At 33.2% G+C, this 72,089-nt stretch overlaps 2 protein-coding genes and 1 long non-coding RNA gene across 4 annotated transcripts; 2 read left to right on the plus strand and 1 right to left on the minus strand.

Moving 5' to 3' along the window:
* The first annotated feature begins 4,455 nt into the window (after positions 1-4,455).
* On the plus strand, positions 4,456-5,302 carry LOC105767657 (VQ motif-containing protein 8, chloroplastic). The gene has a single exon (XM_012587227.2). It carries the CDS (start codon positions 4,587-4,589, stop codon positions 5,148-5,150), a length of 564 nt encoding a protein of 187 aa, XP_012442681.1. The 5' UTR covers positions 4,456-4,586; the 3' UTR covers positions 5,151-5,302.
* A 28,047-nt stretch (positions 5,303-33,349) lies between these two features.
* Positions 33,350-34,239, plus strand: LOC105766148 (uncharacterized). Its single transcript, XR_001125044.2, has 2 exons — positions 33,350-33,602; positions 33,895-34,239. It is a non-coding gene; the product is annotated as an uncharacterized LOC105766148 (long non-coding RNA).
* Positions 34,240-41,658: 7,419 nt separating this feature from the next.
* On the minus strand, positions 41,659-48,282 carry LOC105766149 (glutamine--tRNA ligase, cytoplasmic). 2 transcript variants are annotated; one of them, XM_012585496.2, is made up of 23 exons: positions 47,918-48,282; positions 47,782-47,832; positions 47,609-47,680; positions 47,431-47,530; positions 47,166-47,261; positions 46,659-46,720; positions 46,468-46,575; positions 46,288-46,377; positions 45,470-45,622; positions 45,325-45,380; positions 45,059-45,149; positions 44,891-44,977; positions 44,559-44,756; positions 44,373-44,471; positions 43,800-43,931; positions 43,566-43,702; positions 43,334-43,433; positions 43,161-43,256; positions 42,866-42,966; positions 42,650-42,755; positions 42,411-42,500; positions 42,189-42,318; positions 41,659-42,025 (listed from the first exon to the last, which is right to left on the minus strand). In XM_012585496.2, exons 1-23 carry the CDS (start codon positions 48,047-48,049, stop codon positions 41,931-41,933), a joined length of 2,382 nt encoding a protein of 793 aa, XP_012440950.1. In that variant the 5' UTR covers positions 48,050-48,282; the 3' UTR covers positions 41,659-41,930. The 2 variants fall into 2 exon arrangements, with proteins under 2 accessions (XP_012440950.1, XP_052487760.1); XM_052631800.1 differs by lacking the exons at positions 44,891-44,977; positions 45,059-45,149; positions 45,325-45,380; ... (7 more) ...; positions 47,782-47,832; positions 47,918-48,282 and having other exon boundaries at positions 44,555-44,724.
* Positions 48,283-72,089: the final 23,807 nt, after the last annotated feature.

Here is a 72,089-nt window from a genome sequence, read left to right on the forward strand (position 1 = left end):
TGAGAGCGTAGATGATATTTTTGCTTCGATTGTCTGATAGAGGTTCGGTGGAGTTTTGAGTGTGAGGCAGTTGGATGTGGTTAGAGTGTCGAATTTGGTGAGATAAGGTTGTTAGTGGTTAGTGGTTAGTGGGGGAGTGGGGATTATGTGTAATTTTAATTTTATTTTATTTTATTTTCCCTTGTCAAAAAATTTATGACGTTAGTTCTTCTCTCCCTTTTCTTTTCCTCTTTGTTTCTTCTTCTAGTCTTTTCTCTTTACTCCGTTTGACAATCGACTGTGCCAATAATTTCATTGTGATTTTTCGATGGTTTCTCTTTTATTTGGGTAAGTTTTGAAGATTTATTTTGGGTCGCTTTCCTTTTCTTTTGGATTCACGTAGTGATGTAGTTAAGGAAGTTATTTTTTCTTTCTACAAATCTGTGTCGTAGATGAAGGCAGTGAAATAACGAACTTTGCTCTAACGGCTTGATTCAAGGTTTTGGTCGTTTTTGTTAGCGGTAAGTCAGTTTATGAGTTTTTGGTTAAATCGTGTTAGATTTCTACATTGATTGCTTAATCGGTGTTTGGGGTACTGTTTTTAGGTTTTGGAGGTCTCGAGATTGCTTTCGCGTAAAAAATGAATCAGGTGTGTAACGAAAACACGAGAAAATGAGGTTCGACGAAAGCCAAAAAAAGTGGCTTGTCGACGCCACACCGGCGTGTGCCCGACCGTATGGCCGGTCGTATGTGACACATAACCGTGTGGGTCGTACGGGCAAGGGTAATTTTGGCGTGTGGGCCCAAAAGTTTAAAATTTTCCCTAAGGTCCCATAAGTTGTTTCGATCGACTGTAAGGCCTTCCGTAGGGTTGGTAAGGGCAAACAAACCCTAATGCATGATAACTCTCTAATCAGATAAACTAATTTATGATTAAGAAATTAATATGTATGATTTGTCTGTTTTGTAAAAGCATGTATGATTTATGTATGCGAGACATGTTAATTCTGAATATCTGCATCTGTTTATCTGTAATTGTCATCTGTATCTGTATATGGGGTGCGATTTGTATATGTGGAGGAAGTGTTCTGTGAGGTGACATATCGATGATATACTGACAGCTTGTCTGCATACTATTCTGATAAGTGTCATACAGACACTATATGGTGTGTAGGGATGGGTGGGTGTTTTATACCCCACATGGTGTGTTGAGATGGACGGAGATGGTGTGTAGAGGATAAGGGTAGGAATCTGTATATCTGTATGTTCTGAAAATTTGATTCTGATATGATCTGACTCTGCTAGGGACTTATGTCCGGTTCTGTTCTGAAATATTGGATTCTAAATTTTATGCATGTATATTTCCATGAGTTAGACACTGAGTTTATAAAACTCACATCTGTTTGTCTGTTTTGTCCAGGTAATCCTCAGACATAGACGGGTCGGTGCGACAGAGGCTCAGCGGTGACCACCAGTATATAAACTATCTTTTAATTATCAGTTATATATTTTTAATTCTGGTTTTTCTTAAGAGTTTTGTAAATTTTGGACTCTCCGGACTTTTGGACTATTTGTTTTTAACTTTTTGATTTGGATGCGTTTATGATTTCTAAATTGCGATGATTGACAAAACTCGATTTTACACAAACAAATATTTTCTAAAAACACGAACTAGTTTTTCGAGATATAACGATTTTTAAGACTTCCGCTGCAAATTATGTTTTGGTGAAGGAACAAAATAACGACGGTTTTAGTAATGAATATGGAAATAAATAAATTTTGCAGAACTTGGACTCTTCTTAACAAGTAACTATACAAGGTTTTCATCGAAGTGACATTAGTTTCAAAACTCTTCTTCGTAACACTCCCTGATTCGGCCATAACGTCTAGGTCGGGTTTAGGGTGTTACAAATATAGACATCACATATATAATAAAATTAATTACATATTATTATTTACTATCATAATATGTTAGCCCAAATTAAAAGTGATCTAATGTGGTTAAGATTTATTGGGATTTAATTATTAAATAAAGTATGGGTCAAATATGTATAGATACTCTAGTGATTAATTTCTAATTGATGTTGGGCTGATTAGAAATTAGGTCTAATGTGCCAAAGTTATTAGAGTTATGATCCCCAAATTACATACAATCTAACTTTCTAATATCCCATCTTTAGAAAAGAGAGAAACACCTTCTCTATATTATTTGTGTGCTAATTTGGAAGATTAAAACCCCAAGATCCGAAAAATTTCAAAGATTCCATGGACTTAGGTACGCTTCCACATCTAGTTATGTTATTGATTTATTCTTGATGATTTAACATGATAGATCTTGGTTTATTAAGTTTTATTTCAGATTTATTTTACAATTCTAACATATTTAATTTATAAAATAATATTAAAATAAAATTTATGTTAGAAAAATGAGCATTCATTTATTTATACTTTTGTAAGTAATTTTATAAAATCTTACGTATTTTTATTGAAAAATGAACTTTTATTTTTAATTTTAGGAATCAAGATTAAATTGATGTAATATGTAAAGTTGGTGTTTAAATTTATTGAATTTTCTAGAATTAGGACCAAAATAATAGACCTATAAACTTAGGAGGTCTAAATTTATTATACTGCAAATAAAAGGTTTTCGTTAGTTATTTAATACATGAGTGACCAAAATTTAATTTTGATAACGTTAGTGATTAAAATAGAAAATTTTAAATCTAAATGACCAAAATGGGAAAACACTAATAATTGAGCAAATTATTTTATAGTTACCCAAAAATCTAAACCGTGATACTTGAAAAATTGTTTTGGGGAAGGAGAATAAAAAAGTATATTTTTTAATAAAATGCGAAAAACTAAAAGAAAAAACTTAGTAAAGAATAAATTAATCACTATCAAAATAAATGTATATGAAATTGAAGAAATAAAGACAATTAAAGTGTGTATATATAAATGTAACTATGAAAAACATGGCGTGTTAATGTACAACTGCATGAATTTATTTTGATAGGGACTAAAAAGCTGCTAACCTGATAATACAAGGACCTTTTGTGCATTTATTCTATTTAAAACGCAAGCAGCAAATAGTAGACAAAATCACTTTTTCCACTATGAATGACTTTGCTGCCTACCTCAATTTCTTCCTAATTTTATCCTTTTTATCAATTAGTGTTCCGTTCAAATAAACCAGAAAATTAGAATAATTGATGGTCAGTTGACAATTATGCATGGTCTTTAATTTAACACAAGAAATTAAATTATTTAAAGAAAAATATTATGACTGACTTTTTGTCTTATCAATTAATCGATTTTGACTAGCTTAGGTCCCTCTACTTTTTAAATTTCAAACTTCAAGTTCAATTGTTAGCGCTGTTATTTTTTCTTTGTTAAATTTATTGGTTTGACATTTTAAAATATAAAAAGTACTCACCTAGTAGCAATGCAATTAAAAAAATGATGATGTAATGAGCTTAAATTTAACAAAATAGCCTTAACAGTGTTAACAGTTAGACCTGAATTTTGAAATTCCTAAAAATAGAAATATAAGGATTAAATTCCAAAACTGAGAAGAGTATAAGGACCTATGCCATATTTTAACCATCTCATCAAATATATACTATTAAAAAACCTTGAATCAAATATTAGCATAACAAATTTTCAAGATTTCTTTTATTTGACTTCCACTGTTTCTTGAATTAACGCCGGAAGTCAAAGAATCCCCAAATCCTATAACAAGTCTGTACCTCTCTCTGGTAATGGCCCGTCACAAGAAAAACAAAAGAAGGTCAATATTTTATGGAAGAGAAGGCTAAGAAAGAATAATGTTAACCATGAAAAATAATTAAAATACATGACAAACAAGTAATATGAATGTATTAAATATAAAATAATTTAAAATTATTGTTTTGGCCCTTTAAAAATATTAAAATTTTAAATTAATTAAAGTAAAATTGTATTTTAACCCCTAAAATTATGAAATTTTAATTAAAATTAAAATTTAATTTCAACTCCCTAAAAGAATTTCTGGCTTCGCGATGAAATATATAAATGTGATACCCTTATTGTTATAAAGTAATAAAATCAAAAAATGCTGATTGGAGGAATTAATTGTTAATTTTATCATTTTATTATTTAATTATGGTTGAATTGATAGTTTAAGAGATAAAATAAAAGATAAATAATCTCATCGATTGGATTTGTAACCCCATTTGGGAAATACTTTATATTATATGAAGTCAAAAGACTCGTACTAAGTACCGGTAGCTACGCCGTCGTTGGCCGCCAACAAACATGCCCTCTAACCAAAACCAAAATTTCAAACAGGCAATAAAAAATCAAATACTAGCTTTTTGGGAATTATTTTAAGTTGTTTGTCCACTCGAAACCACACATGTTGTTCCTTTAGTTTATTAAGGAGTACTATTCTATACGTTAAGATATAGTTTTCTTCCTTTATTTTCGTCAACGGTCAGAATCGCTGGCTTCACCTCCAATTCATCTCTTATACATCTATGTCTATATATATGTGTTTCTCTCCATTTATATCTCTACCTTAGTAAGTTATAAACATCTTCTTCAGTTTAATTTCACAGGTTTCGAGTATGAGTTCTTTAAATTCCCATGAACGTGCTCCCAGGAAAGAACTGATGATGAACGGTATTCGTCCATCTCCATTGAAGATCAACAAAGGCTCTCATGTCATTCAAAAGCCATCTTCTTCATCAGCTCTTCATCACCCAAAGCAACAACAACAACAGCGACAGGGTCCGCTCATCATTTACACCCATTCCCCCAAGATTATCCACACGCAGGCTCGGGATTTCATGGCCTTGGTTCAAAAGCTTACAGGGCTTTCCAGATCCGATGGTGAAGTTGTTAAGCAAACTGCAGCTCCCCCACCATCGCGACCGCCACACAAGAACAAGATTATTACCAGACAGGAAGATAACGAAACCTCCTCTGCAATTACAAATGATGTCTGCTCGTCTTACGTTGCTACGACTGTGAGTCCTATGAGTCAGTTTCTGGCTGATATGCCTCTCTTTACACCGAGTTCCACAGATTTCTTTTGCTCACCGAGGCCGCCTGCTCAAAAGTTTGCTGATATGGGAACTTTGAACTCACCATCTTTGCTTGAATTCATGAAAGGGCTCCCAGATTACTGAACAAAGGAAGGGTTCTTTTTTATTTTTTATTTTATTTCTTTATCAAATGATGATAAATTGTTTCATGTTCATAGTTGTTGGTTAATTCTCTGTTAATTTGTGATTAAACATCACCTGGATTTAATTCATTCATTTAAACGTCCGAAGCTCAACTGTCCTGATTTCCTTTCAGATCCATTAATTCTTGGTCAATGTTCAAAAGGAAAAAAGTAAACCCTAAATCAGCTCATGCTTCATGCTTATGAGAGACAACTTTAAAACAATTTATGATACGGAACGAAAATTCATTGATTAAATTTTTAAGAAGTGATATTTAATAAATCTATATTTCTAAAAATAAAAAACCTCAATAGTCAACGCTGCAGAATGATATCAAATCTGGTGTTCTACAATAATTCATCAATTCTTGAATGTTTATTTAATAATCCTATAGGATGCTAAAATCTACATGACTCTGTTTCTTACTTTGTTTATATTTGATTTTTCTTTCAAACAAACTCAGTAATTTATCATATTTTGAAAATATTATATTAAATTAAAATTTTAAGAAAGTATTTGAATATTTTGAAATTCCAACTTTTACACATTTCAATTTTTTGGTATGATCAAATATCATTCATATCTATTTTACCGTCCATGAAAATTAATCATTTCGATGTTCATGGCTGCCTCTCTTCTATCAAAGATTCAAACCTAAACTCACATCCTATGAATGAAATATACGTCATCACTGCATCCAATATGTAACATCCCCACTTAAAAAAGAAGAGAAGAATATTTATGGTAGAAGTCTTTGAATAAGTGATTTATAAATAAATAGTAGTATAAGAAATTGTGATCGTTTTTAGAGAAAACCGTCAGACATGAAAATACATAGGATTATTAATAGGAGTACGTGGTTAAGTTAAAATTCAAGATCGAGTTTAGGGATTAAATTAATAAGTTAGAAAAGTATAGAGACTAAAGTGCGTTATCCTATTTTATCTTGATGGAAAGAACTTAATGACAATTTTACCATTACTTAAAAAATCAAAAGTTTCAGTAATGGCTTTAAATATATTTTCATTAAATTATTATTTAAAATTTTATTTAAAATAACAGTAATTTATTAAATATTATAATATATATATATATATATATATATATATATAAAGAGAGAAAGATAGTTTTTCTCATCTTTCTCCCAAAAGTTTGGGAAAAAGAAAAAGAAAACCTCTTTCATCATTTTCCTTCAATTTGAAGTTTAAGGTATGATTTTTTTTCAATTTTTTATAGATTTTGAATCTTTGAAGCTTGTTTTGCATATATATACCAATACTGTTTTTTTTATCAAGTATTTTAGAAGTTGTCATTAAAGGACATTGATGAAAGCTTAGAAAACTTAAGTCAAATAGATATATCTTTGGATAGGAAATTATTATAAGATGAGTTCTAACTTGTTAGAAGTGTGAAAAAAAAAATGAATGAAAAGTTTATTTGGTATATTTGGCCATGTTAAAGGGGAAGAGGAGAACATTGGTCACTTTGTGTAATATTGGTGCTAAATGATAGCTTGTGAAGCAGTGAGTACTTTAGTGAAGAAGGAATTGAAAATGGATAATTGAGTCGAAAGATATGCAAATTTCAGACTAGAAAACTTAAGTTGTCAATATGAATAATCATGCATATTTAAGTTTGTTTTTATTAGTTTTAGTTTTAGAATGGATAAATGATGTTGTTTCGTATTGAATTGCTCTTATTGTAGCTAAAAACGAAGCGAATATCTTGAAGGAGAAAGGCGAAGAAAAGGAGTAAAACGATTAAAACTTCGATTTGTGCTAATATCTTATTTTCATTACATAAAACTTTAGAATATTTAATTTAATATGACTAGTTATATTTATTTTATTTTATTTTTATGAGTTTTGGATGAGCTTGAATAATTTAGTTAATATTTATAAAATTATGCTTCGAGATGAATACTATGTTTTTCATAAGACTAAATTAGCGAATTCATAGTTATGATTTGGATTTGAGTATTATGATTTTAGATGATTGAGCAAGAAATATTTAGTATGCTTCAAATTGGAAGCTTATTTTACATTAGGCGATATGTGATTTGAATATGAAACAAAATTGAAATGAGAATTATATGAAAATAGAATTGAAATGGATCATGAAATTTGGTTTTTACCCCATTTCACTAAGTTAGACTAAATCAGATATAGTTGGCATGCCATAGAGTCTTTATGTCAGAGAATTTAGATCTCCCCAATTCCAAGAGGGTCGAGGGAGAAAAGGCCAAGTCGATCAATTGTTATTATTGTTAGCCCCAATTCCTAGAGGGTCATGGGCAGTCTCAATTCCTAGAGGGTTATGGACTACTCTAATAGCCATCGTTGCTGAACAACTCGGGGTGGGGGATTCGTGTATCTGGTTATGAGTCTAAACTTTAGTACGAGATCTAAATTGAAAGAAAAGCAAAAACAAAATTTGAATTTCCATATTGTCCAAATTAAATAAATTACGCGATTTTGAATTTAATTAAAAAGCATATTTTCTTTATTTGATTTGCCAATATCAAAATATTAAAGTTTATTAATATTAGAATTTTCTTTTATTGTGATGTTATTAATGATATTTTTAATCATGTTTTAGTTTATTTCTATTAATTAATTTGTGCCTAATACTTATGTAATGATTTATATGATATTAGCACCACTAGGCATAAAAATTGCTCAGCGTACGACTTGTCTATTTTTCCGTGCACAAGTAATTAGATTCGTTAGATCGTTCCAGTATCATCCGAAGAACCGAAGTTCAGCTCAAACAATGCTGGGGAAGAGTTTACTTTATAGTTGATGTAAATGGCATGTATCTAGGCTTATATATATAATATTATGTCGTAAATTGAATTTAAATATTTTCATTATGTTTTCTTAGATAGTATTTTATAACTAATGTTTTGATAGAATAGTAAAGCATAGAAATCTAGTTTATTAATAGGTTTTGAGAAATCGTAGTGCTGGGAATTGATTTGGGAGATAATTTGAATGTGGATATTTTGTGAAAATCTAAATTATTTTACAGGGGGTTTTATATAAAATAGGCAGAAATGCTGCGGAAATTTTTATAAAATAATTTTACTAGTATGTTTCCTTTTCAAAATAAAAATGATTTATATTCGGATCCAACAACTGAGTCGGGTATAAGGTGTCACACAATACTTACTAACATTTTATATTTTTAAATGTAAGCTAGATTCGAGACTAGATAACTATAGGAGAGATTAAATTTTATTATTAGCAGAAACTGTTAGAGTATGCCCAAAGATCAATCATGAGATGGTTGTAATAACATACTTGATTTATCATGTTTATTAATATAAGGCGTTACCATTATTATTTCAGTTTGTTTTCTATGTGTATAAATAAACTATTTTATAATAATGTCCTGAGAATAATATGATTATTCTTAAAAGATCCTTAGTCAAGTATTATCGTTGGATAGGACAACGATAACGCATTAAGACTAACATGTAGTTGATTGATGATAAAGAGTTGTCATTGATATGGAGTATCAGAATCGATGCATGAATATGTGTGTTAGAGAACAACATATTGGAATGACCCGTTATGATTATGTTTCTTGGATTATTATGTAATTGTCACGACATTACTCATAGTGATTAATATGTATATGATCCTCAGACTTGAGATCATCATAATCCCAACATCGTGAGTTGTATATTTTGATACAGTCAAACATACACCGTAACTGGTTGTTCTATAAAGGCTAATGTTAGATATACCACAATCTATGTAGAGGGATATGATTGATTGATATAGTATAAGTCCCTCCTACATAATGGGAGTAATATATTAGGCCACTTGATTGAGTGAGACTAGAAATGCATGGCCATGCTCAAATAAGTTGATATGAGATGTCATACTTATTTATATATCATAGTCTACTTAAGATATCAAGGAACATGGAATGGACTATACAAGTGTGACTATTCCATGACTTGTGTTCAGTCCAGAGATAAAGGACTTAAGGATTAGTGCATGAAAAGATTAATCATAAAAAGGTTATGTCGAATCATGATTTCTTGTGACTTAGGTAGCAATGATGCATTACTAGGTGCCACTCATTGTTTGTAACATTACTGCTAACGTTACAAGAACCTACAGGGTCACACCCTATAGTTGAAATGAACGGAATAAAACATAATTGGTATTGTGTTTGGTTATCGCATGAATTAAATTAATTATAGAATTAATTTAATTGGGTAATCAAATATCGAACACATTATATGTACAAGGTTGTTGTACACATAATGAGAATATGATTTTGGTTCGTATATAAATAAATATAGTTTACCGAAATCTTTATTATAATTAATGTAATTATAATTTTTGGGTTTTTAAACATTATTATATTTATTTAATTTTGAGAAACCCTAAAAAAATAAGATATAAAATCTCGTTTTTCTTTACTTTGTGAGTCTAGCAGCCGTTAAAGCAAAGTCTTTTCCAAAACTGTTTGGGGATTCCTTCCGTTCATAGTCAACTGGGTGGATTACGTAGAGGTCGGAGTCATCAAAGATTGCGGCTTGGTTCGATAGTAGATCGGATAACTCATTGCCGAGGCGTCGCTGTCTACTCAAAATCACCATTCGGTAATTTCAGAACCCTTGTTCACCCCGATTCGTTCCTCACACATGGATCCATGGTTAGGATCACCAGATGTTTTATTTTTTTGCTGCGCCGTAGGGGTGCCGGTGTTCCAATAGTGGTATCAGAGCCACTTGTGTGATACGGACTCGGGTTTAAATACTTGGGTGATGCAATTGTATGAGATGCATGCTTTAATTTTATTAAGTTTTCGACTGTTTAAATTGTTTAAGAGTAACCTGATAACCGTTCCTTTTGACAATGGATTAAATGTTAAACCTGGTGTTATGGCCTATTCGGTTTTATGTTATTACTGTTAAGTGTTAATAGATCTATAACGGTGCGACGGTGGTGTTGACAGTTTCCAGTAAGAGTTAACTTGTTAGTGGAACAAGGGTTGTTCCGGCATGAAACCTCAAGGATTAAAATCCTGAAAACACAATTCTATTGATAAAAGTTATAAAACCGTGAGGTTTCATTTGAATGGGGTATGAAGTTCGTACCGCAGGCCATAAAACTTGGTGGGCCATAAAAGTTGAAAGGATATGTTATAATTCACCTTAACAAAGTGTTTAATTATGTATGCTATTTTTGACATGCACGGTGTTTGAAATGCATAGTTATAGCCCGACGGCCCATTTGATAAAAGGTTGTAATTTTATAAATGCGGCTTGCGTATCGTGCCTTACTACTATTCTCTTGTATTTCTCTTCTCATCTTACTCCCTCGTATGTAAAACGAGTTTCTGCATATTGTAATTTGCAAGAGTTGCTGTGGGCTAGTCGAGAAAGAAGATGGGCCAACCAATGTGGACCGATAGCTTGAGAAACGGCTTACACCTTTAGGTTTTCTTTTGGTTCTCCCATTGGCTTAGGTTGCACCACCTTAGTTTATGGGCTATAACTATTGCATTTATTTATATCTTTATTCATGTATAAGATGTTATGGATGTCTAAAGCATGCCAAATTTTAAATATGTTAAAATTTGATAACAATAAACCACATTAATTGATGAGATCAATTAAATGGCTAAATAGACTAAAATAAACCATAATTGGTGAGATGAAACGATCTTAATAAAATCCCTCTATTAAAATATTAAGTCAACATAGCCTTCCAATTTTGCCCTCGTTAAGGCCTTAATCAATACTGTGTAGGTTCTGCTAAAGCGAAGTACTAGTATTTATCTTGGTTAAACGCGAAGAATAAACAAGTGATATTCGCTGGTTAAAATTGGTTAATGACTTAACTAGGTTATTCTAATAGGATTAGAAACCTAGAGGCAAGTAATTTGGATAAATCATAAGATGATTAGAACAAGAGTTGTTCACCAAACTTTAGGAGTTACAAATGATGTAATTAGCAAGTGTTGCTTACCTAGATAAACATAATCTTGAGAGTAAAGCCAAAGCTGACTTAAGAGGAGGTGAAATATGGATCCTTAACTCACTTGAAATACTTTTCGAGAAAGTCTTTCCGAAACTAATATATGAGGGTATTAATTTTGTAATAAAATAGTGAGAACATCATTTAATAAAGTCCTTTTAATGATTGATATAAATTTGATAAATTTTCACACGCATATTTTATTGTTGTAGATATATTATGGCTACAAACACTAATACACTCTCATTGAGATCGGTCCTTGAGAAGGACAAATTGAATGGTTTAAATTTTCTTGACTGGTTCCGTAACTTGAGAATTATCCTCAAACAAGAACGAAAATTATATGTCATTGAACAATCGGTTCCTAACGAACCACCTGCTAATGCCTCGAGGGCTGATTGAGATGCTTACAAGAAGCATCTCGATGACATGGTAGACGTTGGATGTCTTATGCTTGCCACTATGAATCCTAAGCTTCAGAAGTAACATGAGGACATGGTTGCTTATGAAATGATTGAGCACTTGAAAGAATTTTATCAGGGGCAAGCACGGTAAGAGAGATTCGATATCTCTAAGGCCCTATTCCAATGTAAGCTGGCTAAAAGAAGCCCAGTAGGACCTCATGTCCTTAAGATGATTGGCTATATTGAAAGCCTGTCTAAGCTTGGGTTTCCATTGAGTTAAGAGTTGGCCACTGATGTTATTCTGCAATCGTTGCCGGATAGCTACAGCTAGTTTGTCCTCAATTTCAATATGAATGAAATTGATAAGACTCTACCATAGTTGCTCAGTATGTTACGAACTGCTGAAGGCAACATGAAAAAGGTTGGACCCAAGCCTATACTGATGGTCCGTAATAACAAGGGCAAAGGAAAGGCCAAAGTTTAGACAAAGCCCAAGGGCAAAGGTAGGCCCAAGCCTGGGAAAGTAAAGGCTGCATTGAAACCTAAAGGTGGGGTGGCTAAGGAAGGAAATTGTTTTCATTGTGGTGTGACTGGACATTGGAAGCGGAACTGCCCTATCTACATTGAGGAAGTCAAGAAGGCCAAAATAAGCGGAACGTCTACTTCAGGTATTTATGTTATTCATATTAATTTATCAACTACTACTCCATGGGTATTAAATACTGGTTGTGGTTCTCACATTTGTACTTCTGTATAGGGACTACAAAGGAGTAGGACTTTGGCTAAAGGAGATGTGGACCTACGAGTTGGAAATGGAGCAAAAGTTGCTGCATTAGCTGTGGGAACATATAATTTATCTTTGCCTAGTGGACTTGGTTTATGTTTAGAGGATTGTTATTATGTGCCCAGTTTGACTAAAAACATTATTTCAATTTCTTGTTTAGAAAAAATTGGTTTTGAGATAATTATTAAGAGTAATTATTGTTCCTTTTATCTTAATAATGTTTTATATGGTTCGGCACAATTAATTAATGGCCTCTATATTTTAGATCAAATTAATCCTATTTACAACATAAATACTAAAAGATCAAAAATAAATGACTCAAATCAAACTTATCTATGGCATTGTCGTTTGGGCCACATAAGTGAGGAACGCATATCCAAGCTCCATAAAGATGGTCTCTTGGATTCATTTGTTTTTGAACAATTTGAAGTATGTGAATCTTGCTTATTGGGAAAAATGACTAAATCTCCTTTTACTGGTAAAAGTGAATGAGCTATTGATTTATTGGGCCTAATACATTCTGATGTATGTGGGCCAAAAAATACAAAGGCTAGAGGAGGATTTCACTACTTTATTACTTTCACTGATGATTTCAGTAGATATGGGTATGTCTATCTCATGCGCCATAAGTCTGAATCCTTTGAAAAATTTAAGGAATTCAAAAATGAAGTACAAAATCATCTAGGAAAAACTATCAAGACACTTCGATCTGATCGAGGTGGGAAGTATTTAAGCTTAGAGTTTGATGATCTTTTGAAGCAATGTGGGATTGTCTCACAATTTACTCCTCTTGGTACTCCTCAATGGAATAGAGTTTCTGAGAGAAGAAATCAAACTTTGTTAGACATGGTTCTATCCATGATGAGTCATGCTATATGCCGACTTCCTTTTGGGGACATGTACTTGAGACAGTTGTTTTCACACTAAATCGTGTTCCATCTAAATCGGTTCAAAAGACGCCATATGAGATGTGGACTGGGAAACGTCCCAGTATGTCTTTTATGAAAATTTAGGGTTACAAAGCTTATGTTAAACGTTAGACATCTACTAAGCTTGAACCCAAATCTGAAAAGTGTGTTTTTGTGTGGTATCCAAAAGAAACCAAAGGATATTATTTCTTTAATCCACTGAGAACAAAATACTTGTTGCTCGGACTGGTGTCTTCCTAGAGAGATAATTTGTTTCTAGAAAAGGAAGTGGGAAAAAGATTGAACTTCAAGAACTTCAAGAATCACAAAATACCACTGAACCAGAGATAGAACAACAGCAAGTTCCATAAGGAATTGAGGAACAAGTAACTGTTGTAGAAACACAACTATTGCGTAGATCTTTAAGAGAACGCCAAGCACTTGAGAGATATGGATTTCTCATTACAACGCATGGTGACATTCTACTTATAGATCAAGATGAGCCTAGGACTTATCAAGAAGCAGTGACGAGCCCAGACTCTGAGAAATGGATTGAGGCCATGAGATCTGAGATGGATTCCATGTATGAAAACCAAGTATGGACTTTGGTTGACCCACCCGAAGGGGTTAAACCCATAGGGTGCAAGTAGGTTTTCAAAAAGAAAACCGACATGGATGGTAATGTACAAACATACAATGGGCGATTAGTCGCTAAAGGTTTTTGCCAAGTTCATGGAGTTGACTATGATGAGACCTTTTCTCCTGTAGCTATGTTTAAATCCATCAGGATCTTACTCGCTATAGCTGCATTTCATGACTATGAAATCTGGCAGATAGACGTCAAAACAACTTTCCTTAACGGGAAACTTGAAGAGGATGTGTACATGACACAACCTGAAGGTTTTGTCAATCCAAAGGATGCTAGAAAGGTATGTAAGCTACAAAGATTCATTTATGGATTAAAGCAAGCTTCTCGAAGTTGGAATATTCGTTTTAAAGATGCAATCAAAGAGTTTGGTTTTATCAAAAATGAAGATGAGCCATGTGTTTACAAGAAAGTTAGTGGGAGCACTATAACATTCTTGGTACTGTATGTGGATGGCATACTTATCATAGGAAATGACATACCTACCTTGCAGTCTATTAAGACTTGATTAGGAAGTTGTTTTTCTATGAAGGACTTGGGCGAAGCCACTTACATCTTAGGAGTAAAGATCTATAGAGATAGATCAAGACGTCTACTATGTCTAAGCCAAAGTACATACATAGATAAAGTACTGAAAAGGTTTAGTATGGAAGAAACTAAGAGAGGATTCCTACCTATGAGACATGGTATTTCACTCTCGAAAGAAATGTGTCCTTCAACTCCACAAGAGAGAGAACGCATGAGTAAAATTTTATATGCTTCCGCTATTGGATCTATCATGTATGCCATGTTATGTACCCGTCCAGATGTCTCGTATGCCTTAAGTATGACGAGCAGATACCAAGTAGATCCCGGTGAAGGTCATTGGACCATAGACAAGATTATCCTTAAGTACTTAAGAAGAACTAAGGATACATTCCTAATATATGGAGGTGAGGGAGAGTTAAGTGTAAAAGGTTACACTGATGCCAACTTCCAAACCGATAAGGACGATTCTCGATCACAATCAGGTTTTGTGTTTTGCCTTAATGGCGGTGCTGTGAGCTAGAAGAGTTCAAAGCAAAGTACAGTAACCGATTCTGCAATAGAGGCTGAGTATATTGCAGCCAGTGAGGCAGCAAAAGAAGCAGTTTGGATCAAGAAGTTTATTATTGAACTAGGGGTTGCGCCTAGAATATCAGATGCTATAGAACTCCGATGTGATAACAATGGAGCCATTGCACAAGCTAAAGAACCTAGATCTCACTAGCGATCCAAACATATACTTAGGAGATACCATCTTATTCGAGAGGTTATCGATCGAGAGGATGTAGAGATATGCAGAGTACCTACAGATGATAACATTCCTGATCCCCTGACCAAGCCTCTGACACAGCAGAAGCATGATCACCACACTAAGTCGCTTGGTATTAGATATATAAGTGATTGGTCTTAGTGCTAGTAGGAGATTGTTAGAGTATGCCCAAAGATCAATCATGAGATGATTGTAATAACATACTTGATTTATCATGTTTATTAATATAAGGCGTTACCATTATTATTTCAGTTTCTTTTCTATGTGTATAAATAAATTGTTTTATAATAATGTCCTGAGAATAATATGATTATTCTTAAAAGGTCCTTAGTCAAGTATTATTGTTGGATAGGATAAAGATAATGCATTAAGACTAACATGTGGTTGATTGATGATAAAGAGTTGTCATTGATATGGAGTGTTAGAATCGATGCATGAATATGTGTGTTAGAGAACAACATATTGGACTGACCCGTTATGAGTATGTTTCTTGAATTATTATGTAATTTTCACGACATTATTCATAGTGATTAATATGTATATGATCCTCAGACTTGAGATCATCATAATCCCAACATCGTGAGTTGTATATTTTGATACAGTCAAATGTACACCGTAACTGGTTGTTCTATAAAGGCTGATGTTGGATATACCACAATCTATGTAGAGGGATATGGTTGATCGATATACGATAAGTCCCTCCTACATAATGGGAGTAATATCTTAGGCCACTTGATTGAGTGAGACTAGAAATGCATGGCCATGCTCAAATAAGCTGATAGGAGATGTCATACTTATTTGTATATCATAGTCTACTTAAGATATCAAGGAACGTGGAATGGACTATACAAGTGTGACTATTCCATGACTTGTGTTCAGTCCAGAGATAAAGGACTTCAGGATTAGTGCATGAAAAGATTAATCATAAAAAGGTTATGTCGAATCATGATTTCTTGTGACTTAGGTAGCAATGATGCATTGCTAGGTGCCACTCATTGTTTGTAACATTGGAATTGTTCTAACATAACTGCTAACGTTACAAGAACCTACAGGGTCACACCCTATAGTTGAAATGAACGGAATAAAACATAATTGGTATTGTGTTTGGTTGTCGCAAGAATTAAATTAATTATAGAATTAATTTAATTGGGTAATCAAATATCGAACACATTATATGTACAAGGTTGTTGTACACATAATGAGAATATGATTTTGGTTCGTATATAAATAAATATAGTTTACCGAAATCTTTATTATAATTAATGTAATTATAATTTTTGGGTTTTTAAACATTATTATATTTATTTAATTTTGAGAAACCCTAAAAAAATAATAAGATAAAAAATCTTGTTTTTCTTTGCTTGGTGAGTCTAGCAGCCGTCAAAGTAAAGTTTTCTCCAAAACTGTTTGGGGATTCCTTCCGTTCATAGTCAACTGGGTGGATTATGTAGAGGTCGGAGTCATCAAAGATTGCGGCTTGAGTCGATAGTAGATCAGATTAGTCATTGCCGAGGCGTCGCTGTCTACTCAAAATCACCATTCGGTGATTTCGAAACCCTTTTTCACCCCGATTCGTTCCTCACACATGGATCCATGATTAGGATCGCCGAGTGTTTTATTTTTCCGTTGCGCCGTAGGGGTGCCGGCGTTCCAACAGAAGCAACATAACCTAGCGTTGGCTTACATTGCTCCAACTCTTCAATTTGTTCAAATATTTCTGTCCGACCTGTGTCGGATATGACACTTAAAAATCTTTTAAACATAAAACTCAATTAAAGTGATTTAGGTGTGAGCTCATTGAGTTTGACTTCAACTCACACTTATCATTCATAAATAAGAAAATATTTGATAGATTATAAGAAGGGTTGATAAATCTTCTATAAAAATATTAAAAAATATATACTAAATAGTAACCCCTTATAAATTGCCTGCAAAATACTTAAATGTATGGAGCAACATAAAGGCGAGGGATAGTGATTAGACTATAAAGTGTTGCAATTTCTTTTTAACGCCTGTGGGGGTACCTTTCCATATGAGTTTATAAGTGACATGGAATCCTCCCTTTGTTGAATTTCCCAATTGAAAAGTCTTTTACCAAGTGGCAGACGCCATGCCTAAATGCAACCATTCCAGGGACCAATTTCAATAATTTAGCCGCTTTTGTTCTTAGAGAGATCATAAATTCTAGAGAAGGCTTACTGGTGTTTATAGCTCAGGTTTCTATTGAAAATTGAAGATTATTTGTATTTGCTCAACTTCATTTTAACAATTTTTTTAAAAAGAAAAATTATAATTTGGTGAATGAATTAAAATAAATTCTGTAGATGTAAAAAATTTTCAAACTTGTAATGCGAGTTGCAATTGAATGTGCAACTGGAAGGTAAAATTAATAAATGCTCAATTTTTAAATATATATTTTATTTAATATTTATTAATTTGATACTTGTTTTTTATAAAATTGTCAAACTTAAACAATTTAATTATTTTTAAATATTTACATTATAGTATTATATATTTAATTTTATATAATTAATATGTATAATATGTAAAAGTTAAAAGAAAAATAACAGATTATTAAATTTTTAAAAAGAGTTGAGTCAAGCTCGAGCCTTTAACTGTAAAACTCAAACTTAATCTATATCTTAAACAGACTTAATTTTTTATTCAAATTCACTTTTCAATTCTAATATTTTTATCAAAAATTCTCCTAAATACCAAACCGTCAATAACTCTTAATGTATCAGTCGAGCCATAATTAGATTTTGTAACCACAACCAGGACATATGCCAAACCCATTTCTGACCATGCAGTGATATTCATTAGAAAGCAACAACAACTTTAAATATACTAAATTATATCACACTTACAATATGGGCGAAACAAAACATTTTATATAAAAAAAATTCTTTTAAAAATTATTCAACAATGATAATAAATAGAGTGGTAAATAACTTATATATTAATTTTATTAAATACATATTATATCATTATATATATGTGGCTTTTAGCTGTTTTATATAAAAATTTGTTATACCCCTATCCACGTCAAGACACGTGGCAAGTTAAAAAGGCACCCAAACAGTAAGCTTGCCACTAGCAAATCAAGAGGTCACCTACGAGTTTTCCTTTCCGAGACTACCATGCGGACAAGTGTATATCATTCGTTGTCTGGGTCTCATGGTCTTCATTGAGAACGTGAAGTAGTTGATCACTAAACACTATGTGGGCTCAACTGCCCTATTCCATCAAGTATCTATCCTGTCACAGATATACTTGTCCCATCAAAGACATCTACCCCCCATACTTTCCACAATGATGGCTTAATGGTAAGTTCAACATGTTAACACCACCTTACACGGAACCCTTGCCAATAAATACCTCCAGGAACAAGGAAGAAAGGGTCGACTCTCCAAGAATACCAAGCTTAAATTCCGTCAACCTATCTTCTACTCTTAACCAAGATACTTTCTTAACCTCCGACTCTCTACCCCGATTGGGTGAATCGTCCTCCATAACAAATACCAACCTCTCCTCTCTACCACCTCACTGTTGTCTTATTGGATCAACAATTGATGTGGTGAGCGTGGGCAACATGTAACACTCTTAACCCGTAACCGTCGCCGGAATAGGGTTACGAGGTGTTAATGAACCAAATTCAAATTCAAATAATCCTAGATGTACACATGTTCAACCAACTAAACCAACCAAGTCTTAAATAAAAAAAGGTAATATCAACTTATTACGAGTCATTTCATATCATGTATCGAACATATTCATAAACACATAACTTATAATTAAAAATTATGCAGAATATTTCAAACACCATTTTTGGTCATACCTCATTTTGCCTACTCAACTAACAAACCAATTATAAACAACAACGACAAAATTTTGTATATAAAACTCACATTTAAAATTTACTTATTTTAACATATGTACCTATACCAAACCTTATAAATACAAGCATTTATAAACATTGGGTCTAATATACCATGAGCATTTATATAATTTCATAGTATATTCACATATTATTATTCAAATACACAAAACTGTTGATCAAATTGCATAAAAATATTTGTTCATCAAATAAATAAAGTTACTATTCATATGGTAAACTTTTCAAGCTTTAGCCAAATATAATTGTATTTTAACCAATGTCAAATTCAACAATATCTAATCTTTTCATGCCAAACATACCAACACCTATCCTATATATATATATATATATTAGTAATAATTATTCTCCCAATGAATCAAAGGTCATTTATAAGACCAATTTCATAAACAATGTTCATTATGCAAATAACCAATTTCAATTACCTTATAATCACAAGAAATCAATGTACAACTTTCACATAGTAAAAGATAATCCAAATTCAATTTCAATTACCGAATATAAAGATATTAAATTAGCATCTCATTCTCATATATATAATAAATCAAGTCAAAGCCTTTCATATTAATTTCAACCATTTACGAAACATAGCCAAATCATCAACCATAATATTTAATCAAAACATGAAACCATTCGTAACAAAATAAACAAGCCATTTTCGCATGGCTTATTATATATATACACTTCATTCAAAATATATTTTCAAAAGGGTAGTATAGCCTATACATGCCATAGATTTTATATTTAACTTTTATAAATACCGATGAACGGACGATAGTGTGATTGACTACACTGACGATCCCCGAGCCCGTAACTAGCTTCCAAAATCTACAAAACCGAAGGAAACACATATACACTATAAGCTATCACAGCTTAGTAAGTCATAAGCAATTAAACAATTTAATGACGTTAATAATTCTTGATCTATACACATTCAAATTTAACTCATTCAAACATAATTTCATTCAATTCCATCCAAAAACACATAAATGGGCAATTTACCATTTTGTCCCTGATATTTAACATTTTTACAATTTAGTCCAAATTGCACAAAACACAAAATATTCCAAATTAATCATAATGTACTTTGGCCGAATATTCCCTGACTCAAATAGGTCCTTGCATGTCATTTATTTCACATTCTAGTCCCTCAATTTAATATTTTCTTACAAATTAACCCAAAATAAAAGTTCATCAAAAATTCAAAAACAAACATTATAATCTATCACATATCTTTCATATTTCATCATTAACTATCATAAAGCTCAAGTATTCATCAATGGCATATCTCAAAATCACCTTCAAACTCTAAAATTAAAGCATGGGCTAGATAGAACACGAAGCAACGATTACAAAAACGTAAAAATCATCAAAAACCGAAATCAAAACATACATTAACCAAGCTAAAGAAGTGCCGAAACTTAAAAAGCCATGTATGGTTCCTTCCTTTTCAATATTCAGCTAACAAAGATGAACATATTCATCTTTTCATAACTTATTTTTATTATAAAGTTAATATTTACCTTATTACTATATTAACCTTTTACTAATAATTATGTCTAACATATATATTAAGGTTACTCTTGTCAAATGCCACCCACTATCTAACTTTTGGTCTTATTGCATCATAAATCCTCCCATTTAAAAAGACAACAACATTTAGGTGCTTTTAGATTTAACCCTTAAATTTTTATTTTACGCGTTTAAACCCTTATATTAAATCGGACACTTAAATGATGAAATTAAAACACGAAAATTTCACACAATCAAATTCATACATAATAAACACAGAAAATAATATAAAAATATTTTTTTCAGACTCAGATTTGTGGTTCCAAAACCACTATGTCCGATTAGGGTTTAGACCGGACTGTTACACAACATGGCTTCATAATCCCAAAATGGCACCCCTGACCAAAACAACTAGGCCAACGACCTTGCCAACTAGGTCAACTCCTCCGCTCCACTCATCACCCTCATTTCACCTGCCTCAAGAACTCCCACTGGTTTGGACTCTACCCAGACTCTTTCTCCTTCCACTCCTACAGGAACCCCTATATAGTATGTAAGTGTCCTCCTCTCCTACTTAGAGTAGCTAGTGAAGGCTCTGAAGGATCCTCCAGCGACCGACCCTGTTACTCATGTTGCATTGGTAGGTATTACACGTCAAACTTCCTTGATTCCCCCAGTTACCATAAGACACTAACCACCTACTAGCATATCTCCAACTGGACCATTTGGCCATATAGCCTGTTGTTTCCAATAAACTGTAACCTGGCTCACAACCATGCTACCTCCACTACCTATGACCCCTATTCCACTAGATCAAGGTTCTCAACTATATGTATAAGGTCCTCAAGCCCCCAAACTTAGAAACCTAGGAGAAACAGTGATGTTTTGAGGAGTATTTTTTTCAATAGGAATGTCGCTTCAATGAGCGCTATGAGCAGTAACATATCATTGACCAAAGAAAGATCATTGTTAAATTAAAGGCTACATGGGAGGTCCCAAGATGAGGGAATCTGGCCTATTAAGAAGATGAAACTCAATTTGCCCTCCGCGAAGAGCGTGAGCATAATAATCCAGAGGACCTTTGTAGGAATAATGCTGACCTCCCAAAAGTATCTCAACATTCCCAATGTAACAACAATATCTCCATAGAAAAATAACTTAGGGCCTTCAGGGAAGAGTTTATACAAGAAGTGAAAAGGGTAAAAATAGGAGAATCTATCTGGAACTACTCCAATGAACCGTTGGCACCCAAGGTTTTAAAAAACCATGTTTCCAATTCCTTCAAGTTTTCAGAGTTCTTATACAATGGATCGAAGGATCCAAAAAACCATCTAGCCCAATATAACAACCATATAAATATACTGAGGGCATCTGATGGAATGAAGTGCAGAGCTTTCTCCACAAGGCCTCTCATAGATAGCTCAACAATGGTACCTGTCGTTACATTGAGGATCAATACAGTCTCTTAAGCAATTGGTCGAACAGTTCATGAGTCATTTTTTGGCCGAAAAAAGCTTTAACAATCCTCAACATACTTGATGACTATTTTCCAGGGAGCGAATGAATCCCTCTCTTACTATGTCAAAAGATTCAATGCGGCCACCATGGTTGTGGAGGGAGTCACTGATGAATAGGTCATCTAAGCTTTTATCGTTGAAACCTTAGATTAACACATGAGGTATATCATTATTAGAAACACCCCAAGCAAGCTTTCCAATCTTTATAAGATAGTGGACAAATTATCAAAAGAAGATGAAGTGGAGAAAGCTCGAGCTAATGCTTTTGCCTCGACACCCCGACAAGTCAACATGGGTATCTAAGAATTCTGAAGACAGCCCCACACCTCCACCTAGTCAGCGTTGCAGCAACTCTAACCATCATTGCAGATACCATGATTCTCGGGGCACCAAATTGTGTAATGTGTGCGTTTAAAGAATGCCATTGAAAATGTAATCTGAAAGGAGCATCTCAAGAAATTTCTAGCTTAAGATCCCCACCAATCATATAAAGCTCAAGACAAAGAAGTAGGGTCGTTAAGGCCGCAACATAATGATAGAAGAAAAAATTTGTTTAGGGGAGTTATCAACATTCTGGTAGGAGGAAAACATATAGAATTGGTTTCGTCAAACTCAAAGGAGAAGGCTCATATGAGAAGTGTCTTGTCGATTCCAGCCACTATTAAAAAACCCAAACCTTCCCTATGGGTCCTTAGATTTTCAGAACAAGACAAAAGGGAGATTCTAAATGTGGAAGGCGAATACCCTCTAAAGGTCTCGAGTAATATCTCCTATTTCTAGGTTAGAAGGATTCTAGTCTATACATAATGATAGAGGAAAGAAATTGTTTAAGGGAGTTATCGACATTCTGGTAGGAGGAAAACATATAGAATTGGTTTCGTCAAACTCAAAGGAGAAGGCTCATATGGGAAGTGTCTTGTCGATTCCAACCACTATTAAAAAACCCAAACCTTTTCTACGGGACCTTAGATTTTCAGAACAAGACAAAAGGGAGATTCTAGATATGGAAGGTAAATACCCTCTAGAGGTCTCGAGTAATATCTCCTCTTTCTAGGTCAGAAGGATTTTAGTCTATACAAGAAGTTTCGTGGACATTTTGAAAACCAAAGCTTTTTACCAGATGAAGCTCAAGGATGAACAACTCAAGCCCGCAATCCCAATTTATGGCTTTGCTAACCAACCTATCACAGTTAAAGGAGCCTTTTTCCTTCTGATGATGCTGGGGGATGGTGAGCACAACACTACAAACTGGTGGATTTTTTAGAGGTTAACCACTCAACAGCTTACAACATCATTTTTGGGAGACCAATCACGATGATAACAAAGATGGCGGTGGCCACCTTTTGCATGACTACGAAGTTCCCTATTCCTACAGGTGAACGGTACATGAAATTTGACTAGAAAATAACTTAATAGTGCTATATTGTCTCATTGTAGCTCACCGAGAAAAACCAAAACCTTTTACCTCCCCTTCTAGCTTGTTGCACATCACAGTCCCATTGTACTACTGGAGCCTATGTAATTGGGAAAGTAGAAATTGATTTAGAAGGTCTCAAAGCCAGATCAAAGACCCAACTCCCCAAAGCACAACAGACAGAAACGTCAGAATCCGTCAGCTCATGCAAAGAGGAGCCTAAAAAGGTAACCCAAATCACCTCTGTCCTTCCCTCTAGAAAAGGAAATTTAAAGTTTCTGTTAATAGAATGCCGGGACATTTTTTACTGGACAGCGGTAGACATTCCAAGAATTCATCCATTAGTCATTCAACACTCCTTGGGAGTGGATCCTAGTGCATGGCCAATAAATCAAAAGAAGAGAACGTTCTCTAATGAAAAGGTCACGACTATTAGAGAAGAATTGAAGAAGTTGCTAGCCACAGGGTTCATCTGTGAAGTCACCTACTCGTATTAGGTCTCTTACATAGTCATGGTGCCTAAGTTCGGAAATAGGTGACAAATGTGTGTAGACTTTCCCAACCTTAACAAAATAGGCCTAAAAGACAATTTCTCGCTACCATCCATAGATCGATTGGTAAACGCTTCCGCAAGCCACTGACATATGAAATTCGTGGACACCTTTTAGGGCTATAATAAGATATTCATGGCAGAGGAAGATCAAGAGAAGGCAGCCTTCATCATTGAAGATGGGATTTTTTTTTACAAGATGATGCCCTTCGGTCTCAAAAATGGGGGAGCTACATACCAACAATTGGTGAACAAGTTATTTCAGAACCATATAGAGAGATGTATGGAAATGTACTTAGATTTTATGATGGTTAAAAGTGTTAACATAGAACAACATTTAAATGACTTTCAGGAGTTGTTCATAGTGTTGCTCAAATACAATATGAAGCTCAATCCAAGTAAGTACAATTTTGGAGCTAGTGCCGAGAAATTCTTGTGTTTTATGATATCCAAAAGAGGAATTGAGGTCATCCAAAGAAAACCAAGGAAATCCTGGAAATGAATCCTCCCCAAAAGCCCAAGGAAATCCAGTCACATCCCAAAATTTTAATTTTTGTTGTTAGTTTATTAACAATAAGTGGAATGGCATAATGGTTAAGTATCTTAAGTAGCTCCCCAGTAAACCAAGTTCAAGTCTCCATGTTCTCTATTTTTTTTAAAAAAATAATTTTGATTAAATGTTGGTTAACCTAGCCATGTAAACCATCCATACATGTGTGCATGGATGTAACTCCTTTTCAACTTTGTAACATTCATTTTCAAAGCCATTCATGTTATGTCTTATAACACCTATGATTATTCACCGTCAATCCATTCTAACTCCCTTGTCTCCTCATGAATGAGATGTTGGGAGTTTCAATTTTGGACTTTGAATTGGGTTGCAAGTTGATGTCGTTCCTTGGTAGCATTTTGGTTGGTCACGACTATTAGAGAAGAATTGAAGAAGCTGCTAGCCACAGGGTTCATCTGTGAAGTCACCTACTCGTATTAGGTCTCTTACATAGTCATGGTGCCTAAATTCTCTCTTTTTCTCCTCCGTATCAACCATAGTGAGCCACCCTCTTTTGAAAGTTCTCCTCCATTTTTATTTTATTTTTCTATTGTTGTGTGTCAATCAACACTTCTCCCCCACCATACCACCACCACTTGCCACCCATAACCACCATATCACCACTATGAAAACTATATTGTGCCATCACTTTTCACTATTTTTCATTTTACCAATCTTATCTATTATTTCTTTCTTTTCTCTTTTTTCTTTTATCCTTTTCATTTCATTTCTCTTCTTTTGATTTAAATAATTTACTACTCTTGTTTCTCTACTCAACATCGTTTTGAATCACCACCATTTTCAACCATAGTGTATAATTGTTTGCCGCCATAGATCACCGCCGACAACTATAGTATTTTACTTACTTTTTTCTCTTTTCTATTTTATTTTCATCTTATTATTTTTAAATAACAACTTCTTTTGATTAATTATTTCTTTTTCTTTGATGACTAAATTCTCATACCAATTTAGATCTCTTTTTAGACTTTTGGAAATAAAAGTGTAAGTATTATGGAGAAGTAATCTATATTTCATTTTGTGAAGTTTTGATTATTGGGAGTGGTTGTATATTCTTCTAACTAAAAGATTATTTTAGATTGAAGGATTTAATCCGAGAATAGTAAACCTTTTGTGATATCAAAGTGGGAGTCCGATAGAAGTAGATTAAGGGTAAGTGGTGATTACAAGCAAGATGTGTAACTTTAGATATTATTAATTTTAGGCAATTTTTCTTAAGGTTAAGAGTGGTTTCTAATTTTTAATTAGGAAATAAATGAGGTATTGGTTTATTGGTTAAGTGTTAGTGAATTGTCTCTTGAAACCCAAGTTCAAATCCATTCTCTCACACCATTTTTATTATTTTACAAATTTTGCATAAAACCCTAGTATGTGACACACCTTGTTTTAAAAATAAATATTGCAAAATTATTTCAAGAATGAGAAAATAGCCTAGTGGTTAAAAAAAATATTAGAAAGCATGGAAATTAGATTAAGGTCCCAAGTTTGATTCCCTTCTCTTGCAAAATAACTTAATTCTTGTTAAAATTTCTCCTTCTCCTTATTTTGTGCCACCCAAACCTGGAACCCTAGGTATAAATACAACTTTTCCTTGTATTTTTCAGCCTTTAAGTCAATTTTCCCTACCCTAGTCGTTCACCCTCTTCCTCTCCTCTTTTCTCTTCAACTTTTTTTCTTTCTTCCCTTGTGTGCCGCTGCCCAAGCCACCGAGATTCACCATCAATTTATATTCTTTTTGCAACGAGTTCTTGCACCATTTTTCCCACTTCTTTCTATCATTTCATCATAAAATTTCCAGCCTTAAATCTGAAATTTTAGCACTCATATGGCCATATGACTCACATGGTTTGGCACACAACCGTGTGGTGTCGACAATATACTTTATGACTTCGTGCCGTTCACTATCGGGACAAAAGATACACACCTGGTCATTTTTCAATGCCAACACAACAACCGTAATTCCAGCACCTAAAAATGACATTCAACTTAACAAATTAGCAAACAAAACAAGAATCGATTAAGAGGAAAAGACTTTTGCTTCCTAAAATTTTAGCCAAAACAATAAGGCATTCGGCCCTAACAACCAAAACAACCCCCAATTTGGCATTTGATTACTTACCCTTAAAGAAACTGCAACTTCCAATAGAATCTAGATCACCGGAAGATTAGACATCTCACGATCTTCACCTAGAAAACCAACAAAATTAACAAGCGAGGTTCATAGCACACTAAAGCACCAATTGTGCGCAAGGAAAACTAAAAACCTTATCATCAAAAGAAATGATACTTACATTAAGATTTAATTATGATCAACTATATCGAAACACCATACAAACGATCACACAAAAGACGACAACACAAAAAGCAAAAACAATGACAGAAATTAAAAGAATAGAAGAACAAAAAGAAAAGAAAATAGAAAAGGAAAAGCTAATGTAAGAGGAAGTGGGGAAGAAACTTAAAACGTAAGAGAGAAGAATGGAAAAGTGGGACGGTAGTTGGAAGAATTTTGGGGAAATTTTGATTTTTTTTTTAAAATAAATCACATAAAATCCTATCTAAACTACTAACTAACCACCTATCAAATTACTCAGCAATTAAATTTGATTGAAACTCTGACAAGTATGGACGACAACAGCAGATTCTAAACAAAAATTTATTTCGCTCGCATGCACAAGATTTGAACACAGGACCTCTAAGTAAGCTAAGGCTTTACCACTAAACCAACAAGCTCATTCTTGTCAATAGTTGAGCGAAAATAATATATAAGCCAGATATTCAAAGATAGGGGTCGTAACAAAAATTCAAGGGAAAGGTTTCAAACTTAGAACCTTGCACACATAAACACAACACTCAACCACTTAACCAAATCAATTTACTTAACCTGTTTTAACAATTTAAAAACAAGAATTTTGGGGCATTACAACTCTCCCCTCCTTAAAGAAATTTCAGCCTTGAAATTTACCTGACTCAAATAGATATGGTTATTGCTATCGAATCGAGTCCTCCGGTTCCCAAGTGGCTTCCTCAGTACCATGATTCCGTCACAAAACCTTAACCAAAGGAATAGTCTTCCTTCTCAAGATCTTTTTACCTCTCGATCTAGAATCTGTACTAGCTCCTCCTCAAAAGTTAAATCTAGCCTCACCTCTATCTCCTCAATTTATTAAAAATTTCATGAATAGAATGTACCTCTCTAAATGTAATAACAAGAGCTAATGTAAGCGATGAGCTAAACAATGCACATAAGAAGCTGAAAGACAACCATTGAGAAATAATGGTTGCAATCCTTTCCATTCCTCACACATATTACTAGCCCCATTGTAACCTTAATCAAGAATATTCTAAATATCAAGACTATGACGAGAGAGAACATCACATATTTCATTCTTAAGAGTTAATGATGATGTATCTTTAACATGAGCAAGGTTAAAGAAATACTCCCTAATATCTATTAACAAATCTCAAAACAAGAGCCATTTGTTCTCTTTTCGATTCATCACAAGCTTCATCAACACTGATGTAAAATTTTGAGTCTCCAATATCTTCATAAATCTTTTTACACACTTTATTAACAAGAACATGCAAAATCTTTTTAAATTGAAGAAGAGACATAGTGGTTTTAGGAGCATTTTGCAACACAACATTCTTAACATCTCCATTATAGGAAGCTAAAAGTTGAATCAACTCAATAAAATTACCACGATTTTTTTTAATCAAGTGTCTTGCCATGACCTCTAAAATCACAAGCTTGAAATGCAAGCCATTGAAAATTATCTATAGAAGTCTTAACTCGTAACATATTATTCAAAATTCGTTGTGAACTTTGTTGATGCATTACTTTATCAATATGCTTAGATTGTTTTATCAAATCCGCACAAGACTTCATGGCATTATTATGTGGTGAACAAGGATTGTCGAAACCATTTTTTGATAAAACAAAATGTAACAGCCCAATTTTGATCCTAATCGGATATAGTGGTTTCGAAACCACAAATTCGAGTCAGAAAAATATTTTTATATTATTTTTAGTGTTTATTATATGTTAAGTTATAGGTGTGAAAAATTCGTGTGGAAATTTTATCGTTTGAAGGTTCAATTTGATAAAAAATGATTTAATCGCGTAAAATAAAAATTTAGAGGTTAAATTTTAAAAGCACTTATTTGTTGTTGTCTTTTTAAGTGGGAGGTCTAAAGATGTAATTAGACCAAAATATAGTTAGTGGATGACATATGACAACATTGTCCTTTACATATATGTTTTATATATTTATTATAAGAAGGTTAATTACGTAATTTAGTAATTATAATGTATATATGTTAAAATAAACTAAGAAAAAATTATTTTTATCATCTTTGAAAGCCAAATGTGTAAGAGAACTCATGCATGGTTTCTTTTTGAATGTTCGGCACTTCTAAAGATAAATTAAGGTATGGGTTGGTTTCGGTTTTTGATAATTTTTACGTTTTTGAGATCGTTGTTTCGAATACTATCCGACCCATGTTTGAATTTTTAATTTTGATGAATATTTTGAGTTGTGCCATTGATGAACATTTGTGTTATGTGATGTTTGATGATGAATAATGAAAGATACATTTTAGATTAATATGTTTTGTATTGGAAGTTTTGGTGAAATTGAGTAATTAGAGTTAAATTGTGAAATTAAATTTTTGAGGGATTAAAATGTGAAATAAATGAAATGTGAGGATTTTAACAATAGGTACATTCGGCCCTTAAAGAGTATAGTCAAAATTTGTGTATTTTGTGTTTTGAGCAAAAAGGATTAAATTGTAAAAAGTGTGAAATGTTAGGGGCAAAATTGTAATTTGTCCATTTATATGTTCTTAGACTAAATTGAATGAAAAAATGTTTAAATGAGATTTATTTGAATATGTTTAGATCAAGAAACCAAGAAATCGGATTTAGATCGGGGGAAATCGAAAGTAGTTGAGTAGCCGATCTATTAGTCGACGACATCCGAGGTAAGTTATTAATGTATCGTTTTAAAACTAGTTTAGTATCTAAGTAATTATGCTGAATTGAATGATATATATATATACATGAAGTGATAAAATTATTGAAATAAGATGTATTGAGTTGTTGACTTTCGACACTAAGTGTGCGAATTTAATTGTAAAGCACTAAGTGTGCGAGTTTAATTGTAAAGCACTAAGTGTGCGAGTTTAATGGCAAAGCACTAAGTGTGCGAGTTTGATTATTGAACGCTAAGTCTGCGAACTTATTAAATATTTTCGAATAACTATTACTATTGAGTACTTGTCTTATTGAGAAATCATGATTATTAAAATGAGTAAATACTTGTAATTCTTGAGTAATAACCATTATGGTTGTATTTTAAGGTTAATCTTTGTAGGTATTAAACCTATGTGGTGATTGTATTTGGAATCATATATATATATATATATATATATATGATTCTTTATATTACATGATGAGGAAATGCATAATGTATTTGGTCTTGTGATTAAATTTGAAGAAATGTTCATGGTTATGTAATTATATTGATTTTAGTTAAATCATAGTAATAAGTGAATAATTATCTTATGATATGGTAAGCTAAAGGTAAGATGATTTAGTAGTATGAATTGGTTGAATATTATTTGAGATATCGGTTTAAATAGTAGAGTTTATTTGCTTATAACTTACTAAGCTAAATTAGCTTACAATGTGTTGGATAATTGTTTTGATGTATAGATTTTGGTGATCGCTACGTGTTCGGGGATCGTCAACTAAGCTCGTCACACTATCGATATTTTCTTTTGTTATTTTGCTAAATCGTTCTCAAATATATGGCATGTATAACATAGTTAAAATATTGATTTTGGAACCAATGTGTATATGTATTTAAAAGCCATGCGAAAATGGCTTATCTCTTTTGGTTTGAATTCGGTAGTAATGCATATGCTTTAATGGTCTAAAATTGGTATATATATGCTGCCCAATTTTGGTGAATAAATGCTGTCCAATTTTGTATATACATGCCGTCAAATTTTGTGTATAAGTGCTGTCCAAATTGCTACATATATGCTGCCCAATTTTGGTGAATAAATGCTGCCCAATTTTGTATATACATGCTGTCCAATTTTGTGTATAAGTGCTGTCCAAATTGGTATATATATGCTGCCCAATTTTGGTGAATAAATGCTATCCAATTTTGTATATACATGCTGTCAAATTTTGTGTATAAGTGCTGTCCAAATTGGTATATATATATGCTGCCCAATTTTGGTGAATAAATGCTGTCCAATTTTGTATATACATGCTGTCAAATTTTGTGTATAAGTGATGTCCAAATTGGTATATACATGCTGCTCAATTTCTGATGTATAAGAGCTGTCCAAATAGGGTAGATTACCTATGTTTGTAATATGTAGTATAGTTAGAAAATCGAAATGAAATAAATGCTTGGATAAATGTTTGATTTATGATATTAAATTTTGATTAGGTAAATGATATTGATATGGATGAACTGTTGAAACATGGTTAGTATATGAAATTTAATTAAAGATGCATGTTTGATTTTAAATGGTTATGTGATAATAAATATATATATATATAATGAAATTTCGTGGTTGAGTGAAAAAAAATTTCTGAGTCAAGTTTTGATCGTTAATGCCTCGTAACTCTAATCCGGCGACGGACACGGATCGGGGTGTTACACAAAAAATTTAGTTGTCGACTTAAAAACGAAAATTGGAGTCGCCACCAATCTTTTATTGAGGTGTGATCGGTTCACCTTGAAAATGATTTTAAGTCTACGAATTTTAAGAAAATAGGTTCGGGAGTCGGTTACGCACGAGGAATGGTTAGCACCCTCATAATGCTCAAAATTGGTACCGAATCGATTGTTTAATGTCTTAGTGTCAAAAGTTTGAAAAGATTTTAAAATACGATCCTTGTATTTAAAAACGTGTATAAATCAAATTACATGTTAAAACCCTCTCATTTAGAGAAAAGAAAATGTCACACCCAATGCGTTAGGGCATGATATTTCATATCCTCAAGAATGAGCTTGTCCAGAAAAACTCAAGCGATGAAATTTAAAAGGATATTCAATTGTTTAAGTCAGACGAAAAAATCGAGACCCAATTCGTTTAGGGTACAATTTCTCAGAACCCCAAACATTGAATATTGCCTTTATTTTTTTTAGGAAAATCTTCATCTCGAGAAAACAATATGTCATATCCAATGCGTTAGGACACAACATGTTGAATTCCCGAAAATTATTTTTTATTTATGTGTTTTAAATAAATAATATTCTCGACTATTTAGGTTCAACATGGAAAATTGGAACCCAATACGTTAGGGCTCAATCCTTTCGAAGATCCCAAATACCGAATATTGCGTTATCTTAAAAGCCTTTGAATAAAATGGCTTTAATGCTTTGATGAAACCAAATATATTTTTTCTTAAAAATGTGATGGAATGTTAATATACAACATGAAACAATAATTAGTAAACTAAAGTATATACTAATGCTCATCAATAAATAATAAATACGAATAAGCAACACAATACTTATACGAGCAATAATCTCACATCACATGTCATGCAAACATAAATATTAACATTCAAAGATCAACAACATTAATAATCCATTTTAAAAGACATTAAAAAAAACCAAGAGAGGGTATGACAATCTATAAATTACAAGCACAAAATTTTAAAATATATATATAAATTCATGATATATTCAAAATAAAGCTAATGAAATAAACACTACATAAATAATAGTATTTAAATGCATTTTTAGAAGAAAATCAAAATTCATAACATAATATACACATATTAATTTCCGTAAGTAAATAGATATGGGATGAATAACATAATATAAATAGTATATATACAATAATATAGAAAAAAAGGTTGAGATAAATAAAATATATAATAAAATAAAGTTTAAAAGAAATGAATTGTATCTAAAATAAACTCAAAAGTAAATATATAAACATATTTAAAGAAGGATTTAAAGTTAATAGCCAGAATAATACGAAAACAATGATATGCATAAAATAATTTAATACAAATTATATATGTATATACACAAAATTATAAAATAAGAAACATATGTATGCATGTTTTAAAATACGTATATATATACATAAGTATATGTAAATAAAAAATTAAATATGCAAATAAATAAATATTTATTTATTTATAATAATTTTAAAAATATATATGTATATGTATATTATAGAGAATGTATGTATAAATATGGTTATAACAATAATATTAATAAATAATAATACAATAATAATTATGCAATATAAAAATATTAATAATATATTAAAATACTTAAAAAAAAAACCAAAAAGACAGATTAAGGATTAAATTGAAAATAAACGGAGTTTGGGGGCCGAATTAAAAAATGGAAAACACAAATAGGAACCAAATCATAACGCACGCAACAGGAAGAGGACCCAAAGGGAAATATCCCCACATTAATCCAACGGCATCGTTCTAGTGAGACCTATGCGCATGGTCTATGGATCAAATTGAAACAGGAGAGAAATTATGTGGCCAAAATTGCAAATATGTGAAAAAACTTCATTGAAAATGATACAAAATCAAGGGGACCGATTGCGAAAATATCCCCACCAGCGAAAACACGCGGGTCACCTAGGCGGTCGGGTCAATACGCGGGTCGATGACAGCTAAACGGCGTCGTTTTAAGCCCACTGAAGCAGGCTCAAAACGACGCCGTTTCATGCCTGTTATAAAATCAAAAGTTTATCCTAAAGAACTCATTTTCTGCCCTCTTTTACAAAAAAACAAATGAACCCTCTGCTAGGGTTTTCATTTTTCTCTGCCGCCGCCGCCAGCAAGGCCGTCTACAGCTTCCGTCGTCGCCCCGGTCTCCGATTGCGACGGAGAGGGGAAAGATTCGACAACACCAGGTAATTTTCTCACCTCTTAATCGTTTCTTTTTCTTTCTTTTTTTTACACACGATAAATAAATAAAAAAGATTCAAGAACAGAAAAGACCATCGTAGCAAAAAAAATCACCTTCAATATACCGCTTTTTTATTTTCTTCTATCTTTTTTTTTTTTTGTTTACACTAATTTCTTTCTCTCTTTTTGATTCTATCTGCCTATTCCCCACCCCCCAAAATATAATAGCTTCCCCTATAATTTATGCTATCTTTTCATTATTCTAGCCTTCTCTTGCGGTTCGTGATTTTGTGGCAGGTACATACTGGAAGGATCGTGTACGACGTGTGGGGGCGACGTGCTGCAACGGAGGCGATAACTGCTGGAGGGAGAACGTGTGCGGCGCTGGGGGAGAAGGGTTAGGGTTTCTGGAAACAGTTTAGAATTAGGTTAATTGGGCCAGGCTAGATTTGGGTTTGGGTTAATGTAATTATTTTTTAGGGTCTGTTGTAATTGGGTTAATGGATATTTGGGCCGTGTAAACGGACTGGGCATTTTTTGTCATTATTTGTTTTTATTTGATTTGGGCCCCGGGAAATAATTGGGTATCACAAGGATCATCTCCAATGTGATTATGAAATGCAAAATACTTCCCAAAATTAACTTTTTCCCAACTTGTAAATCCTTTAATGGTGAATACGTCCCAACTGGGTTGTCTAACGGGTTTCATGTTAAAAAAGGTAACATGGTAAACAATATGCGACATCCTTAGTTTGAGAATACTAAGCTAAGAAGAAAATCAGTAAACCAAGAATATTGAAAATGCCTAGGATGTTTTTCTAGGGATTATGGATAACTAGAGAGATGAATTTGACACGGATCTGCTCTCAAGTAAGTTCGTCAAACTTCATCTCGTTGATTAATTGAATATGCCCACATTGGTCAATGTAACCCCAGATCATGTTCTATAAGAGGATAATTAACATCTTTAACATCGACAGACAGATTCCAGAGGAGATTGAGTGCAACTTTAATGCTCAAGCCTAGGAGATTTGGGTGGTATACTATTTTTGAAGTATCGACGTGTTTCTTTCTAAGAAAAAGAGTGTAATTTTTTTTTCATCAACAATAAATTCACGCAACATATAATGACATATATAAATATATTGGTTTAAATTTATATATTTTATTTTGCTTCCAATAAGTTCCAGGGATATTTACCAAAAAAAGCCTTTTTTTTTAAATTACTGAAATGGGCCCGGTATTTTATTATTTACCGGAATGGGCCTTTTCCAGTAAATCGCGTCCACGTCAGCGCGATGTCAGGGGACGTGCCAGGAAATCGCGGCCACGTCAGCTCGCTTTGCTGACGTGGCAACAAATCGCGTCCTCGAGGGGGCAATTTGTTGCCACGCTGACGTGGCCGCGACTTGCCTATCTAATGAAATTTCATGTATATAGTTGCACTAAATTATTTAAATTATTTATAATACCTAAATTATCCCTATTTATTTGTTATATTACATAAAATACTCCTTTGAAAATACAAAACATTATGATAGCTAATTTAAAATTTATTCTCCACAACTAATGAAAATCATTTAAAATGCTAAAACTAGATCTGTCTAAACAAACTATAAGAAAATCCCTGGAATGCTATGATTTCTTCGTCTTCAACGAAAGATCTCGAGAAAGATCACGGTGAGGAAAGCTTGTGCTTAATGAGGAAAGCTTGTGCTTAATGAGGAAGCAAATTTGGACACTCGGAATCATCTAACTTTATGCAGAACGGCAGCCGTCTTTCTTCACAGCTGAAACATCATCCCGAGAGCCGACATTGATGGTTTGTCCCTTGGGCAATGTTGTTTGATCATTCCCTCCTTCGAGTGCTTTTCGACTGATCACATGATGTATTTGAGTTAGTATTTCAGTGAATGCATGCTCAACATTTGTAGATTCAAGGGCAGATGTTTCCATAAAGAAGCGCGTACATGTGGGCGCGACTTATCTGTTTACTTTTTCTCCAAAACCCTAAAAATCCTAAAAACCCTAAAATCCAAAAACCTACAAGTTAGGAAATAGTGGCCACGTCAGCGCGCTTTGCTGACGTGGCAGAAAATCGTGTCCACTAGGGGGCGATTTGATGCCACGTCAGCAAAGCGCTCTGACGTGGCCGCGATTTCCTGGCACGTCCCCTAACATCGCGCTGACGTGGACGTGATTTGCCGAAAAATGGTTCATTTCGGTAAATAATAAAATACCGGGCCCATTTCGGTAAATTTATAAAAAAATTAAACTTTTATTGGTTAATGGCCCGCAGTTCCACTCCATTACAAGTTTGCAAGATATAAATATTTATATTTTTATGTGTGTATATATACACCTATAAACTTACTATATATATACATCCACTACGTTATAAGTTTTGTAAGATAATTTACATATATACACCTACTACTTTATAAAGCTAAAATTGTTAATATCAAAGAAACACCCTTTGAAATAATGTTTTTAGTCTATTTATTTTTGTATAAAATTTTTAAAATTGTTAAAAAGATGTCATGACGTTTAAGCTTATTTATCATTTTATTGAGTTGAGTGGAAAACAGACAACTAAAAACATGACCAAAGAGAATGGTTGTCTCCTTCCTTTATCTTTGTTTAAATTTGTGAAATCCAGCCAAACTTGTAATGAGTTTATGATGCTGCAAACAAAAATATAAAAAGAAAATCAAAATTACAATTAAAAAAATACAAATATTTACAATAATAATTTACAAACCTCAACTTCAATGAGAATTGAGAAAGAAACTTGGAGGTTTAGGACTGAATGGAAAAAGTAAAACTGAGAGAGTTTTGCACTTTGGATTTAGTCAAGGCTCAACATTGGAAAGTTTTACACAAGATAAATAAATTACAACCCCCAATCTTAACAGTAAAATATACATCATATAAGTTTACGTTTAATGTTGAAATTAAAATTGAGATCACAAGACTAGCATGCGCACGTCTTACCATTTTAATGCTTAAAGTTTCATATTTTTATTATATGTGTCACACATTAAACCATATGTGTACAAAATGATTTCCCTAAAAGCCTACTTCAATTTTTTTTATTTTGTAAATACGATTAAAACAATCAATGTCTTCACGTTTATTACTAATAATAAATAGGTTGAACATTTAATCGTACTTTTTCATATTTTAAAATTTATATCCAATCATTAACATCATTAAATATGAAAAAATCAGATCGATTAACCTTTGCTGAAGTTTCTATGAAAACATATGCTGTAACAAAGTTGTTTTGCAGGTTTAGCGAGGGGTAGAAACTAGTGAGAGACCGAATTTGGATTAAACAAATTTACCTTTACGTTGTGTAGTTACTAAATAATCTATTATGTTTAGAGAGATAACTGTAGTATCAATGTTGCCTAATTATTTACCTTCACTCTCTCTAAATAAATAATAAACACCTATTTTATAAATATAATCTCTTTTAAAAAAAATCTTAAAAATATTCCGTAATATTTTATCCGGTTTATCACAGGCAGATAAGTCATTTATCAACTTGAATTTTTGCTGGATAGAGGTTGAGTCACGCAAATATTAACCCCTCCAAAAACCTGATAATATTATCTCTTCCAACAAATTCATCAACTTGAAATTAACAACCTAAAATCCAAACAATCTTTCTTCTTCAAGTGAATAAATTTTGCCCAGTTTTTATAATATTTATCTTGCATTTGCTACTTAACATTGTAAGTCAAAATCCTCAAAATCTTATTAAAACTCATTTTATAATACAAAGTTGTAGGGAAAGTTTGATAGTTTCTAAAAGATTTAAAAGAATAAAAAGCACCTCACTAACAAATATAGAAATAAAATTATAAATTTAATAAAACAGTTTTCTACTTATATTTTAAATTCAAAAGTCATTGAAATAAAAATAAAGAAACTAAATTTCAAATACACAAATAATATAAAGATTTAGGAAAAATGATTGAATGAAACAAGATGACATTACCATGTATCATTTACCAATTATTTAATGTCATTTCAACATTTTTCTATCTCATTAACACATTATTTTAGTAATTTTTTAACACGAATCTTAGATCTTAAACCCTAAAAGTTGAACATTGAAACCTTAAACCCTAAGCCCTAAACCTTGAGTCCAAGGTGTAAGATACATGGTTATAGAGTTTAGGATACAAGATTCAAAATTTTAGGATTTAGGTTCAAGTTAAAAAATTATCAAAATGATGTGCCATCTACATGAAAAAAAGATATTAAAATAACATTAAATAATTAATAAGGGATACAGAAGAATAATGTGATATCTATAATTAATAAGGGATGCGTTTATTGATAATGGTAGATAGCGAAGCTATTAGGGCAAGAATCAAAGCTCCCAACTTAAAAAAGCTATGGGTTTCATAGATTTTCTGAATCCCAGAAAGCAAATGATGTCGGTGGGTAGTTTAGAGGGGTTATGCCGGCCGTTTCAAAATCGCTTATTCTGTTGATAACTGGAACTTCCATGGATTGTGTTAAAAAAGATGTTGAATACCTAGAATTATACCGAGAGTTTTGGAGATTAGGAAGGTGAAAGTGAAGAAATGGAAGTTTGTGAAGGTGGTAAGGTTATGATGGCGGAATACATAAATAACAATGTGGTAGAGAATACTGGGGACAGGTTAGAAAAACGAAGGAGGCTTTTGTTGGAAGGGATGGGATGGATGAGTGAGCAACAGCCATGAGAGTTCTCTATTTCTGGGTTAAAATTTGCTTTCATTTTTCAAATTTAGATAAAATTTTCAGAGTTACAATCTAATACCACCCGCGGTTGAACGCTCCTACGAAGTCGAGGAAAGATTTGTTTGTAGAAAATGAATATACATCTCTAGGCATCGGAGTTTTGTTATTTGCTAGGCTAGTGTGATTATTATATTACTAACACGGCAACGCAATTAATTAACTACTTTGTTAAACAATCCTCTTCAAGTACTCATGAAAATCGTGCCATAAATGATTTCTGCATTTTATCTGTTATTATATAGTCAAGTAGAGTGGAATGAAAATATAACCAATCGATGACCATCAAAAGATATGTGAAGTCATATTAACAAACTGCTTGCTGTATAATTTTTCTTTTTTATCAAAATCATATTTACTCCACTTTGTAGAATCTCATCAAACAAATTTAAACTTTTTCAACGCTTTAAACACTCTTTTTTTAAAATCATATCACCCCTCTCATCGGGTATTAAAACAAGCAAATACATATATAAAAGGGACTCTTGAGCATCACATGATTTAAAAATACCGACTTTTGGGGTGCAATAGACCTTGTCTCAAGACGAGGCTTAAGTATGATTTAAGCTACTAACTTGCATGTCTTGAGAGTTTGAATCCTTAAAGCTAAATTTTGATTATTAACTTTGTATGTCTTGAGACTTAAGTGCATGAAACCAAAAATCTTAGCCAAAAATCTCGGAGCATTTGTTATTTCATTTCGAGGAAGCATACAAATTTGTCGCCATCTTAGCCAAAAATCTTACGAGTCACTCAAACTCTACTTGACTTTTTGAGGCAAGATACAAAACACGATTAAAAAAGGAAATTAATGATCCTTGACACAGTTTCTCCATTACATCACTGTCGATACCAGAATAGATGGATGGCATGCTAGCATATATGGCATTCTTGGTTCATCACTTCATCATGCAGGACCCCGGTGTTAACTTCATATGCTCAATTTTCATCACAAATATAGAATGTCGGCAAGGAAACCCTTCAATTTCAAACATTGTACATGAACATCTCATTGTTCCATCTGATGAATCGTAACACAACTTTGTTTCCTTCTCAAGATGAAAATACTGTATCAGCCTATACATTCTCCTATTTTGGTCCATTTCTATTGCATTCTCTTTTGTACTATAGTATCCTGCCTCGTCAACTCTTTCCAGAATCGCTTGAAAGAATTTATTGTATAAACTTGATCTGCAGCATGTTTCTCAATTGGTTGTATGAAACTTGTAGTCACAGGCTCACTTTGCCTCCTATTCCAACCTCCGCATGCTAGGTACAACATTATCGATTGAATATAAAAACCTAAGAAACGATCCATTTCTCTTTATATACTTCTTCAAGTATGAGTTGCGCCCTTTGCATTTAGATGTTTCCATACGACCAAAAAAATTTACTTGTCAGAAAAGCTTGCACCTACATACATCTTGTGTTATATTTCTCAGCAATCCATGAATGATATTGTAGGTTATGCGTCTCAACCATGTTCTTCCACTCTCTGTCAAATTCTTCTTCCGTCCACCATGAGTACGTGCATTTTTTAAATGACTTTAGAATTTCAGCTTTGTGGATATGAGACGCAACATTCCTTTGTGTGTCAGATGCAAAGTCTATGGTTAACTTCTGGCATAATCATTTTCAGCGCCAAATGCATTGCCCAGTTCCTATACGTAACCATCAGCACAGACATCTTTGATCTCATACATCATACAAACTCATTCAGCACCCAAACAAAACTACCATGCTTCTCATTTGAAAATATTGCAAATGCAAATGTTATCTAGTGATGACTGTTCACTCCAACAAATACCAATAGCGAGTGATTATATCCATTATTCTTGTATGTCGTGTCGAACGCAACATCTCTGAAGTATGCATAATCAATCCTGTTGTAGGAGTCGGCCCAAAAAATATTTTGAAGCTGGTTGTCCTCATCCTTGGTATAAGTCATGTACAAACTCGGATCATTTGTTCTTTTTACCTCAAAATATTCTAAAGCAGCATTTGCCTCCCCGTGTTCAACTGCTTTCATCAACTCCACTTGTAGCAAGTTAATAAGATCATTTTTCCTGAAGCTCATTTTCTCATATCACCAAACTTGGTCAGCGAATAACGACATCATCTAGGAAGGTTGGATTGTGGCTCGTCTCATCGCCAAAGCTTCAACATTTGCACCAAGGGGAGCTTCACGAAATGACTTCATCAGATTCTTCTATACATGATGTACAAGCAATTCATGATTATGCTGTCATAGAGCTCGTAACAACCCATTTGCTTTTAAACTTTTTAAACACCACTCGCATCTTCGCTTCACATCCAGTTCGAGTTATATTTTTTGGTTTTCGAATCCTTTTATTATTGTTGTTGTGATTATCCGACCACTCCCCTTCTTTATTACGGTATAAATACTTAGCAATAACATCCCAAGTTTTGGGATTTGTCTTTGTTCCTCCAAGCCTAACACCAAAACCAATGATATGAGCACAGCTTAGATAAAACGATTGAGCATCATCTAAGCTATTGAATTCCATTGCTTTAACTTCCTCTGCTGTTAATTCAATAACGTTAAAATCAAAAAATTCATGAACCTGTCTCTTCCCATAAATATTTGGCATTCCTTGTTTTGATTCTTCATTTAACTGAATATCATCTTTGTGTTACCCTCAACATTGAACCATTCTTAAACAATTTCCTATTTATAAGTACAATTTTTCAGATTTAATCATACAGAGTTGCAGAAATCACCGTACTTACTGATTAAGGTACTTGACAACAATTTTAAACTTTTCCCCAATACTTTAAACCAAAATCTAGATTAATCTATGTCTTCAGAGATTACCAAATGGCCACACCTAAAGTTTGTAATTTTGTTCTCGTTCTCAATGGGTTCAACAGCTTCAGATTAGTCTGCTGCAATAGAGAGAGAGAATGGTATTTCTGTCGGTTAAAGCTTGGCTGAATGTCCCTTGCTTGTAGATGGAACCGGTTGAATTGGTAGAACAAAAATAACATAATTATCTATAAAACTCCAACGTACATCGTCAATGATCTTTTCTTCTTCCTTTTAATTTCAGCCCTTAAAATTTAAAGAATCCCACCAAAAAGAATCTTTAAATAGATGCCACATGCAATTAAGCTTTCCTTCTTAACTATTATATTAGTAATATTTTAATAAGCGCGCTCAATTTATAAAATAATAAGAGTTTTTATATTTTATTTTAATTCTTAACATTAAGAAAATACATCATTTTATCTTTCAATCAAATGTTGAAATAAACAGAGTCAACGGAGATTTCTCTGCATTGAAAAAATTAAATTTCAACATGAGTTATTTCTATGCATTTGTCTAGTTCATTTAAAATTCAACTTCCAACACGGTCTATCAACTAAGATAAATTTCACATACTGTAGAATTCTATTTAAAGAAGACGACTTCTAAACCTATCAAAACCATGTCGAATTCATTAAAACAGCAAACTGTATAACGAGTGTGTGTTCATAACTGCATTCTTGATGTGCGTGGTTCATGGGGCCACTACCTATTTCCCACCCTTACTGTAGGTATCCTTGAGAGTAACCGTACGATTAAAGACGAGCTTCTCGGCAGTCGAGTCCTTGTCAACTGTGAAATAGCCTGAAATTACAAATCAAAATAAGTACACAACAATGAAGACAAAGCACAACAGAGGGAAGATTTATAACTCGATACTATATTGATGGTATAAGAACCAATAACTCGTATCATAATCATCATAATCTATTCTCCGATACTATATTGATGGTATTGTTCAAACTACCTAGCCTTTCGAACTGAAATGTATCCCCTACAGCAGCCTTACCAAGTGATGGCACTGCATATGCAGTAGTTACCACCACTTTGGAATTCGGGTTGAGATCAGTGAGCCAATTATCAAGTTCAGCAGGATTCTGATGAAATAATTCAAGTCGTAAGATCTCATAATACAATTGGCAGAAAGCAAGAAACAATTCCAAATCACTAAGAAATAATAACTGCCAACCTCAGAATTAAAGAGTTTGTCAAACAATCGGACTTCAATCTTCAATGGATAAGAACCCGGGGAAGGTTCAGCAACCCAGTGGAGAACCCCCTGTGCAAAAGTTTTGAAAGGACATGGGACTAAATACGGAGTAGAAAAAAGTATATATTGCATTGCACGAACCTTAAAGAATATGATTCAAACAACTAGTAGTCATCAGAATACTCCAGAACTACTTCAAGAAATAAACAAATAAGAACCTTTGGCTTGCTTTTTTTGGAAGCATCGTACTCAGCTCGAATCTCAAGCACAGTTTCTTTATCATCTGCCAATATTACATCTGTACACTTTATAGGGAATGCATATCTGCAAAATAGAATCATGCAAACTATTAACTAAAATTTTCTACACAAAGTTAACATACGTCCATGTGCAAGTGGTTGGGGTGTGGAGGGGGATTATGTACACATGCATACCTTAGCAGTGCTGACTTGCCAGGAGCCAACCCATAGTAATCTTTAGAATCTTTCATCCGGAAATCTGAGCGCTCAATATATACAACATTTGAAAAGGGCACCTAAAATTAGAGTAGAACAAGTGGTTATGATCACAGACTAGAATAACAAAAAAAAAAAAAAAATGGAGAATATTGCTATTTGAAGTTGATATCTGTTTTTGTAATTGAATTGAGATACATGATCGGACAATACTCCATACAGATAATTCAAATTTAAAACAATCCAAAAACATGTCATTCTTATTTATCCCCACCTTGTAAAAGGCAGATGTGTCATCTGTTCGAGCATCAGGCCATTTCTTTGCATCAAGATCCAAAACAGAACCAGATTCGAGGTTGGTTATGACAACCTGGAAAAAGGACAGAGAGATGAGGCAGACAGTAGAAAATATGGTTTTCGAAGAATGAATCCAGACTAGATGACGACCTTAAGAGGATGCAGCACAACCAATACACGAGGTGCTGTCTTGTTTAATTCTTCTCTTATGTGATACTCAAGGCGATCCAAACGAATCATGCTACAATCACTGCGGCACAAGATGTTAAAACATAAGGCTCAGCAAATGAAAAGTCAGATTCGTCTTTGTTGCATGTACTTATAGTGTACTAGAACATAACTACACATCAAAGTTCATGAGACGAGAATGTGTATATTCAACCTTCTAGTGATTCCAATTCCTCGAACAAAAGAATTTATTGCAGTTGAAGTCACACCCCTACGTCGTAAACCAGCTAATGTCATGAGACGGGGATCATCCCAACCATCAACATATTTGTTTGTCACAATGTAGTTTAACTAAATCACATCATAGTAGATGAATATTAGACATATAACTTGATCAACTCCGTGACACAAACAGGAACTTTTGATGCAAAAATATTATTTTTTTCACCTTCCGTTTAGACATCACAGTGTTTGTAACATTCAGTCGTGAGTATTCCCACACATATGGCTGGTAAAGGTCCAATACATGTAGCAGCCAATAGTAAGAAGCACGCCTGGTCTCAAATTCAAGTGTACACAGCTACACAAAAGAATAAAACAGCACTTTAAATATCTTTAAGAATGAATCGGCACTTTAAATAACTAACAGAACACGGTATAAAGAACTCAATCTATTTGTCAGCAAAGGCAGCAAGAAACATAGATCTCCCATGCCCTAGAAGCTACTTTTGAAATTTTAATTTTTATTCAGTTAGTTCAATAAAAGAAAATATATATATCTTCTATTCGAGACATTAGGTCCACGAAGCAAAAATCTATCCATGAAGCAAGAAACTTAGGTCCAAAACAGTACAACCTTAAACTAAAATGAACTAGACAAAGAAATCCTGTATCACACATATCACATACATCTAGCATATTCATGATTTCAGTAGATGCACTGGTTTAAACTAAAAGGCAAATTACCCAATGTTGTCCTTGAAAGTTGCAAAATTAAATAGAATAGTTAAAGAAAACATACTGAATGTGTGATATTTTCAAGAGAGTCCACGATGCAATGAGCATAATCATAGCTCGGATAAATGCACCACTTATCCCCAGCATGAGGGTGAGGAGTAAACTGGAAATAGAGAAAGAGTATGTCAAAAATAATGGCAGATGGAAACAGACTCATCATTAACTGAACATCAATAAGATACATACTTGCCTTGATACGATAAGCAATGAGGTCATACATATTGAAGTTATCACTCTGCATATCTTGCTTCATCCTAAGTGTTGCTTTGCCCTCTTCTATCAGACCTCTCTTCATGTCATCAAAGAGTTTTAATGACTCAGCAATTGGTCTATCTCTCCAAGGACTGTTCATCTTCTTTTCCCTGTACTCCTTTATCTCTTCAGGGGTCTAACACCAAGAGAACCAGTGCTGGTTAGGTCAATCAAGCATTGCATGAAAGCAACAATTAAGTGTCAAAGTAAAAACAAGAAAGTGGCGTGCATTTGTTGTTCCATGTTATGGATAATATCATGTATAAGAACCTGGTGATCAACATATGCATGACCCCTTCGTATCAGCTCCACTGCTAATTCATACAGTTCTGGGAAATAGTCACTAGTGTAAGTTATCTGCAAAAAATCCAATGCAAACATCCGTCAACCAAATCTTTTACTAGAACACTCAGCCTATACTGTTGAGAAATGTTATACCTTGAATGGTTCCCAGCCCATCCACTGGACAATTTCTTCAATGTGGTTAATGTATTCTTTCTTTTCAGCTTCAGGATTTGTATCATCATATCTAAAAGTACCCAAGATAAGATTAGAAAAGTATGCAGCTAGACATATCATTAATCCGTTTGAGTTGCCAGAACACATTAGAATAAAATACAGAGCTCCATTGATTATCAAGATGGATTAACAAAGAAAAAATAAGTTACAAAACTTTGGATGATAGCACAAAGAGCAATTCTCACCTGAGGTAGCAACATCCACCCCTCTCTTTCGCAAGGCCAAAGTCAACAAACATTGCCTGAGAAATAGTTATATCATTAGAATAATCATTGCAAATTATCAATACAATGTCTGTACCCTTCTGAATGAATTCTAAATAGAACTTACTTTTGCATGTCCAATGTGTAGATACCCATTTGGTTCGGGAGGGAAACGAGTAAAAACTCTTCCCCCGGTGACCTTCAAGTGATTGTCAAGCCTTTCCCTTGTATTGCAACATCTTAGCACAGAACCATTGCTGAAAAATACTTCTGTGTGCACCTAATATCCACAAGAAAGTTAAAATTTATGGGGCAGTCCACTGATTTTCCAATTAAAAGGAAAATATAGGCCATGTAAAATATTGCTTCAGTTCTCATCTTATTTTCCCTTTGCTTTCTTCAATTTTCCAGTTCTATTTCTTTTAGAATTAGGGAGTCTAAATAAATAAATACTTTCTTTTGGAAAACATCAAATTATTATAAGAAAATTAAAGCATTAGTTCTCTTGCAATTGCCTTATGCAATCAACCTTATGCCAAGACTCCCAAGGAACCCCAGTTTGAGGATTGGGGTTTTCTACAATTCCAACTTAGATGTGACTCGAATTAGATTTCTTTGGAGTAATAAAACTCTTCCCAAGGAACTCTAGGTGCCAAGTTGAGGAATACATTTCTTTTCTCTATTTCTGTTAGAATTCTTATCAGAAAATGGCCTTAGCTCTAACCTAGTTGCTATCTTACGACATCTTTACCCTTTATTTTTGCAATTTTCCAGTTTTGTTAATCATTGCCAGACCAATAAACACAAGTAGTGCAATTATATACAGCCAGAACTACAGACAACAAATATAGATTGTAGCAACAATGGTACTGAGGTAAATAATGTTGTTCCTGAATCTTTGATTAATAGAAGGCAAGGGAATGCAAGACAAATTTAGCTATATACCTTTATATTGTCTTCTGGAGCAGGAAATATTGAAAATGGATTAAGTTCTTCTTCAGATGGCTGTGCAGGAGTCTCATCAACAACAGCTTTCTACACAAGTGTAATACAAACTGGTGTCAAGAAAAATTATATCACAGAAAACTCCCATGTAATGTATGAAAAACAGGTTGTGATGCTCACTTCAACTTTAGCAGGTTTCTCTTTCTTTTCCTTCTTTTTAGAAGGCTTCTCATCATCTGCTGCTGTCCTCTCACCAAGTAACTCATACATTTTTGCATCTACAAGTTGCTGTTACAGAAGAAGAGAGCAGAATCAGAGAGTTTTTATATTAATTAATAGCCCTTCAGGCAGTTGAAAGTATAGAAAATCACCTTAGCCATCTTTGGATCCGCCCAAGGATGCTTCTTCCTAATGCTCCCGAACAATTCACCAACTAGATTTGCCGGTAGATTATGAAAAGAATTAGAAAAGTATACTGAAATGCATGTACATGACAGGAAAGGTGCAAAAATCTCAGACAGCATACACCACAACAGAGAGATTAGAACAAACTAGACAGCTGGTTTCAAAAAGATAAATGAAGGCATAACAGTCTGCTCATGTTATAAGCTACTATAATCACACTGTCCATGATAGTGCATAAAGTTTGCACATCCTTATACATGCGCATTCAATGCCTGCATGTTTCTCTAGGTGTCTGTTTATCTAGTAATTTAGGATCCTCATATATGTGTGCAATTGTGCATGTTTATAAGAACAAAAGGAACAACATAGGAAGAGGAAGACTGAAAAACATATAAATATATAAACTCACATATATGTTCCTCTAGTATGTTTATATGTATATAGAGAGGGAGGGAGATAGAGAGAAAACGAACCATTTGTTCGGTAACGTCGTTCCAAAATTACAGCCTTATTCTCTTCAAAAATTTCATTGACAGTCTGTGTAAGTTCCTCCAGAGAAACTTCGACTCCTGTTCAAACATACAATGAAGTAACCAATATCTATACTGTAGGGCATTAGAGAAAACTCAAGCTAAAACTAACAGCTCTGTTGAGAGAAATACCACCGGAAAATATTAGTAAACAATATCAATTGCATCTAGCATTATCAATCATAAGATGAACGATTTTATGACATACCTACTCCGCATGCTTCTTCAAATTCATTCCTCTTAAACTCCTCCGATGCAACATTCGAGAGAAATGAAAATGCAGCTTCTAACTGTGCAGGAGTCTTAATCTACAAAAACTCAACTGTCTTAGTAATAATAATAATCCGTGAATTAAAACCACTGAAAACACAAATTATGTTCCAAACCTTGGAAGAGACAACATATTCAAGTAACTTTGGACGATGTACGAGTGCATTCGCAGGGTACTTCGTGGCAACCTATGTGATAAATTTATACAGCAAAGATCATCCCCATTTTTCATTTTTATGAACACTACAAATAAAAACAGAGAAATCAACCAACAAAAGGATCAACTTACCGTATATAAAAAATTTCCAATTGCACGGTCACATCCGTTAGCCAAAGCAGCCTAAAGAAAACAGATTGAAATGAAAAATTAATAGTTCAAATTTTCTTAGAAAATAAAGAGAGAGAGAGTAGATTCAGAAGCATACCTCGTGAATGACGGCAGTGAGATTAGCAGTGACCTTGTTGTTTGCGATGGTGTTACGAGCAGTTCGTTCGTCTAAACCAATCTTTAAGAAGAGCTCTAAAATTTTGTCAGATTCTTCGCCTTTGACCACCATTTTCTTCGATTTGTTGTTGTTTTTCTGAGGATTTGGATTATGCAGGTGTGAAGGAAGGAGGTGGGCCGGCTTTCAGAGAAAAGGAACGGATAAATCGTGATATAAACCCTAACCAGCAAACGGAAATTAGGCCAGGATGGGTGAGATTCTAAGGAATCTCAATCTGAGGAAAAATCTGCGATACTTTTTTCAAAATACAGACAAATTTATATATGGAGATGGAATAGGGTTCCTCACTTCTTTTTTTATTTATTTATACATTCATTTTTCACTTCAATTTTTGTTCTTTTTTAAGACCACCGGTAGTCGGTAATAATTTTTAGTTCTATTAGTTTGTACGTGAAAAAAAGCTCTTTTAACAAAATAAAAATAAAAAACTAATTAAGTTGATGTATTAAATTTACATCTATTTAAGAGTGAGTTTGGATGGGCGATTGGGTGCGGTGCGGTGCGTTTAGCCTATTTTTTGTCTCACGCTACAGTGTTGTTACAGTATCTAATCTCACCACCCATCCAAACTCACCCTAAATCACTCTTGTTAATTAAAATAATTAATTCAATCCCTTGTTAATAGTTTTTGTCATTCACCATGTTGACCTTAAAATAAATTGATAGACCAATCAGAAAATGACACATTACAACTTCTGATTTAATCTAATATTTTCTATAAAAATATTAAATAATAAAAATATATTAAAATTGATATCAAGTTATTAACCTTAAAAAATGGTAAAAACTTATAAATATTATAAAAATATAAAAAATCTAATAAATTATAAAATTAATAGAACTTATTCAAAAGAATTTTAAAAAACATATTAGAAATCTTAAATAATAATTGTAAAGAAATATTAAAATTAATATAAACTTATAAAAATTACAAAAAAATCATAAAAACTTGAACTGGACCACTTAGCTCAAAATCGGTAAGGGTGCCAATCCGAGAAAAGTCATTAGACTAGTTGACTTGAGAATCGGGCGATTGAACTGATTTTTTTTAATATTTTTATCAAACCAAATTTTCATTATACAATTATTAGCATATGTCTGAATGAAATATTCTAACCAAGGTTTTCAGATTCGGACTAGTAGTCAAACCGATCAGGCCACCTGCCTGCCAGTTCGACTAATCTGTCTAGTTCAATTAAATAAAATATTAAAAAATTGGTTCAATCATTCGATTCCTAGGTCAACTAGTCTAGCAACTTTTTCTAAATCGATACCCGTACTGATTTCAGTCTAACCAGTCCAACTAATAAATCTAGTCTAATTCAAGTTTTTTATGACTTTTTTTTTATAATTTTCATAAGTTTATATCAATTTTAATCATTTTTATAGAATTTTAATACGTTTTTATAAAATTTTAAATATTTTGAATATGTTTTATTAATTTTATTTTTTATAATTTTTTATAATTTATTAGATTTTTATATTTTATAAAATTATGTCTATTTTCATATATTTTAATATTTTTAATATTTAATGATCTTATATTTTTATATTTTTCTGATTTTTAGTTTTTAAGAAAAAATATTAGCTTAAACTAAAAGTTGCCACATGTCATCGTCTGATTGGTACATCAATTTATTTTGATGGTCAACATGAAGGGGCTTAATTGAGTGTGAATTTAATATAGAGACTTAACTGATTATTTTTGCATTTTCTAAAGGGCTTTTTTGAGATATAAGCCTTGATTATTTAGGCTAGATTTTAATATGTAACAATATGTCATAAGTCTCATGCTCTTTTAAATTTTAAAATTTAGTCTCTATACTTTTATTTCTAGAAATCTAGTCCCTCTATTTTTAGATTTCAAAATCTAGATCCAACTATGGACACTATTAAAATTTTTGTTAAATTCAGGTTAATTAAGACTTCTCTTTTTTAGTTATATAGCCATCAAATGAGTATATTTTTATTTCAAAATATCACACTAATGAATTTAACAAAAAAATAAAAGTGTTAATAGTTGGAATTGAATTTTAAAGTCTAAAAAGTAGAGCGACTAAATTCATGGAAATAAAAGTAAAAGGATTAAATTTAAAATTTTAAAAAGTAGAGAGACTTATAGCATATTTTAACCTTTTAGATAAAGAATCTATTAGTAAATTAATTTCTAATTTTTACATTTAATTTATCACTAAATTATATCTTGATTCCTATTTAATTGTTTGAAGTAATAGTTTAAAAATCTTTTATTATAAGTAATATTTAAGTTATTATTTTATTTTAGAAAATTTGGTAAAAACACGATATTTTATTAAGTAATATTATTTTGATAAATTATGACAAAATTTATAATTTAAGTTTTTCTGAAAAAATTTTTAAAAGTCAATTTGTCAATCTGCCTGTATTAATGAACATATTTTTATTAGTTTAATTATATGGTATAGTGATATGACAAGAAAAACAATCACTAATAAGACATTTCAGTATACTAGTAAACGTTATACATAAAAAGTTTGTAAAGAATGAATTAAAATATCAATTTTCTGGATCAGGGCTACAAGTTGCTGCCAATAATTTCAATACACCGTGTGGTTCATTCCGTGGACTTCAAATTCAAGCAACTTCAAGCAAACTTCCGTTTCCATATTGCGTGAGAATCAAGAATAAAAATCGATGTTTGAGCTACCGGTGAGATAAGAAATCCTTTTTAATAATAAACACTTAAAATATTTTGGATTCTCAAATATTTAAAGGTATAATCTTCTTTAACTTTATAATAAAAAAAGTAATTTTAAAGAATTGGAATATTTTGTAATGATCGATGCAAAGTCAGACGCTCAATCAACCGCACCAGATTTTCATCTTTTTCTATATGACAACAAAAGAAAGAGAGCATATGAGTAAGGTTCCATATGCTTCGACAGTTAGAAAACTTATGTTTGCGATGCTTTGCACATGTCCAGATATCTATTTTGTAGTAGGAATGATTAATCGATATCAGGTGAATCCTGGTCTCAAGCATTGGCAAGTTGTAAAGCATATATTAAGGTATCTTAAAAGAATAATGGATTATATGCTTGTATATTTTAGGAAGAACCTTACTCCTACTAAAAACATAGACTCAGACTTCCAAACCTGTAAAGATTCGAAGAAATCAACATCGGGAAATGTATTTGTCCTAGGCCATGGAGCCATAGTATAGAGAAGTGTAAAACAAACTTGCACTACTGACTCTACTATGGAGGCCAAGTATGTGGCTACTTCTGAGGCAATTAAAGAAGCAATATGGCTGCGAAAGTTCTTAACCTATCTTGAAGTCTTGGTATGGAAAAAAACTATAACATCGTATTGTGATAACGGTGTTGCAATAGCTAATACCAAGAAAATGAGAAGTTACAAGAGGACGAAATGAGAAGTCGCTTGATACGAGAGGTAGTAACCGAAGGAATTGTAGATGTGGTGAAAGTAGCTTCTGAAGATAACATTGCGAATCCATTTACTAAAATTCTTATAACTAGGAGTTTTAACAAACACGTCAAGGATAAGAGAATGTGAAACATGACACATTTACTTCACTAGGAAAAGTGGGAGATTGTTGGGAAATGTTCTCATATTGTAGTAAACATGTAATTGTTTTCTATTTATTTGAACGATGCATAAATAAATTTCACATTTCACTGTTACGTCTTTTGTAATTCTATCTTTCATATTTTGCATGCATAGCAAAATTGTAACAAGCAAATATTAGCTAATTGATTGCTAAGTTCAAACTTATGATAAGTGGCATTATAAGAATGTTTCCATTGCGAGAAAGACATCTTAATTCAGTAGATAATCTAAACGAGTCTGTAATCCCTTAAAAAAAATCAAAGTAAGCATTTTGTTCAAATACTAAAAATGATTATTATGTTGTCTACAATTTTAATTGAGGAGATGCCTAGTCTTGGCTATCGGAGCAGTTGAGTCTACGGGTAGAGACATAGATGTATTCATTGGCAGAATGATATATTGAACCAGACCCAAGATGAATTAATTCTAAATCCGTTTGTGAATTAAATCACTTGTGACATTCATGGTGTGATTTACCTAAATCTTGAGTTAGTCACTGGCCATGCGTATGTAACTCATGTGCTTTGAAATAAGTGGAGGCTTATGCTCTAAAGATGATCAAACTGATAGTCGGTACGTTGGGTACATGACTTGTGTATGGCATGACTTTACTAGCAACAGTGGAATTCATAGCTCAATTAGACCATGCGTATGTAACTCACGTGTTTTGAAATAAGTGGAGGCTTATGCTTTAAAAATGGTCAAGCCAATAGTCGGTACGTTGGGTACATGACTTTACTAGAAACAGTGGAATTCATAGCTCAATTAGACCATGCGTATGTAACTCATGTGCTTTGAAATAAGTGGAGGCTTATGCTCTAAAGATGATCAAGCTGATAGTCGGTACGCTGGGTACATGACTTGTGTATGGTGTGACTTTACTAGCAATAGTGGAATTCATAGCTCAATTAAAGAGTTAACGATATTCTCTCATTGACATTGTGTAGATTGACAAATATGGAACGTGGTCACGGGTTACTCTTCTCGAACGAGCAATTTATGACAATCATTTGTTGACAGTGATCATATTAATCATTAAGAAGACACAATGGTTACAATGAGATAACATAGGATTATATTGAGTGAATGGATTTAACTCAAAGGAATCAATGATATCATATAAGGATAACATACACATGACAAGGTCATTGGACAAAGCAGTTGGATGAATTGCTTTCGTAAAGAGTATACAATAAGGAGTTTTCAATAATAGTACTTATTGTGGACTGACTCTATGATTAAGTAATTGCGAATTATCGGAACGATGCTTCTGGACATAATTGCAATTACTAGAGTCTAATTGTATATGTCTGGTTGGTCCCTCCGCTAGCTCAACAAAAGCTCGATTGGACTGCATTTGACTTAGAAGTAAATTCTACGACTTTGGAAATACTTTAATTAAGTCGATTTATTTGATGTGGAATTAAATTGGGCGATCATAAGAATTGTTCAAATAGAGAATTTGATTAAAGAAATTTCTTAAAAAAATAATTTGGAAAATCTAATTGATTTTTGGGAAAATTAATTTTGATAAAGCAAAATTAAATTAATGAAATAAATTAAAATTAATATGATATTTTTGAAAATTAATTTTTAAGTCAAACAATCAGCCCAATGGGTAATTAAACTTAAAAATTGGACTTGAGATCGTAAATTGGGTTTAAGAGCCAAAAACTAAGACCATGACCCAAAAATTGGTTGAATCGGGCCTGGCATGTGAAACCAAGTCAACGGTCCAATCGATGGCTGGATCCGAGCGGTTGGGTCATCACTGGTTCAAACCGAATCGGCAGAAACAAAACCATCTCAGGATGCTGACGACTGTGATGGCAACATTTCGGTGGTCGAAAAATGGTCGGCGATGGTGAGTTTTCTATGGTTGAGCCATGGAAGAATTATACTCCTATTGAGACTCTACCAGAGAATTTGATTTCAGATTAACTATTCCAAAAATAATATTATTTTAATAGATTTAATATTAAATTAAATTTAATACTTATATTAATAGTATTTTATTAATTTAATATTTAAGTTATTATTTTAATATTAAATTTAATTTAATGTCTATCTTGTAGATAAATATTCTATTAATTTAATAAGATTTAATATTAAATTTAATCTAATATTTATCTTGATAAATATTATATTAATTTAATGTTAAAGTGATTATATTTAATTATAGTTGAACTCTTTAAACTCTCCCTATATAAAGAGAGTCTTGGGTCGTTATTTTTAGACACACTTGAATTTAAGAGAAAGTTGTAAAGAGAAAATTCTTTGAAGATATTATTTTTGAAAATTTCTAAAGATATTTTTTATTTACAATTTAGCCCAAAAGTTTAAAGAAATTGCAAAATTACCCAACTGGTAATTTTTGTGAATTTTTTTTATTCGAAGCGAGCCCACACTCGTTAGATGTGAGCTTGAGGATAGCGAAGAAGACTACTCGGTTGAAGCGTTCATCCAAGACGAATCAAAAAACTAGAATTTCGATTAAGTGTTTATTACTTTAGAAATCACAACTAAGTTCTTGTTTTGAATTTTTTTTTAAACTCTAGTTTTTTTCCTAAATTTATTTTCCGATGTGTTTTTCAAACCCGATTTTCCAACACTTTCATCATTATGGAGGTTTCATATAGATCTGTTTATCACTACTTACACTTTCATTTGCCTCTTCTTCCACCTACGTGGTTTCTCATTCTTGGTGCACAGGCCTATACCTCACGTTTGAGGTTCTAACGGATTTTCCGCATTTGCTCTCTGACTAACTTTACGGGATGTGATAGGCGAGCTATGGTCTTACATATTTATTATCTCTTTCTCACGTTCTGGCGGACTTACCTCATGTAAACTGTCTCAGCGGACTTACCCATGTTCACTGTCCCGGAGGACTTACCTGTGTTTACTGTCCCAGCGAACTGTTTGTTCTGTGTTTACTATCTCAGCAGAGTATCTCTAATCTGTGTTTACTATCCCAGTGGACTTTCTTTCTGGAAGTTATGGAGTCTTTCATCCATGGTCTTACTCATCATAGTTAGCTGTCATATCTTCTTTCATCTATGGTCTTAAACCTTATACATTATACCTTGTACCGTGCGCCCATAGCGTCTTTCATCTATGGTCTTACGCTATATACATTTTACAGTGTATCATGCTGCCATGGCATTTTTCATTCATGGTCTTATGTTACATACATCATATCAGACTGTCATAGTGTCTTTCATCTATGGTTTTACGCCTTATATCGTCGTCATGGTGTCACCCTGAAGGACTAGTCGGTACTGCCGACGTGGTAAATACAATTCTATTGTTTTATTTCTCGAATCTTCCTCCTATTACCTCATTTACACCACTTAGCCTTGATGCTCAAACACCGCAGTGTTCCCTTTGCAAGGCACAGAGTTTCGCCTGAGGCAGTAACTAATAGGTTCTCTCACCATTTTCTTTCCTATCTTCATCTAATCCCTTACGGTTTTCCCATAGTCATGAAATGCATGCATATATCATCATGTTTCATGCTTATGCAAATATGGAATACTTAACAACGTAGACCGTAATAACAGGTTTAGAGTTTGGAACTCACCTGAATCATTATCATTTCCATAGCTTAGCCTTCTCGAACGTCTGACCTTCCATTCTCATGGCATCTAAGAATTACAGTAAAAAATCATGGGTTATACTCAATATTTTTAACTTAAACTCATTTTTGAAAACATGCAGAACCCTTAAAATTGTTTTAAAGTTCTATAACTTCATCCTATTCACACAAAAGGGTTAATAACCTTACCCGCTTACTGGCTTCCTTATTTTTCCATTTTCATCCTTATGAAGTCTGCTCCATGCAGAACCTTCTATGGTTAATCCTTCTTTAGGCTACATTCTTATTTCCTTTCAGTTCCACTTGGTTGGCAAATTTATTCTATTCTTAACGAAATGGAAGTTCTCACTCCTTGGCGGACACTTAGTTACTTCGCTACAGGTATTCCCCATCCTACAGTGTCTCCTCATTGTCTTAATTTAACAGGTATTCTATGGCGAACACCGCTTGTCTACAAGCTCTTTAACCTTATCTTTGGTGGATACTTTCGCAAATCCTATATTTGCTCATGCTCTAACTCCACCTCTCTTGCAGATCCTACTGGCGAATCTCAGTTGCCAATTCATTGGTAATTTTTAAATCCTGCCGCTGCGCACTCTGATTCATAATCTTTTTTTCCATTCCTCAAATCGATTTTATTCCTGTCATAGAGTGACTAAACTTGCTCTTTCAACGTTTTCATTTCTATCATGGTGGAATACCAAAGCTGCTACTTCTATTTTGGAGATTTATTTCATTAGGAACCATATCTGATGCTTATCGATCCTACTTGAATAAGGCTGTCATTGATCAGTCCTTTGGCTAGTTCTACTTCCTGAATGTTACATTATAATGGATAACATTTGGTAGAGATTCTTATCTTGGAAATCTAGAATTTATTCCCCTTTCCAATGCCAACAAGTGGCATACCTGCTTTAATGGGTTTGAGCAGTTACTTTGCCCCCACTATTTTTCCAAAATCTCTGCACCTTTCCTCGACTATAAATAAACCAACTTGTTAAAAGGATTTCAACAAATCCTCACCTTCCACCCGATTACCTTGCTTAGTACTTCTAACTTTTCCCTTCACTTAATTACCTTTCTAAAGTGCAACTCCCTAGCGAATCCTAACACCAAAACTTTCCCCAAAACTGATTCCCTTATTTCCCACTCCTTTTTGCCTTCTACAACTCCATCCTCAATAGAAGGCTTAAGCAAAGTGACAATTCCTGATTTTACAAAGGCTAACCCACTAATTATGACATGGTGGTGTACCAGCCACCCTAAGGAAATCAAATTTCCTTTCTTGCTTTTCTTCTAGTCAACCCAAAATGTAGTAATGACCCCTTTCAAGAACTAGAGAGGTTCCTCCTTTGTACCTAGTTTGTTGTGGCTCTTTCTGTAACATGGTGGGGAAACCATACCAACACTGTTCACCTCCCCACCTCCTTTGCACCAAGGGCTCCTCACCTAATTGTAGCAGCCTTGGTGACTTCATTCCATTATCGATAGTGTGGGAAAAATAATCCCCACCTACCCTTACTAATGGGAGGGAAGTTAGATAAGTTGAAATCGAGAAGGTCACCTACTTTAGCGGACAACGAAGCATACCGCTCCCAACATCCATCCGCCAGGATAGAGAAGCACCCATCTTTCCTTGCTTGGGGTTTTAGTTCAACCTTGCACAAAAGTCTTTTTGACCAAACTTTTAGTTCACGACTAAGTTTTCCTACTGCTGGACACTCATTTTACGGACTTAACCATCCCCATCCTTAAGTTCCACATCCTCAAGGATCAACCAAGAAGCAAGATATCGTTGACATGGCTACCTACTTGACGACTAATAACGTTACAACTCTCTTTTATTTTTCATTTAGTGAAATTTTCTTTCTCTATCAATTGTAGTTTCAATCTATGTACTTACTTTTCATTTTTCTACATTTTTCTACTCGCATTTCCTTACTTATAGTTTCCTTGTATCCTTTCAACATCTATTTACTTAAACTTATACTACATCATTTTCTTAAATAACTTGCTATGTATAATTTCCATGTTCAATTATGGGTACTTGCCTTTTAATTCACCAATCTAGGTGCATGTATCAACATTCCCCTTATAATATCTTAACCATTTTGAGGACTTGAGGGACTTAGCTGGTTCAATCGCCATGCACATAGGGGTACTTCCTTTCAATCTTCTAGGTTAGAGGACTTGTTTAACCTATAGTTTTGATTCCGCCATGCTTGTAACACCCCATGTCTGACCCGTTCAGTGGATCCGAGTATGGAGCCTCACAAATGGACCTATACTTAAATTTTGCTAACTTAGCTATAAGTGAACAAACTAAAATAAAATAAATATTTATCTAATAATATTAATAATTCTTACAACTAAGGTCTTAAAACCACTAAATGCTTAGTTTGTAAATTCCTATCTCTAATCTGACTATTATTTACAATAGGCCCCTTACAACTCTTAGCCAGGTTAACTATTCCATTGCCTAGATTCAAATGACACTATACGACTACAGTGTTGCAAATCCTGAGGCGAAGCCTCTAATGGTACCATTTTCCTATGTGCATAACTTGATCCATCAGTGATCCACGATCTCCACTCCATATGGCTAGGTCCCTCTCAAAGTCCTCGATCAACCTCGCAAATCCTGCGAACATCATACAAACTCATGTAAGTTCAAACAAACATAGTAAGTTCCTTTGCCATAAAAAAATGACCCTACCACACAGGGGTAACGAATGTAAAATAAAATAAAATAAATACGAATTACTCCTTACTTTCTCAAAGTGAACATTTGAAATTAGGGTGGCGAACTCCACCAGATCCTCTGAGCTACTTGCTCATTATAAGTCATTCCTTTGGTCGGACTCTCCACTTGACTGTATTATGAATACATTGTCGTATCAGCATGTCCTATTATTTCTTCATATCTTTCCTTCCTTTCATGCACTCACATTCAGGATATTTGGTTGTACATCTGTCTACCATCTCATACCTTGGTGGTAGCGCATCCCTTGCCTTCCCACCAAAGCGACCTTAAGTCATACCCTCCTTAGCGGATTTCCATGATCGGACCAGTCTTGGCGGACTCCTTCTTTTTATACCATAGTCCCGAAGGACTTATTGACATTCATGTCTTATCCTGACCTTTAGCAGGCCCTTCTATTTAGGTGAACCCATTTTCGTTTCATCTTAATGCTCACAGTGGTGAGATTAGTTTTGATAATCCACCACTCACACCAACCCTTAATTGGGATTTCACCCCTCTCATACACGACGGTCGGTCTAACTTGTTGGACCAATAGATTAGCATCCATATGGATATACAACTTGCCATTCCACTTACTCGCCCCTTTCTTATGGGCTATCATTATGGCGGAGTTCCCGCACTAGACTTTTCTCAAAGAGGAATAGTCTTTACAGACATTTTGTCCCCTTTTACTTTCCATGCTTAGGCCAGCTCCTGTACAACCTATCTTTCTCTAATTTTCGTTGGGTCTTCGCTCCTACCTTTTTTCTTACTACTTCCACCATTATGGCGATTTCATCTAGATCCACTTATCACTACTTACATTTTCATTTGCTTCTTCTTCCAATTGCATAGTTTCTCATGCTTGGCACACAGGTTTATACCTTATGTTTTAGGTCCCGGCTGACTTTTCACATTTACTCTCTGACTGAATCTATGGGATGATGTAGCCAAGCTATGGTCTTACACCCTTCTTATCTTTTTCTCACATCCCGATGGACTTACCTGTGTTTATTGTGCTAGCAGACTATCTGTTCTATGTTTCTTATCCCACCGAACTTTCTTTGTTCTGTGTTTACTATCCCAACGGACTATCTTTGTTCTATGTTAATTGTCACAGTGGGCTTTCTCTATGGATGCGATGAAGTCTTTCATCCATGGTCTTACTCATCATACCTAGCTACCATAGTGTCTTTCATCTATGGTCTTACACCGTATACCTTATACTTTGTACTATACAGCCATGGCGTCTTTCATCCATGGTCTTATGCCATATACCTTTTACCATGTACCATGCTACCATGATGTCTTTCATCCACGATCTTATGTTACCTACCTCATATCAAACTGTCATAGAGTCTTTCATCTATGGTCTTACGCCTTATATCACTGTCATGGTGTCACCCCGAAGGACCAGTTGATACATCGTCGTAGTAAATACCATTCCATTGTTTCATTTCCCGAATCCTTCTATCATTAACTCATTTACACCACCTGACCGCCTCCAGACGTACTAACATCTAGAGTATGAATACTGCAACTAAAAGATATGAAATATAGAGGCGATGCCTACAAGTATACGAGTCAAGTTGTAATATAGTTACAACGGAGTGGGTGAGTACTTCGAGAACCGTTCCCAAGGGAGGCAAGTACTAGATTAATTCTAACCTAAACGTAAATAGATCTAATTAGTACTTTAAATAAACCATATTATGAATAAATATAAAAGAGAGAAATTACCTATACCCTAAGGAAAGAAATAACATGTATAAAATAAGAACAACAGAAAACTAAATCTCTAAACTCAATCAAATCTAAGCATGGGTGATGTAACACCCCTAACCCGTATTCGTTGTTGAAATAGGGTTACGGAGCATTACTAGAGTTTACATTTGAGAACTATAAAAAATTTTGAAACATTTAATTCATATCATCAATACAGCAAAACCAATCAATAGCATACATATTGTCCCTTATACGAGTCCTCGAGGCCCTAAAAACACATTAGAAACAAATTGGGACTAAATTAGAAATATATAGAAATTTCAGGGAAAAGATGAAAATTTACAAATTGCAGGGGTCACATCGTCGTGTAGCCAAGCCGTGTGACTCACACAGCCAAGGGATACACCCGTATCTTAGGCCATGTAGGCATTCAAAATAGGGACACATGACCATGTCCTAGCCCGTGTCTGTGCCCATATAACTCACTGACTTGGGTCACACGGCCAAACCACACGCCCGTGTGCCAGGCCATGTACCCTTCGAAATAACCTCACACACCCGTGTGCCAGGCCGTGTAAAACTTGACTTGTAGCCATTTGAAAACTACAGGGGACACACGACCATGTTACCTGGCCGTGTGTCACACACGGCTGAGACACGCCCGTGTCTCTGCCCGTATAGACGAAAATAGGCTATTTTATAAGCCATTTTTCTCACCTTTTTCAACGTGTACCTATAATCTCTTTTGCATATATACCTAAGCCCTCAAAAGGCACCAAAACAATTCATAATCAAGCCAAACACATATGGTACAATAACATCCAACCAATATGCCCAAAGGCACCTCAAATGACAACATTAAAACATGTATAACCATGTATTCAATTTGGCCAAAATAACTGATTATCTTCTAACTAAGTTTGCATCACTACACAACATGTAAATCACTTACCAAAACATACCATTTGGTACCAACTGTACCACGTAATTATTAGTATCAAAATACATAAATGCTTATTATGGCAAAACACCAATTTACAACAAGTTATATGTCATATCTAATATGCACATTCATCTACTTTTCTATCTACCATCATTCAACCATAACAAGTCATATATCAAACATTACAATGCTACTTATATACACCTTATAATATATATCATTTTACCAACACAAGGCCAAAATGAAAACTAACTAAATGATCATTTCCACAACCAAAACACATAGGCTAACATTAGACAAAATACTTATACATGCCATTATAACCTTAACCAAGATATCAAAATCCATCGATATAATTGCTAGATAGTGTGATAAATCTCCGACGAGCTTCCAACCCAATCGAGCTTCCGATAGTATGAAAAGTAAAGAAAAATAACTACGTAAGCAATGAATGCTTAGTAAGATCGTATAAACTTTAATTATATCTATCCATTTCAAATATGAAATTTATACATATCAAGGGTAATCATATATCGATACCACACAATTCATGAAACCAAATTCAACAACTCATAAATTGAATAATTCCACAGCATCAGTTATACCTATCATCACTAACAAAGTAGGATTTTATAAAAACCTTAAATCTTTTTCAATTTTCTTCCTTTCGTTTGCATGTTATTACTTTCCATTACATTTACTTTCTTTAGCTTAAATAACATTATCAATTTAATTCATCATTCAATTTCATATGCATAATGCACAAGACACAAGCCTATCATCAACCATAGCCACAAGTGGGTGCATTTAAACATAGCTCTTTTAGAGTTAATCACATGATAAACCATTTCATAAGAATTTACATAATTTAAACCTTACCACTTATTCAGGAGTACAAGTATATTTTCATTTGAGCACTTACCATTTCAATACGACTTATAAGTAAACATAATACCATTCAACCAACAACTTGGCACTTGCCTAAGCATCAAACAACAACACATGTTACCATACTTGAACATATTTCATATAAATTCAACATTGATAACCTTATTTTCTCAACATGTCACACTTGAGTTCATTACTCGTCTCAACTCACATAATTACCATCTATCAACATATCAAAGATATTCATATATGTACATGTCATGATACATATCATTATCTTACCGTTTCATCATATAAATATATCATCCATTACAATATATCATGTACCATCATTTCCATGTATTTTATGTATATACCTTTATTAGTTTGTATCGACCTCATATCGTCTCGTAACAGAATTGTGCCCGTTGAACCACTTAGAATATCGTTAGATACGCTGGTAGTACACACGAGGTATATTGAACTATAATTCGTCAATTCCTATACATGTATGCTCATACGGGTTCTAAACGGTAAGCTCCTCTGAGCTGAATAACAGTAAGCACATACGAGCTAAGTATCGGTAAGCTCATAAGAGTTGGAATCGGTAAACATAATGACATGTCATTTGTATCCCACGAATTCCTAAGGTTCAAACAGGGCTCAGTATTCTTCGTGCACCGTTGAATTTTCCTTATTTTATTATAATCTAAATGGTATAATTACATAAATATATATCGTTTCATTTTCAATAAAATTCATATAATAACATTCAATTTAATCAACAATATACATAGTATAGTTCATACGAACTTACCTGGCTAAATTGCAGAAATACCAAAGTTTAGGAGCATTTTGGTAATTTTCTATTTTTCTCAATTTTCCACCCGATCTTGATCTAAATTAATAATTTATTCAATATATTAATTTAGACAATAAAAAAATTCACTTCATACAATTTGGTCATTTTTGACATTTTTACAAACTTGCCCCTGAAGTTTTACTTTTATTCAATTTAGTCCCTGAGCCTAAATCATGCAAATTAACCATTTTTACCCAGAATTGAGCTTATCAAAATGTTCATGGTATCAAAAACAGCAGATTTATGCAACAATTTCACATTAAATACTTGTACTTTTATTAATTTAACAAATTAGTCCTTAATTGAAAAATTCATCAAAATCACTTAACAAAAAACTTTTAAATATAAATCAACATTCCAAATTCACCATATAATATCAAAAACTACAAGATTCATCAATGGCAACATTCAAAATTTTTAACAGTTTCAAAATCGAAGGTACGGGCTTGTTGGACCTAGTTGCAACGATCTCAAAAACATAAAAATTACAAAAAAACTAATAGCCTAGGGGCTTACTTGCAAGGAATTTGACTAGCTGAAATATTCCAGCATCCATGGATTCTTTTCTTTGCATTTCCGGTTTGTCAAGAAACAATAAAGATGCAGCCATTTAATTTTTGTTTATTTTAACATCTTTTTACCTATTTACAAAATTACCCTTACCTAACTTTAAAAATTACTCAATTGCCAAGCCATGCACATCCACAAACACTTTTAATGGTATATTTACCATATAAGGACTTCCACATTAAATTTCTATAGCTATTTAATACCTTTAGCTTATAAAACATAACTTTTGCACATTACGCGATTTAGTCCTTTTTGCTTAATTAACTATCGAAACGGTAAAATTTTCCAACAAAACTTTAATTCCAACTTAATTACACTCCGTAAATATTTATAAAAATATTTACGACTCATTTTATAGAAATGAGGGCTCGATACCTCATTTTCTAAAACCACTTAAACTTAATAAATCATTTATACAACATAAATCAGTATATCAAAAACCTTTTAAAAATCACAATTAACTTGTAAATATTAAATATAATATTTACAACCTTACTTGTCGGATTTGGTAGCCCCAAAACCATTGTCTCTGACACTACTGAAAAATGGGTTGTTACAAGTGATTAGTTCACTTCGGTTATAACTAATTCCTATTTCGGGTTTCTATTCAATCAACTAGTCGTTACCCTAGCAGGATCTCTCAATCTTCCACTAAACTAACGAGTCGGTAAGAACTACTTATTTTTGAACCTCACAGTCCAAATCGATTCGGGGTTAAGGTGTTCACGGATAGGCCATACCAATTTTGGGTTAATTCCCACCTATATGATTTTCTAGGGTCGTTAAGCCTATGGTTTAAGTTCTTCCTCTCCCAAATAGTTGATCCATTAAAAGAACCCGACATAGCAATTAATTAATCAGAATTCCACTTGCTAATCCCCCATATGAAGATTAGTTCCTCATGGATTTCATAAACACAATAAACTTGATAAAATAAAAAGACATTAAGAGTAACTGAAGAATAGAATGTAAAGAGAAATAAACTGAAAAGAAATCTAAAACCTAAGAAAAGGGAAAAACTAAAATCTAAATTTACAAATAAAACTTAGTGTTAAATGAGCCTATTTATAGAATTAGGGTAGTCGTCGTCCTCAACCCTAGCTTAGCTGACGTTCTCGTGTTTAATTTTTATTGTACGGACCAAAACACCTCTGATTCTTATTTAATCTCGTGTAGGGCGGGTGTTGCGACACCTTACTGTTTGTGTCACAACATCCCAACCTTCTGGCCACTTATATATCTCAACATATTATGGTAGATTCACCGCCCCACACATATTTTCTTTTTCTTTTTTTTGCAAAATACCACATAATAAAATGACTCAAAAAGTATTAACATTATATATGTTTAAAGTAGGTGTAATATGAGTGCCTATAAACCATGTCCACATTTTTTCCATTGAAAACATAATTGCTTGATTAAAATTTGTGGGTAGTTCGATATCTTGTCGATGGTTCCATGTACCCCTCCTTTTAGTTAAATATTTTACAACGTCATTCATATCTATGTCACTAAATATATTTAAATACTATGTCCCTAAATGTATTTAAATATGTAGTATAAAGAAAATTGTGTTCATAGTATGGGACGTTGTAAAATTCATAAATTGCTCGAGGAGTAACATGTATCTCCTTGCCAGAACCAGTATCGTTTCCCAAATGGCCCCATAATGCCTTTTAGCCTCTTGGCCTCTCAATGAAGCATTAAATTCTTAGACAATTAGGATAATTGCATTTTCTTTAGGGATTACACACAAGCATTCCAACCTATGATACCGAACTAAAGACCAAATTTCTTTACATAATATCATCGATGGCTCAAATCCCCTCTCTTGTATAAATATTTTTCCTTAGAGTTCTAGGAAAAACTTTTCCAGATTTGCATTTAATAATCTAGAGGGATTTGAAACTACCAGTGTTTCATTCACATTAGTTTTTCTAGTCTTCCTTTAAGGCATTTTCAATACAATCCTTACTAAAAGAACTAATTGGATATCAAGCAATGTATTTCAAAGGCAATAAAACACTAAAAGTCTAAGTTGGAACTATTAACCTTGACTTATGAAGTTGTTAATTCCCTTGAAATCTCATTCCAAATTCCCTTGTGAATGCTTGATCTTTAACCTACATCAAAAAATAAGGAGAAGAAGAGAAATTGCAACAAAAATAAAAAGAAAGGAAGCTTTTTAGGGTTTAAGTGATTTTGAGAAAAAATGATGTTAAGGAGAGTTTAAAATTAAATAAAAAGTGTTTTAAGGTTTAAAAATTTAATGTTTTAAATTTAAAAACTGGGTTAAAAAATTTTAAAGCCGACAGGTTGCGCAATGGGTCTGGTTGACCTTGTAAAAAATTGCAGCGATGTCACGACACAGGGGTTTCGTGTCACGGCATCCCTAGCAGGATACCAATGTCGTGACATCGGGGTTCGATGTCGCGACACACTTTGAATTTTTTGTAACCTTGGCGTATAATGTTTTCTTTGTTGCGATGCAGAGGTGTTATGTCACGACATCGAGCTAAATTGCTCGATTCCATGAACCTCTAATCGATTTTGCGACACAGAGGTTTTGTGTTGTGACAACGACTCTGTTTTAGCCCTCATCTTGAATTTCAAAGTGTTCGGAACATATTTTGAAACAGTTTAAACAATTCAAAGAAAATTAAATCCTAATATAAATGAGTCCTGACGTACTTCCCCCGACACTTTAGAGCACACGTTGTCCTTATTGTAAAATGATTAAGATGCAAACAAAGAAAATTCCCTAAGAAAGCTAGATCCTTGTTGTTGTATTGGCATCGGGATTCGTTTGCTCCAAGCGGTCAGAAAGTACCTACAAGAAAATACTATGACAAGAAATTTGAAATATGCAATATAATATAAAGGAAAAGAAAGAAAGAAATAAAATAAATAACTAAAGTAATAAAAGAACGAATCAAATTTTAAAACAAGAAAGAGAAGTTCTTTAAAAGTTGGGACGATGTGTGTCGCCACCATAGAAGAACCTCCAACTGGTTCTCGATACCTTGATCTGATTCTGTCGATGTATATGCACCAGCCACTTTGGTTGATTCCACTTATTTTGTCTTATTTTTGACTGACGTGACATCCACATTGTGAGCCAATTAGTACCAAATTCGAACCAACCCTAAACTATTTCAGGGGTACTATTGCCTCAAGCTTCCTTTTTCCCAATATTGCGTGAAGCTTTGGTTGCTCAAGCCTTATTGACGTTGTCGAATGAGAATGAATCAAACCCCTCGACCTCTTTGGTTGGCACCTTATTTTCTATGGCTAGAAAGTGTATCGACACTTCTACACTTTCATTCAGCATCGATTTAAGCTTCATGTTAGTGGTTAGTTCATATTTAATTCTATATTTACGGTTAAATTTGATACTATGTCGATTTGATCAGAGTTCATTTCAACTATGTTCAACTTATCTCCATGATCTTCAGTTACAAGCTCAGGTTGAATCTCACCATGAATCTCATCACAATTATCGATAATACAATGGCTCTCATCATCCAACTCGTGCACGCAAGACATGTCCTCTTTTTGAGGAGGCAACATTTCAAATATTTCTTGCATCATTTTCATCATTTGTGCCATCATATTTGACATGTTTAATAATACCTCAAAGTTTTACCGTTTTGGTGACTTCACATGAAGGCATCTCATAGGAATCACAAGGAAGCTTGTTTGACTGTTCAGGCATATCATGATCTTCTTCAAGTGCTTTATACAAATTACTAGTGAAATTATGTGGATGTTTGACTATATAGTACCTTGGTTATTGCTCACGGGTATGTTGAGGCTTCGTTTCCGTGTTGACTCAGCTTTATCATGAATAATTTTTTATTTTTCATGATCTCCCATTATTCATATACTCCCTCATCGTATATTTCATCATCATAGTCCATTTCATCGTCAAACCACATATAATCAGACTCATCCATAGTTAAAAGATCTTTGATGACTTAGTCTTTATGAATCAGTGACTGACTATATGAGTGTTCCTCTCCCCTAAGGCATACACTGAGATCTACAATGAGACATAAAGAAGTTAGTAAACTAAATTAAAAAAATAAAAAAATATAATCGTATCTATAATTTAAAATTTTTCTAATTATTCTATTAAACGCGAAAATTAAAACTAATTTAGTAACGTTGCCTCCTCGGCAACGACACCAACAACTTGACTGCCTCCGATGTAATAACATCCAGAGTATGAATACCGCAACTAAAAGATATGAAATATTGAGGTGGTATCCACAAGTATATGAGTTAGGTTATAATATAGTTACAACATAGTCGGTGAGTTCTCCGAGGATTGTACCCAAGGGAGGTGAGTACTAGATTAATTCTAGCCTAAACGCAAATAGATCTAACTAGTACTTTAAATAAACCATATTACAAATAAATATAAAAAAGGAGAAATTGCTTATACCCTAAGGAAAGAAGTAGCATGCATTAAATAAGAATGACAGAAAACTAAATCTCGAAACTCAATCAAATTTAAGCATAAGTGATTAGTTTGCTTCAGTGATCATAACTAATTCCTATTTTGGGTTTTTATTCAATCCACTAGTCGTTACCCTAGTAGAATCTCTCGAAACTAATGAGTCGGTAAGAACTACTTAACTCTAGACCTCACAGTCTAGACTGGTTTGGGGCTAAGGTGTTTACGGGTAGGTCATACTAAGTTTCGGTTAATTCCCACCTAAATGAATTCCTAGGGTTATCAAGCCTAGGGTTTAAGTTCTTCATTTCCCAAACAGCTGATCCGCTAAAAAAACCCTACATAGAAATTAATTAATCACACTTTCATTCATTAATCCCACATAAATGGATTAGTTCCTCATGGATTTCAAAAACATAGTAAACTTGTTAAAATAAATAGACATTAAGAGTAACTCATTAATAGAGTGTAAAGAGAAATCCTGATTATATTTCATTGATGAGCGTAGAATCCACAAAATCGAATCTACAAATCAAATCCTTCGATGAGCGCTAATAGGAATAAACAGAAAAAGAAATTTAAAACCTAAGGAAAGGGAAAAACTAAAAACTAAATTTACAAAGGAAACTTAGAATGTCAAAAGCTCCATTTAAACAAGTTCTAAATGAGCCTATTTATAGAATTAGGGTAGTCGTCGTCCTCAATCCTAGCTTAGCTGACGCTCTCATGTTTAATTTCTATTGTACGGAGAAAACTCCCCTGACTTGTATTTAATCTCGTTCAAGGCAGGTGTTGTGACATCGTAGTGTCTGTGTCGCAACATCGAAGGCATTATGCATAGTTCAGGGGTGGGTCGCGACATCCCATGGCTATGTCGCGACACCTAAGACAAACTTGGATTTCTTGTATTCTGCTCCCTATGTTGTAATATCAAGCTCCCTGTGTTGCAACACAACAACCAGTTTTGAGTTCTTACACCTTTGAATGGTCTCCTGCACACTTACTAAATATGCTAACTCGCCTTTAATATGCTAAACTAAGAAATCATACTAAAATTGTTCATATTATTTTTGCAGTAATTCTTTATATAACGATCTAGAATTATAAAAGATGGTTGGAGAAATAGAAAGAAACTTTATTTCTATGTTTTTAGGTGTATCATGCAAATGAAATTTTACTCTTATTTATAGGAGGTCTCATGTCTCTTCTTAGGGACATAACTACTCAAACGGATAGTCATATATTTAGTAATACAAAATTATTCAATAGATGTCTACTTGAATAATTATAACTATTTGTTAATAATCAAGTGACAACTTTAAGTTACTTAGAACTTTTCATTTGCAACTACTAGAACACTATATATATTTTGAAAATGTTCCAACAATCTCCCCATTTTCAAAATACTCTAAATTTTGATGATAATGGAAATCAATTGTTTAAATGAAGGTGTCTTATGATTGAACCTTCACTTAGTAAAAACATGTTAAAGTTAATCAAAATTGAATGGTAGTTGATGCTTTGAACCAACTGTTCCATTTGATTAACTGAACACATCTCATACAATGATTTCAACACCAGTCAACGCATAGTATCCTGGGACACTATTATGGCTATGTGTTTGTAACCTCTTTTTATGAGTGTTGTTAGAGCCAAGCCCTTGAGCTCTTAGAAGTGGTCACACTATAATTATAACACTCTAACATATTAATGTTATGGGTCTATTAAGAGTATAATACTCTCATCATTTCCTTATCATTACGGGTACCTAGCACTTTTTCCCTTGGGATGATATATTATATATTATTTTGTAGTGCTAACAGTCACAGACTGATGATGTACTTTGTCTCACTGAACTTAAGATTTGACATTATACCAAGCGTTGAGTTAAGTTTCCATCTTGGGTGACTCAAAGATTATAGGCTTGTACCTCATCCCTAATTTTCCAAATTTTAAACATAGCTATGTTAATTATCTATACCACATGGTGAAACTTTATATTTAGTTGTGTCTTAAAAATTCACAAGACCAACATTCCAACTATGTTTAATTACCCATTTTTTCGCAAAAGAATGCTATCGAGGATATCATTTCTAATATCATCAAATTACAATGATCACATTATTTTTTCTTATCATGACAATTTCATATTTGGCTACTTTATTTATTTCATCAAAGAAATTATTTTCACAATCACCAAATATATGAAACCATACATCATTTCTTTTTCACCAAGTATGTTGTTGTAAAGAGGCCTCAAATCTTTTAGTGAAACTAGACAACATATTTGCTATTTATTATAGCTTTCTTTCAAAGTCAATGCATGAATATAATTTTTTGGCATTCATATTCAAATAACATTATTTTTCTTAACACACCATGTAACACCCCATACTCGACCTGATCGTCGGGTCCAAGCTAAAAGGGGCCACATTCGTTGCTGAAGCAACTACAATTGGTCACAGTCAATTTATATCACTAAATGATTAAATTCAGTTGAAATATGCATTCAATTAAATATACAAACATTTTCAGGTCTTATACAATCTTACAAAAGCTCAGATATTAACTCAAGGTCAAAGAAGGATCGAATTGTAAAGGTTTAAAAATGCAGAGTTGACGTCGTGATGTCAACATTTCCACGTTGTGACATCACCAAACAGTTTGTCATGTCACAAAGTTAGACCACTCGACGTCGTGACACTACTTATTGTGTTTGCCTTGTCAAGATGATGGGGTTCCTCTTGTCACCGTGACATTACGAGTCATTTCTTGTCACGGAGACAAACGTTTGACGTTGTGATGTCACATACTATTTCTACACTTTTCTCTTTTAAAACCTGCAATTTTCCAAACTAAATTCTAGCAACCAAAGCAATATAACTATTTAGTATTCGCATCATATCAATGTTATTTCACATACTACAACCATTTACCAATGCCACCATACATGTAACCAAAATTACCCCACATAATTCACCTATGTCTTATATGCATACTTATATATACTTATATATCTATTCATGCATATATTTTATATCTTAACATTAACATTTCATACCAATTCATTTGACTAATATACACACTATACATCCAAAAGATCAATTTCATAGTCAAATTCTATTCACAAAATCATATAAGTATAGTAATATACTAAAGTGACTTAGCTAGGTACATGCCAAGCTATTTACAACAAAATGTATACAAACTTTGCTGAGACATGAATCGATTACTGGATGCTAGAACTCTGCTCGAACTACTAAGGATCTACTGTACCTACACATGGAGAAAACAAACTGTACGCTGAGCAAATAAGCTCAGTGGTATTTCTATAATTCAAGAAGCAAAATGCAAGTTAATTCAATTATAACATTCAACTAGTATACCATTCATATTAAATACAAAGTATCATGATAAGTGTACCACCTATGCCATATAATTCAACCTGTACATAATCAATTAACTAATTTAAGAATGTATCACATTTTCATACAATTTTTTGAATCGAATCAATTGATTTGTCATATTTTCAGATCAGTCTTCTAGACTTGTATATTTGGTTCTCATGATCTTTCGTATACTATCGAAATTCATATATTATAACTCTTCTTTTAAGCATAAATTCTCAATATCAATTCAATTGATATACCATTATCAACTTTACATTTTATATCCTTATTAACCTGACTCGAACTCAAATGGATACACGAATCCAACAGACACACCAAATTTGGCACCCTATTCCTTATCGAATACTCTAAAGTAAATAGATTGTGCCCAACACTCATCAACACTCATTGACACCCAGTGCCTCATCGGATAATCCTATGGCATGTCAACTATATCCGACTTTTCCCGAATAGTTAATAAGGTAACCAATTATCCAATTCTTAGTATAGTTCAATTTTGCATTTTATATTTCCAATTCATCAAACAATTCACCAATATATACATATAGCATAATATGAGTCATCATAATTCAAAGCCAATTTTACATTTTCATCAAGTCATACTATTTTCAAATTTATTTGATTTAGTCCTCTATCTCGATAATCAATCAAATTCATACCAATACAATTCGATCAATCATATTTAACTCACCTCAATTCATACCATGCAAAAGAATAGAAATATGCAGCAATTCAAGTAATTCAAACTATAGAAATACAAATCGAACACTCGAGTTACTCATCATCTATTCTCGACTTTCCTCTCCCTTTTGACGTTCCCACGTCTTCTTTAGCTACAAATAATAATCCAAAATTACATAATATTAAATTCTAGCTCAAATCACAATCAATTACAAAGCCACACATATTTTACAATTTATTCAATTTAGTCCTTAAAACTAGGACTAACCTAACTTTTAATTTAAATCTCTAAATTGAAATCCGTTTTCACTATTATTCATTAGGGACCTTATATTTCTCATTTCTACCTTTAATTTTACATTTTATTCAGTTTGGTCCCTAATGCACGAAACTATTAATTACCTTTACAATTTAGTCATTTTTTACAACTAAGCTTAAAACCTATCAATTTAACACCTAAAAATTCAAGAAATAAATTATGGCAACTTCCTAAAACTTTAGCATATTTACAAATTGGCACATGGGCTACCTAAATCAAGCTCCCATGACCTCAAAAACATAAAAATTACAAGAAAATGACTTGAATTACCTTAGAATTTAATAATCGAAAGCTTTGAAGCTCAA

Source organism: Gossypium raimondii, chromosome 5 (assembly GCF_025698545.1).
Source record: "Gossypium raimondii isolate GPD5lz chromosome 5, ASM2569854v1, whole genome shotgun sequence".
NCBI classification, from domain to species: domain Eukaryota; kingdom Viridiplantae; phylum Streptophyta; class Magnoliopsida; order Malvales; family Malvaceae; genus Gossypium; species Gossypium raimondii.

Bases quoted from the DNA above. Each gene is read 5' to 3' on its own strand.
- LOC105767657 (XM_012587227.2), top strand. From the start codon at position 4,587: ATGAGTTCTTTAAATTCCCATGAACGTGCTCCCAGGAAAGAACTGATG.
- LOC105766149 (XM_012585496.2), bottom strand. From the start codon at position 48,049: ATGGTGGTCAAAGGCGAAGAATCTGACAAAATTTTAGAGCTCTTCTTA. The intron at 47,833-47,917 runs GTATGCTTCTGA...TGTTTTCTTTAG, and splicing joins TCACTGCCGTCATTCACGAG to GCTGCTTTGGCTAACGGATG. The intron at 47,262-47,430 runs GTATGTCATAAA...ATGTTTGAACAG, and splicing joins TGAAGAAGCATGCGGAGTAG to GAGTCGAAGTTTCTCTGGAG.